This window comes from Acipenser ruthenus, chromosome 53 (genome assembly GCF_902713425.1).
Source record: "Acipenser ruthenus chromosome 53, fAciRut3.2 maternal haplotype, whole genome shotgun sequence".
Taxonomy (NCBI): domain Eukaryota; kingdom Metazoa; phylum Chordata; class Actinopteri; order Acipenseriformes; family Acipenseridae; genus Acipenser; species Acipenser ruthenus.
Window position 1 is genome coordinate 6,984,323 of NC_081241.1, and position 63,596 is coordinate 7,047,918.

Here is a 63,596-nt window from a genome sequence, read left to right on the forward strand (position 1 = left end):
CAGGACTTTGTCAAAAGCTTTCTGGAAATCTAAATAGACCATGTCATATGCTTTGCAGTTATCCATTTTCAATGTTGCATCCTCAAAAAAGTAAAGTAGGTTAGTTAGACACAATCTCCCTTTCCTAAAACCATGCCGACTGTCTCCCAGGATATTGTTACCATATAGGTAAATTTCCATTTTGGATCTTATTATAGTTTCCGTAAGTTTACATATAATAGAAGTCAGGCTTATTGGTCTGTAGTTACCTGGTTCGGTTTTGTCTCCCTTTTTGTGGATCGGTATAACGTTTGCTATTTTCCAGTCTGTCGGTACAACCCCTGTGTCAAGAGACTGTTGCATGATCTTGGTTAGTGGTTTGTAAATAACTTCTTTCATTTCTTTGAGTACTATTGGGAAGATCACATCTGGCCCAGGGGATTTGTTTATTTTAAGAGCTCCTAGTCCCTTTAACACTTCTGCCTCTGTTATGCTAAAGTTATTTAAAATTGGATAGGAACAGGTTGACATGTCGGGCATGTTGTCCGTGTCCACCTTTGTAAAAACCTGTGAAAAGTAATCATTAATATATTTGCTATTTTTTTTCTTCATCTATGATTTTGCCATTTGTGTCTCTTAGACATTTAACCTCCTCTTTGAATGTTCTCTTGCTGTTATAATATTGGAAAAATATTTTGGAATTGGTTTTAGCCCCCTTAGCAATATTGATTTCTATCTCTCTCTTGGCCTTTCTAACTTCCTTTTTGACTTGTGTTTGCAGTTCCAAGTACTCTTTCTGTGTACTTTGTTTTTGGTCCCTTTTAAATGCTCTGTAAAGTGCCTTTTTTCGCTGAATTTTTTTTTATATTGATCTATTAAATCATTTTGGCCATTTTGTTTTAGATTTAGATTTGTCTACTTTTGGGATGTAATTGTTTTGTACCTCTAGTACTACATTTTTAAAAAACAGCCATCCTTTTTCTGTGGATGTTTTCTCTATTTTACTCCAATCTACTTCTGTTAGTCTCTGTTTCATACCTTCATAGTTTGCTTTTCTAAAATTGTAAACCTTAGCTTTAGTCATTACTTTTGGGGTTTTAAAAAATACTTCAAATTAGACCATGTTGTGGTCTGAGTTTGCCAATGGCTCTCTGACCTCTGTTTTAGTTATTCTGTCTTCATTATTTGAAAAGACTAAATCAAGGCATGCCTCCCCTCTAGTCGATGCCTTGACAAATTGCGTTAGGAAGCAGTCATTTGTCATTGCCACCATTTCAATTTCGTCCGTCGTGCTCCCCACCGGGTTCTCCCATTTTATACGGGGGAAGTTGAAATCCCCCATTAGTATGGCTTCTCCTTTTCTACACGCATTTCGAATGTCATTGTACAACATATTATTTTGCTCAGTGTCTGAATTTGGCTGTCTATAGCATGCTCCTATTATTATGCCCTTTGAATTTTTGTCCATTATTCTGACCCATATTGATTCTGCATTGTTTTCTTTGTCCTGATTTAACACCTGGGCTTGAAGACTATTTCTTATGTATAATTATTTATTTCTTAGCAGACGCCCTTATCCAGGGCGATTTACAATTGTTACAAGATATCACATTATACATTATTTCACACTATACAGATATCACATTATTTTACATACAATTACCCATTTATACAGTTGGGTTTTTACTGGAGCAATCTAGGTAAAGTACCTTGCTCAAGGGTACAGCAGCAGTGTCCCCCACTGGGGATTGAACCCACAACCCTCCGGTCAAGAGTCCAGAGCCCTAACCACTACTCCACACTGCTGCCCACTACCCCTCCGCCTCTTCTGTCCTGCCTGTCTTTCCTATATAGTGTGTACCCACTAATATTATATTCGTCTCCATCACTCTCAGACAACCAAGTTTCTGTAACACCTATCACATCGTAGTTACTTGTTAGTGTAGTAGCTTCAAGTTCTAACATTTTGTTTCTGAGACTTCTAACATTAAGATAAATACATTTAATAGTTGCCCTTGTTTTGATGTGGTCTCCCTTCTGTTTTTTTTTGTTTTCTCCCCCCTTCCTTTCTAGTTTAAATGCTTCTGGACATCCTGAAGGATCCTTTCTCCGAGTAGATTGGTTCCCTTTCTGGTCTGGTTGGGGCAGGTTGTCACATGTGACAACCGCCCAACAACAGCCCATTGACATATACAACTATTGACAAACATTTTGCATCACCTAAAATTTTAGGATTGAGACAATAAAATATATATATATATACAGTGCCTTGCATAAGTATTCACCCCCCTTGGACTTTTCCACATTTTGTAGTGTTACAACCTGGAATTAAAATGGATTTAATTGGGATTTTTACCATTTGATTTACACAACATATATTACTGGGGAGTTGGGTCTGGAACCAACTCCCCAGTAATGTTGTTGAAGCTTACACCCTGGGATCCTTCAAGAAGCTGCTTGATGAGATTCTGGGATCAATAAGCTACTAACAACCAAACGAGCAAGATGGGCTGAATGGCCTCCTCTCGTTTGTAAACTTTCTTATTTTCTTATGTTCTTATGTTCTTAACACTTTGAAGGTGCAAAATATTTTTATCGTGACACAAAAGTTAATTAAACAAAAAAAAAGACATTTGTTGGTTGCATAAGTATTCACCCCCCTGAGTCAATACTTGGTAGAAGCACCTTTGACAGCAATTACAGCTGTGAGTCTTTTTGGGTAAGTCTCTACCAGCTTTGCACATCTGGATCCTTCAAATTTTGCCCATTCTTCTTGGCAAAATTGCTCAAGCTCTGTCAAGTTGGGTGGGGACCGTTGGTGAACAGCAATTTTCAAGTCTTGCCACAGATTCTCAATCGGATTGAGGTCTGGGCTTTGACTGGGCCATTCTAAGACATTCAGGTTCTTGTTTTTAAACCACTCCAGTGTAGCCACACATTTTCGATTGGATTTAGGTCGGGGCTCTGACTGGGCCACTCAAGGACATTTACATTTTTGTTCCTTAGCCACTCCAGTGTAGCTTTGGCTGTGTGCTTTGGGTCGTTGTCATGCTGAAAGGTGAAATTCCGTCCCAGTTTCAACTTTCTTGCAGAGGGCAGCAGGTTTTCTTCAAGGACTTTTTTTTTATTTATTTTTTTATTTTTTTTATTTTATTTTATTTATTTTTTTTTTAAATTTAGTCGTTGCCAATTAGTTTTTTATTATTTTCTCCCCAGTTTGAAATGCCCAATTATTTTTTAGGCTCAGCTCACCGCTACCATCTCTGCGCTGACTCGGAAGGGGCGAAGATGAACACACGCTGTCCTCCGAAGCATGTGCCTTCAGCCACCCGCTTCTTTACACACTGCGAACTCACCATGCAGCCGCCTCAGAGCTCCAGCGTCGGAGGACAACGCAGCTCTGGGCAGCTTACAGGCAAGCCCGCAGGCGCGCGGCCAGACTACAGGGGTCGCTGGTGCGCGGTGAGCCGAGGACACCCTGGCAGACCTAGCCCTCCCGTCCACGGTCGGCTGTGGAATAGCCTGGACTCAAACCGGCGATGTCCAGGCTATAGAGCACATCCTGCACTCTAGCGAGTGCTTTTACTGAATGCGCCACTCGGGAGCCCCTATTCAAGGACTTTTCTGTACTTTGCTCCTTTCATTTTCCCTTCTATCCTGGCAAGTGCCCCAGTCCCTGCCGATGAGAAATATCCCCATAACATGCTGCTGCCACCACCATGCTTCACAGTAGGGATGGTGTTCTTTGGGTGATGCGCAGTGTTGGGTTTGTGCCAAACATAACGCTTTGAATTTAGGCCAAAAAGTTCCATTTTAGTTTTGTCAGACCACAAAACTTTTTGCCACATGGCTACATAATCTCCTAAGTGTTTTTTTTTGCATACTTCAAACTGAATTCAAGGTGATCTTTCTTGAGTAAAATACAGGCCAGATTTGTGCAGTGCTTGGGATATTGTTGTCACATGCACACTTTGACCAGTCTTGGCCATAAAAGTCTGTAGCTCTTGCAAAGTTGCCATTGACCTCTTGGTAGCCTCTCTGATCAGTCTCCAGTTTGGAGGGATGGCCTGATCTAGGCAGGGTCTTGGTGGTGCCTTACACTTTCCACTTCTTAATAATCGTCTGTGCTCCAAGGGATATTCAAGGCCTTTGATATTTTTTTTTTATACCCATACCCTGATCTGTGCCTTTCAACAACTTTGTCCCGGAGTTCTTTTGAAAGTGCCTTGGTGCTCATGGTTGAGTCTTTGCTTTGAAATGCACTATCCAGTAGAAGGAACCTACGGGAACTGCTGAATTTATCCTGAAATCATGTGAATCACTACAATTTAACATTGGTGGAGGCCACTTAACTTGGTGTGTGATTTTGAAGGCAGTTGGTTACACCTGAGCTAATTTAGGATTGCTATTACAAGGGGGTGGACACTTATCCAACCAAGCTATTTCAGTTTTTATTTTTAATTAATTTTCTACAGATTTCTAGAATATTTTTTCACTTGGAAGTTGTGGGGTAGGATGTGTACATCAATGAAAAAAAAAACCTATTTTAATGCATTTTAATTCCAGGTTATAAGGCAACAAAAGGTAAAAATTTTGAAAGGGGGTGTAGACTTTCTATAGGCACTGTATACCACTCTATTTCTCTTCAAAGTAAACCCACTGACATTCAGCAGCAAAGTCTAACACATTTAAAAATAACACTGACAAAAAGCAAAGAAAAAGGGGAACTTCAAGAATTATAATTAGACATAGCCGGGCGAGAGAAAGCAGAGTATATGTGCAGCTCTGCAGTTCAGCTGGATGGTGACCCTTCAGTCCTGCAGAATCTCTCAACCTGGACTCTGAGATGCTGAGGTTCCTGCTGATCACCTGCTTCTGTGAGTCTCCTCTGATTTCAGCTTGAGGGAGGGAGAAGGGAGGCAGGGGTTCCAATGGTATAGTTGTGCTCTATGCAGAAAATATTAAAAATAAACTTTATATAACTTTTGGGGAAAAATAAAAAAAACACTTGGGTATGAGCCCGAGGTCTCCAATCCTTGTCCTGAAGGGCCGATGTCCCTCCTGAGTTTTGTTCCAATTGTGCCCTAAATTACTTAAGTGGACTAATTATTTGTTCAATTAAGTCATTTAGGGCATAGTTGAAACAAAAAACCAGGAGGGACACCGCAGGGAGTGGGTTCAGATCCTCCTCATTTGATATACTTGAAAGCTTTGTTTAAAATGGAGAAAAAACTCTGATTAGGCAAATTATTAGTTAAATTTAGGGTTCAATTAAGTAATTGAGAGCTCAGTTGGAACAAAAACCAGCAGACACTGACAGGGGGTCCCCAGGACCAGGGGCTGGTTTCTTTATGCACTTACGATGGTGTATTGGGCAAGTACGCTGTCACGCTTGTATTCTTAGTATATCATTTATGTACTTTTTAAAAGATATTCAGTATACTGTGCATTTATTATACAGCATATTCATATACAAAAATATAATTATGTAGTATATTGTCGATACATTCTAATGTATAATACCGTAGGCTAGATGTTTAGTAAATGTATTGAATAATATAATCATGCGTTAGATCTGTAATGAAGCTGTGTCTGTTTCTTCCAGATCATCTCTTTGGAAAGCAGAACACATTTCCAGTAGCAGGTAAGTGTCTTTCACTGTTTCCAAGCAGATCAGGTCATGTTACTGAAAAGCTGCAAAACTGCATTGAACTTTATAAAGAAATGTGATCATTTGTTACAAGACCATAGTGAAGCCGTCAGTGCATCTTCAATATAAAAATCATGGTAACACGTTACATTGTCCTGTATTCATCAAGGGCTTTACACAAATTCGCTATTTCTGACACTTTTTCTAAAGAGAATAAAGGGTCACATAAGCAGTAAAATGAATGAAATATGACTTACTCATACACATCATCTTTAAATCAAACTGTACCCGCTGTGACGTACGCATGTTAACTTTCATTTGCATTTCATTCAAGTTTTAAAAAATGTCGGAAATAGAGAATTTGTGTAAAAACCCTTGATGAATATTGGCCATTGTGCCTGTAATTACTGTGTATTTACATAGTAGTCACCTTTTAGATACATATGTACCTATACATAAAATTCCAATGGTATTATGCATGTGCAATCAATATGTAAACACAAAGCACAGAACTCTGGTGAATATGTACCTTGAGAGACTGATGGAGGAGCAGGAAAAAAAAAACATACACATGCCAAATTATGAACATAAGCAAACGAAGCACTTATTAAAAAACCTAATGTCTCTTATGAAAAAAGTTTGCGCCTGGCATCTCCATGCAAATAATGAAAAATAGAACAATCCTTGCCTCTCAAACAACACAAAAAATGCACTGAATTCCTAACAAGAATTCAAACCTTCCTCCAAAGTATTGACTGAGTAATAATTGCAAAAATTCACGATAAAAAAGCAGTAAATAAACTAGAAAGATCGGACACGAAATTAAATTAAAGTAGATGTTATTTAGGGTTGCCACTAATTTAAAATAATTTTAAACAATGCAGAAAAAACTGCCAACGGTCCTCTGTGCTTTCAAAAGTGTCAAAATATGCAATTCAGACATTTTCAATGCAATATTATTTTCAATGGTGTAGCAGGATGTCTTGATCGCTCAAACTTTACTGCCTGAAAGAGAAGATAACCGCCAAATTGAATACTTTTGGGAAAGTATACCAGTGCCGTAGTGAGGGAGAATGGGCAGACAGCATCTGAGGGACATCTCGCTACTGCCATCTAGTGTTGGTGGTGTGAGCGTGCAATCTCAAGGACCCTAGTGCCTTAAAAGCATAGAGGGATCTACGACATTAAGTCGGTAGAGCCTGGTAAATGTATGTGGAGTAGCCCAGCTAGACGCAGTACATATATCGGTCAACGAGGCACCTCTGAAGAGGACCCATGACATAGCAACACCTCTGGTTGAGTGTGCGGCCACCCTCCCAGGTGGGGGTAGGGTGCCTTTCGACTGGCTGAGGAGATCCATGCGCAGCGGGATCTCCCAGGGCTGGTCCTGCAGCGGCTGGCAGAGGTTTGTAAACCAGGTTCTCCTGGGCCATCTGGGGGCCACCAGGAGAACCGTCGCTTCCTCTCTTCTGACCTTCTTGAGGAAGGCAGGGAGCAGCAGTATAGGCGGTAAAGCGTATAAAGGCGCATTGGGCCATTCGTGCGCTAGGGCGTCGATGCCTAGTGTACCGCCACAGCTGCGGAGGGAGAACCACAGGGGGGCAATGGGTAATCTCCGCCGTGGCAAAGAGGTCGACAGAGGTACCGAGGCTCTGGGGCAATGTGGCACAAAGGGTGCCGCTGCACAGGGCTCGAAAGGCCCAGAGGCTACCAAGGGAGCCGAAGCGCGTAGCTCTCGAGGCACCGAGGATGCCGAAGCACAGAGGTACCGAGGCTCTGGAGCAATGTGGCACCAAGGGTGCCGCTGCACAGGGCTCGAAAGGCCCCGAGGCTTCCAAGGGTGCCGCTGCACAGGGCTCGAAAGGCCCCGAGGCTACCAAGGGTGCCGCTGCACAGGGCTCGAAAGGCCCAGAGGCTACCAAGGGAGCTGAAGTGCAGGGCTTGAAAGACCTCGAGGCACTGAGGCTATCGAGGCTCTGAGGCACGAGGACCCAAGGGTACTGTGGGTGTCGAGGCCAACAACAGCTAAATTGCAAACCTATCAGTTTATTTATAATCGAATTACACCACCTGACAACTCGGAACAAGGAGACAAATATACTATTTTATGGGAAATTAATTTACACATGATGTATCGCTTACTTACCTGTGTATAGCTTTGCACAGAAATGTAGTTTTTGTCAACCACAGGTCTGCAGACACCATCTCCAATCTCTTTTTTTCATCAGTAGAGTGGGTGGGCAGGGTATGGGAAGCACTGGCTGTAGCAACATACACTACTGTGTACACGTGCCAGCATGTGCAAGACGGTAGAACTAGCATTTAAATTCATAATTGAGAGGGAAACACTTTTCAGCAACGGGGACCCTTCGGCCGTGGGGCCCTATGGGACCGTATAGGCTTAAGGCCGATCCTGTGTGACCTTCACCTTTATTTAGAGACCACCTGGTCTAAGTGACCACTTTAAATGATATCTGTATTAAAGGACCACCTGTCTACCAGTGACCACAATCCTCTTACTAAACAATGGACTTAAACCTGTATTAAGCTGCAATTGTAGCAGGCTTTTTTTTATCTGCAATCAATAAACATAGTATTAAAAACAACAGTGCTCTCTTGTAAAGGAAGAGAGAAAACATGGAGAAACGAAAGGTCTTCCTCACCCTAGATATGACAGAATCATTGCTTCTTTCACAATGCTTTGTAAATGCATTATCTAAACAAATGTAATTCAAATACAGTGCTTCATTTTGGTGAATTCAATCTTCTAGTCTTTTTACAGTGTATTTTAAACATACAGAATTATAGGAAGGCATTCATAAGTTATGGGCCCTTTTGAGAGGCCACCTGTGTTAAGAGGCCACTATTTGACTGTCCCTTGAGTGGTCTCTTAATACAGGTTTGACTGTATTTTAGAATCTGCCTGCAGTGAAAACCTGGACTGGAATGGATCGCATGGGCCAGAGTTGAGTAGCCCTGCTGTAAGGAATGTAAATAAACTGTCTGCCTTGTTTCTAATTAAACTCATTCACTCAGATGGGAGTCAGTGTTAGTTAGCAATCAGGATCCAAACTGTCCAGTTTAACTGAAGTCCAACGAGGGACACTGTTTGAAGGTAAGTCTGACAGTTTAAGAGCTGAGAATCAGATCTTCTATCGATGTCTTCTCTTTCAGAGGGTGTTCCTGTCAGGCTGGTGGGTGGGAACAGCTGCTGCTCTGGGAGAGTTGAGGTTCTTCATGATGGCCAGTGGGGGACAGTGTGTGATGATTCCTGGGACATGAACGATGCCCAGGTTGTGTGCAGAGAGCTGGGCTGTGGCTCCGCTGTGTTGGCTCCAGGAAGTGCTCACTTTGGCCAAGGGAATGGAACAATCTGGTTGGATGATATGGCATGCAATGGATCAGAGACCTCACTGCACAGCTGTGGATCACAAGGATGGGGTAAAAATAACTGTAACCACGGTGAAGATGCTGGAGTGGTTTGCTCAGGTAGAAAAGATTTATTTTTCTATTAAAAAAAAAACATCACAATATCAGAATCTCTTCTGCAACTTTAAGAACTCTTTTGTTGGATTCCTTTTTTGTGTTAATAAACATCCTCTCAGGTTAAATAATTAAATAACATTGTCATTGATGAAAAAGGTCTTAAACAACCATTGATAACACATCACTTAAAACAGTCCATGAACAGAGCATTTTATAAACAATTAACTTCTATTCCAAAAGTCAGAGGGACCTGATTCCTGTAATGAAAAACTTCTCGTCCAGCATTGACTATTGCAGACACCTTACTTTCTGCCCTGTGTGTTTTAATTATTTGTTCATTCCTGGGCCTCTTAATTGCTGTTGGGCTTGTGTGTTATTTTTTAACTCTGATATCTCAATTTATAATTCATATAGTTCAGAGGAATAACATATTACAGCCAATCAGTAAACTTTAATCACTTTTTGTTTAATTCAAACACAGTGGATTAGTGTTTTATATTGTCTTTGGGGTCCTATAGCTGCACAAAAAATTACACACTAACAGAAAAGCTTAAAAGTGCATGTATACTGAGAAAAGAGAGAATCTCAGCTCTACATATACTGGCAGCAGTGTGGAGTAGTGGTAAGGGCTCTGGATGCTTGTGGGTTCAATCATAATCGTAATTATTAATAATAATAATAATAATAATAAAAATAATAATAATAATAATAATAATAATAATAATAATAATAATAATAATAATAATGCTGTAAACTGATAGAAGAGAAATGTTTAACTGTAGATATAAACATAGATGAGAGAGGCTTGAGTGTGCATGTGAACTGATAATGAAATTCAAGCTTAACTGCCCATATAAATAAATGTTTGATCCCTGTGATTAATGTATTGACCTCTGTTATCAGCATTGCAGAGTGTTCCTGTCAGGCTGGTGGGTGGGAGCAGCTGCTGCTCTGGGAGAGTTGAGGTTCTTCATGATGGCCAGTGGGGGACAGTGTGTGATGATTCCTGGGACATGAACGACGCCCAGGTTGTGTGCAGAGAGCTGGGCTGTGGCTCCGCTGTGTTGGCACAAGGAAGTGCTCACTTTGGCCAAGGGAATGGAACAATCTGGCTGGATGATGTGGCATGCAACGGATCAGAGACCTCACTGCACAGCTGTGGATCACAAGGATGGGGTAAAAATAACTGTAACCACGGTGAAGATGCTGGAGTGGTTTGCTCAGGTAAGAAAGATTTATTTTTCTATTAAAAAAAACTTCACAATATCAGAATCTCTTCTGCAACTTTAAGAACTAATTTGTTGGATTCCTTTTTTGTGTTAATAAACATCCTCTCAGGTTAAATAATTAAATTACATTGTCATTGATGAAAAAGGTCTTAAACAACCATTGATCACTTAAAACAGTCCATGAACAGAGCATTTTATAAACAATTAACTTCTATTCCAAAAGTCAGAGGGACCTGATTCCTGTAATGAAAAACTTCTCGTCCAGCATTGACTATTGCAGACACCTTACTTTCTGCCCTGTGTATTTTAATTATTTGTTGCATTCCTGGGCCTCTTAATTGCTGTTGGGCTTGTGTGTTATTTTTTAACTCAGTTATCTCAATTTAGAATTCATATAGCCTTTTTCAGGTGGGCTTCTGTGATCCTGCATTGGCTGTTAGGGCATACAGCATCCTTGGATATACCTCCTACTGGGGGAGCTCGCACTAGGGCCACTATGATGGAGTCCACTTGGGGGACCTGTGCCCTGCAGCCTCTGCTCCCTCCAAAGGGCTGGGGGGTTTAAGTCTGCGCTGGTCTGAAAATAGACCTGTGCTGCTTGGAACTTGCCTTCCAGGGTACCTGGACAAAGTTGGCGGCCCTTTCCATCAGTGCCCGAACCGAGTTCGAGGACGCTGGAATATTAGATTCTTAAATGAGCTCGGAGCTGGGGGCCGTTACATGAGTCAGGTCTGGGTCCTAAGCCTCCGTCCACAAGAAGGATTCCTCAAGGTAGGAAGCTGCTAGGGAGAGCGCATCCTGTTCCTCCTCGCTCATCACCACATCCTGTTGCTCAGCCTCTGTAGCAACCACTGGCGAAGCCGGTGTATGCACTGGGGCAGGCGCTGGTGGAGCTGGGGCAGGTGCGGGGGGACCTGCTGCCTGCTTAAGTGCTCGAGTGTCTTTGTTGCTCGGCAATATCCCTCACGTGGTCCGCATTTCTAACTCTCTTTCTGCCTGTGGAAGGGTGGGGGTATTCACTGACACGGGAGACAGAAGATTTTATTTGTAAACACCGCTCAGGTGTCCACATTTATTTATTTTACTTATTTATTTTTTTATTTAGTTTAGCCCGCAGAGGGCGCTGTTGTCCGTGGTCTGGATACTGCCGACAGTAAACCAGGACCACGGGGTTACCAACACAGGTATCCCAGTCCGTGCACCTTCAAGTGCTCAAAAATAATAATGAAAACAGAAGGCGAAAGAAAAAGGGGAAAATAAAACACATTAATAAAACTACAAACAAAAGTGCTGCTTATGCAGTGCCCCCACTGCCGCTAAGCCGGTCAGCACGGGTCTCCGTCCTACACTCAGCTGTGCCTATACACTGGGGTTGGCCTGGGTTCCCCGTACCTCTACACACGTCCCCTCAGGTACGTATTTATTTATATTGCTCTGTGAAAATTAGTTTTTTTTTTATGAAAGGCTGCCCCCTCAGCCGGGCTCGCCTGCTCCTTGTTTCACGCTGGCCTCTTCTGCCAGCGACACTGTATTTCCCCCAACACGGCCACCCGAGTGCACAACCAAGCCAGTTCTTATGGGCTGAGCAGTCTCCCAAGGCCCGCCCCTCAGCCACTCAGAGAGAGGGAAAGCACACACACACTCTTCCCCACCTCTCCGTGTCATCGCCATGACCTACAGGCGGATCCCACGAGACTGCTGCCCTCTACCTGCAGTAATACGAATGTGCCAGACAGTCAGTCCAGATCTCCCCTGTTACACTGCCCCTTGAGGGAGATCTAGAGTGATTGCGGTGGTGCTGAGAAGCCTGGGCAGAAGGAATACTTTGTGCAGGTTTGGAGGGTAGGCAGGGCTTGGACGGTAGGCCGGGGAGGCCTGGGATCCCGAGACCGATGATGGCTCTCCTAGGCTGGCTGCAAGGTTCTCGTCTGAGAAAAGCGCCAGTCTTTTTTGTAGGGCGCTCTCCTTGGATCCGGCGCAAAAGGAGCAGGACAACCTGTCTGCCAAGGCAGCAGAGGCATGCTCAATGCCCAGGCACCTTGCACACAGAGTGTGTTTGTCCTGCAGTGGCAATTTCTGCCTGCAGGATTCGCATAAGTGGAAATTAGACATTTCAGCCGAAGCAGCAAGGTGTCAAGGCTGTATAACACAGAGACACTGAAAAAAAACCCAGGGAATTGAGTGTGCTTGTGAAACACAGTGGGTGTCGAAGTGCCGAGGTACCGAGTCTATGGAGCACCAGGAGCCCGAGGGTCTCAACGGTACTGGGGCAGAGGGTTACAAAGACCTCGAAGCATCGAAGCGCTGAGGCGTACAGTCCTTGAGGTGCCAAGGATACTGAAGCACCAAGGCACCGAGGTTGTAGAGCATCGGGGCACCGAGAGCGCCAAAGCATTGCCTCAAGGAGTCGAAGCGCCGAGGCATGTAGCTCTCGAGGCACCGAGGATGCCGAAGCACAGAGGTACCGAGGCTCTGGGGCAACGTGGCACCAAGGGTGCCGCTGCACAGGTCTCGAAAGGCCCCGAGGCTACCAAGGGAGCTGAAGTGCAGGGCTCGAAATACCTCGAGGCACTGAGGCTATCGAGGCTCTGAGGCACGAGGACCCAAGGGTACTGTATCGCTTACTTACCTGTGTATAGCTTTCCACAGAAATGTAGTTTTTGTCAACCACAGGTCTGCAGACACAGTCTCCAATCTCTTTTTTTCCATCAGTAGAGGGGGTGGACCAGCATGTGCAAGACGATAGAACTAGCATTCAAAATCGGGAGGGAAACAGTTTTCAGCCATGGGGACCCTTTGGTCGTGGGGCCCTATGGGACCGTATAGGCTTAAGGCCGGCCCTGTGTGACCTTCACCTTTATTTAGAGACCACCTGGTCTAAGTGACCTCTTTAAATGACATCTGTGCTTTTATTTAACTGCATTAAAGGACCACCTGTCTACCAGTGACCACAATCCGCTTACTAAACAATGGACTTAAACAACCTGTATTAAGCAACAATTGTAGCAGGCTTTTTTATCTTCAATCAATAAACATACTATTAAAACAACAGTGTTCTCTTGTAAAGGAAGAGAGAAAACATGGAGAAACGAAAGGTCTTCCTCACCCTAGATATGACAGAATCATTGCTTCTTTCACAATGCTTTGTAAATGCATTATCTAAACAAATGTAATTCAATTACAGTGCTTCATTTTGGTATATTCCGTCTTCTAGTCTTTGGTGACTGAGATCAAATGGTGTTTGGTGTTAGATCTCCCTCTCGACCTGCGAGGGCACTGTGTAATGGGAACAGAGTACCCTTAACCAAATGGTATGACAATTTATTCCATAGGGTAGGTGGAGGTCGGTCATTTAGGAATGGGGCACAACTACGGTATCCAAACTCAATGACCCAGACGGTAAACGGTGTGGCATATGAGGATTGGAGGAGCGGATGCGCCATCGTTAACCTAGGGGTCATGAGCGAGGATATAAATAGTGGACTTAGCATACGTGATCTGTTCCTTGGTAAATGGTTAGTGTTGAAAACCTACAAGGAGTCTGTGTGCTGTTTCATGAACCTTGAGTTTTGTCTTGTGTTTGTTAGTGTTTTGCTAACTGTCGTCTTTTTTTAATAGACTACCAGTTGCACGATCCGGAGCTGTAGCGAAAGCCAGCATAAACCCGGACATCACTTTCACCCCTGCATTTCACAGAGAACTGTATTACACCACTTGCACGTATTCACTATCACTAAGAACTGTGTTTGTGTTTAGTGTTGTGTGTTAAACTGGACTTTTGGTTACGGGTCAAACCCGGGTGTGACCAAGTGGCTTGCAGTGGCGTGTGAGTGGTGACGTCACGGACCAGAAACAGAAACCAAACAATTAATGGCAGTGGTGAAACTGAGCGCTAACAAAACATTGGAACAAAACACACTAAACAAAAAGGCGAGTTGGCCAAACAAATAAACACATAAGTATCTTAGCAGTTGTTTCTATATCTTTTTCCTATTGCTCACTTGCTCGCTCTCCTGTACTCTCCTCTGCTCGCTCTCCCGTAGTCTCCCGTACTCTCCCGTACTCTCCTCTGCTTGCTCTCCCGTACTCTCCTCTGCTTGCTCTCCCGTACTCTCCTCTGCTTGCTCTCCCATACTCTCCTCTGCTTGCTCTCCCGTACTCTCCTCTGCTTGCTCTCCCGTACTCTCCTCTGCTCGCTCTCCCATACTCTCCTCTGCTCGCTCCCCCGTGCTCTCCCGTACTCTCCTCTGCTTGCTCTCCCGTACTCTCCTCTGCTTGCTCTCCCGTACTCTCCTCTGCTCGCTCTCCCATACTCTCCTCTGCTCGCTCTCCCGTGCTCTCCCGTACTCTCCTCTACTCACTCTCCCATACTCTCCTCTGCTCGCTTCCCCGTGCTCTCCCATACTCTCCTCTGCTTGCTCTCCCGTACTCTCCTCTGCTTGCTCTCCCGTATTCTCCTCTGCTCGCTCTCCCATACTCTCCTCTGCTCGCTCTCCCATACTCTCCTCTGCTCGCTCTCCCGTGCTCTCCCATACTCTCCTCTGCTCGCTCTTCCGTGCTCTCCCGTACTCTCCTCTGCTTGCTCTCCCGTACTCTCCTCTGCTTGCTCTCCCGTACTCTCCTCTGCTCGCTCTCCCATACTCTCCTCTGCTTGCTCTCCCGTGCTCTCCCGTACTCTCCTCTGCTTGCTCTCCCGTACTCTCCTCTGCTCGCTCTCCCATACTCTCCTCTGCTTGCTCTCCCGTACTCTCCTCTGCTTGCTCTCCCGTATTCTCCTCTGCTCGCTCTCCCATACTCTCCTCTGCTCGCTCTCCCATACTCTCCTCTGCTCGCTCTCCCGTGCTCTCCCATACTCTCCTCTGCTCGCTCTTCCGTGCTCTCCCATACTTTCCTCTGCTCGCTCTCCCATGCTCTCCTGTACTCTCCTCTGCTCGCTCTCCCATACTCTCCTCTGCTCGCTCTCCCGTGCTCTCCCATACTCTCCTCTGCTCGCTCTCCCGTGCTCTCCCGTACTCTCCTCTGCTTGCTCTCCCGTACTCTCCTCTGCTCGCTCTCCCATACTCTCCTCTGCTCGCTCCCCCGTGCTCTCCCGTACTCTCCTCTGCTTGCTCTCCCATACTCTCCTCTGCTCGCTCTCCCATACTCTCCTCTGCTCGCTCTCCCGTGCTCTCCCATACTCTCCTCTGCTCGCTCTCCCGTGCTCTCCCGTACTCTCCTCTGCTTGCTCTCCCGTACTCTCCTCTGCTCGCTCTCCCATACTCTCCTCTGCTCGCTCCCCCGTGCTCTCCCGTACTCTCCTCTGCTTGCTCTCCCGTACTCTCCTCTGCTTGCTCTCCCGTATTCTCCTCTGCTCGCTCTCCCATACTCTCCTCTGCTCGCTCTCCCATACTCTCCTCTGCTCGCTCTCCCATACTCTCCTCTGCTCGCTCTCCCGTGCTCTCCCATACTTTCCTCTGCTCGCTCTCCCATACTCTCCTCTGCTCGCTCTCCCGTGCTCTCCCATACTCTCCTCTGCTCGCTCTTCCGTGCTCTCCCATACTTTCCTCTGCTCGCTCTCCCATGCTCTCCTGTACTCTCCTCTGCTCGCTCTCCCATACTCTCCTCTGCTCGCTCTTCCGTGCTCTCCCATACTTTCCTCTGCTCGCTCTCCCATGCTCTCCCGTACTCTCCTCTGCTTGCTCTCCCGTATTCTCCTCTGCTCGCTCTCCCATACTCTCCTCTGCTCGCTCTCCCATACTCTCCTCTGCTCGCTCTCCCGTGCTCTCCCATACTCTCCTCTGCTCGCTCTTCCGTGCTCTCCCGTACTCTCCTCTGCTTGCTCTCCCGTACTCTCCTCTGCTTGCTCTCCCGTACTCTCCTCTGCTCGCTCTCCCATACTCTCCTCTGCTTGCTCTCCCGTGCTCTCCCGTACTCTCCTCTGCTTGCTCTCCCGTACTCTCCTCTGCTCGCTCTCCCATACTCTCCTCTGCTTGCTCTCCCGTACTCTCCTCTGCTTGCTCTCCCGTATTCTCCTCTGCTCGCTCTCCCATACTCTCCTCTGCTCGCTCTCCCATACTCTCCTCTGCTCGCTCTCCCGTGCTCTCCCATACTCTCCTCTGCTCGCTCTTCCGTGCTCTCCCATACTTTCCTCTGCTCGCTCTCCCATGCTCTCCTGTACTCTCCTCTGCTCGCTCTCCCATACTCTCCTCTGCTCGCTCTCCCGTGCTCTCCCATACTCTCCTCTGCTCGCTCTCCCGTGCTCTCCCGTACTCTCCTCTGCTTGCTCTCCCGTACTCTCCTCTGCTCGCTCTCCCATACTCTCCTCTGCTCGCTCCCCCGTGCTCTCCCGTACTCTCCTCTGCTTGCTCTCCCATACTCTCCTCTGCTCGCTCTCCCATACTCTCCTCTGCTCGCTCTCCCGTGCTCTCCCATACTCTCCTCTGCTCGCTCTCCCGTGCTCTCCCGTACTCTCCTCTGCTTGCTCTCCCGTACTCTCCTCTGCTCGCTCTCCCATACTCTCCTCTGCTCGCTCCCCCGTGCTCTCCCGTACTCTCCTCTGCTTGCTCTCCCGTACTCTCCTCTGCTTGCTCTCCCGTATTCTCCTCTGCTCGCTCTCCCATACTCTCCTCTGCTCGCTCTCCCATACTCTCCTCTGCTCGCTCTCCCATACTCTCCTCTGCTCGCTCTCCCGTGCTCTCCCATACTTTCCTCTGCTCGCTCTCCCATACTCTCCTCTGCTCGCTCTCCCGTGCTCTCCCGTACTCTCCTCTGCTCGCTCTCCCGTGCTCTCCCATACTCTCCTCTGCTCGCTCTCCCGTGCTCTCCCGTACTCTCCTCTGCTCGCTCTCCCGTGCTCTCCCGTACTCTCCTCTGCTCGCTCTCCCGTGCTCTCCCGTACTCTCCTCTGCTCGCACTCCTGTACTCTCCTCTGCTCGCTCTCCCGTGCTCTCCCGTACTCTCCTTTGCTCGCTCTCCCGTGCTCTCCCATACTCTCCTCTGCTCGCTCTCCCATACTCTCCTCTGCTCGCTCTCCCATACTCTCCTCTGCTCGCTCTCCCGTGCTCTCCCATACTCTCCTCTGCTCGCTCTCCCGTGCTCTCCCGTACTCTCCTCTGCTCGCTCTCCCATACTCTCCCGTACTCTCCTCTGCTCGCTCTCCCATACTCTCCTCTGCTCGCTCTCCCATACTCTCCTCTGCTCGCTCTCCCGTGCTCTCCCATACTCTCCTCTGCTCGCTCTTCCGTGCTCTCCCATACTTTCCTCTGCTCGCTCTCCCATGCTCTCCTGTACTCTCCTCTGCTCGCTCTCCCATGCTCTCCTGTACTCTCCTCTGCTCGCTCTCCCGTACTCTCCTCTGCTCGCTCTCCCGTGCTCTCCCATACTCTCCTCTGCTCGCTCTTCCGTGCTCTCCCATACTTTCCTCTGCTCGCTCTCCCATGCTCTCCTGTACTCTCCTCTGCTCGCTCTCCCATGCTCTCCTGTACTCTCCTCTGCTCGCTCTCCCGTACTCTCCTGTACTCTCCTCTGCTCGCTCTCCCGTGCTCTCCCGTACTCTCCTCTGCTCGCTCTCCCATACTCTCCTCTGCTCGCTCTCCCGTGCTCTCCTGTACTCTCCTCTGCTCGCTCTCCCATACTCTCCTCTGCTCGGTCTCCCGTACTCTCCTGTACTCTCCTCTGCTCGCTCTCCCGTGCTCTCCCGTACTCTTCTCTGCTCGCTCTCACGTGCTCTCCCATACTCTCCTCTACTCGCTCTCCCGTACTCTCCTCTGCTCGCTCTCCCGTACTCTCCTCTGCTCGCTCTCCCATACTCTCCTCTGCTCGCTCCCCCGTGCTCTCCCGTACTCTCCTCTGCTTGCTCTCCCGTACTCTCCTCTGCTTGCTCTCCCGTACTCTCCTCTGCTCGCTCTCCCATACTCTCCTCTGCTCGCTCTCCCGTGCTCTCCCGTACTCTCCTCTACTCACTCTCCCATACTCTCCTCTGCTCGCTCCCCCGTGCTCTCCCGTACTCTCCTCTGCTTGCTCTCCTGTACTCTCCTCTGCTCGCTCTCCCATACTCTCCTCTGCTCGCTCTCCCGTGCTCTCCCATACTCTCCTCTGCTCACTCTCCCGTGCTCTCCCGTACTCTCGTCTGCTCGCTCTCCCGTGCTCTCCCGTACTCTCCTCTGCTTGCTCTCCCGTACTCTCCTCTGCTCGCTCTCCCGTGCTCTCCCATACTCTCCTTTGCTCGCTCTCCCATACTCTCCCATACTCTCCTCTGCTCGCTCTCCCATACTCTCCTCTGCTCGCTCTCCCATACTCTCCTCTGCTCGCTCTCCCGTGCTCTCCCATACTCTCCTCTGCTCGCTCTTCCGTGCTCTCCCATACTTTCCTCTGTTCGCTCTCCCATGCTCTCCTGTACTCTCCTCTGCTCGCTCTCCCATACTCTCCTCTGCTCGCTCTCCCGTGCTCTCCTGTACTCTCCTCTGCTCGCTCTCCCGTACTCTCCTGTACTCTCCTCTGCTCGCTCTCCCGTGCTCTCCCGTACTCTCCTCTGCTCGCTCTCCCGTGCTCTCCCGTACTCTCCTCTGCTTGCTCTCCCGTACTCTCCTCTGCTCGCTCTCCCGTGCTCTCCCATACTCTCCTTTGCTCACTCTCCCATACTCTCCCATACTCTCCTCTGCTCGCTCTCCCATACTCTCCTCTGCTCGCTCTCCTGTACTCTCCTCTGCTCGCTCTCCCGTGCTCTCCTGTACTCTCCTCTGCTCGCTCTCCCGTACTCTCCTGTACTCTCCTCTGCTCGCTCTTCCGTGCTCTCCCATACTTTCCTCTGTTCGCTCTCCCATGCTCTCCTGTACTCTCCTCTGCTCGCTCTCCCATACTCTCCTCTGCTCGCTCTCCCGTGCTCTCCCATACTCTCCTCTGCTCGCTCTTCCGTGCTCTCCCATACTTTCCTCTGTTCGCTCTCCCATGCTCTCCTGTACTCTCCTCTGCTCGCTCTCCCATACTCTTTTCTGCTCGCTCTCACGTGCTCTCCCATACTCTCCTCTACTCGCTCTCCCGTACTCTCCTCTGCTCGCTCTCCCGTACTCTCCTCTGCTCGCTCTCCCGTGCTCTCCCGTACTCTCCTCTGCTCGCTCTCCCATACTCTCCTCTGCTCGCTCTCCTGTGCTCTCCCATACTCTCCTCTACTCGCTCTCCCATACTCTCCTATGCTCGCTCTCCCGTACTCTCCCGTACTCTCCTCTGCTCGCTCTCCCGTGCACTCCCGTACTCTCCTCTGCTCGCTCTCCCGTGCTCTCCCGTACTCTCCTCTGCTCGCTCTCCCATACTCTCCTCTGCTCGCTCTCCTGTGCTCTCCCATACTCTCCTCTACTCGCTCTCCCGTACTCTCCTCTGCTCGCTCTCCCGTACTCTCCTCTGCTCGCTCTCCCGTGCTCTCCCGTACTCTCTTCTGCTCGCTCTCCCGTACTCTCCTCTGCTCGCTCTCCCGTGCACTCCCGTACTCTCCTCTGCTCGCTCTCCCGTACTCTCCTCTGCTCGCTCTCCCGTGCACTCCTGTACTCTCCTCTGCTCGCTCTCCCATACTCTCCTCTGCTCGCTCTCCCGTGCTCTCCCGTACTCTCCTCTGCTCGCTCTCCCGTACTCTCCTCTGCTCGCTCTCCCGTGCACTCCCGTACTCTCCTCTGCTCGCTCTCCCGTACTCTCCTCTGCTCGCTCTCCCGTGCACTCCCGTACTCTCCTCTGCTCGCTCTCCCGTACTCTCCTCTGCTCGCTCTCCCGTGCACTCCCGTACTCTCCTCTGCTCGCTCTCCCGTACTCTCCTCTGCTCGCTCTCCCGTGCACTCCCGTACTCTCCTCTGCTCGCTCTCCCATACTCTCCTCTGCTCGCTCTCCTGTGCTCTCCCATACTCTCCTCTACTCGCTCTCCCGTACTCTCCTCTGCTCGCTCTCCCGTACTCTCCTCTGCTCGCTCTCCCGTGCTCTCCCGTACTCTCCTCTGCTCGCTCTCCCGTACTCTCCTCTGCTCGCTCTCCCGTGCTCTCCCGTACTCTCCTCTGCTCGCTCTCCCGTACTCTCCTCTGCTCGCTCTCCCGTGCACTCCCGTACTCTCCTCTGCTCGCTCTCCCATACTCTCCTCTGCTCGCTCTCCCGTGCTCTCCCGTACTCTCCTCTGCTCGCTCTCCCGTGCTCTCCCATACTCTCCTCTGCTCGCTCTCCCGTGCTGTCCCGTACTCTCCTCTACTCGCTCTCCCGTACTCTCCCCTAATTGCTCTCCCGTGCTCTCCCGTACTCTCCTCTGCTCGCTCTCCCGTACTCTCCTCTGCTCGCTATCCCGTACTCTCCTCTGCTCAATCTCCCGTACTCTCCTCTGCTCGCTCTCCCGTACTCTCCCGTACTCTCTTCTGCTCGCTCTCCCGTACTCTCCTCTGCTCGCTCTCCCGTACTCTCCTCTGCTCAATCTCCCGTACTCTCCTCTGCTTGCTCTCCCGTACTCTCCTCTGCTCGCTCTCCCGTACTCTCCCGTACTCTCTTCTGCTCGCTCTCCCGTACTCTCCTCTGCTCGCTCTCCCGTACTCTCCTCTGCTCAATCTCCTGTACTCTCCTCTGCTCGCTCTCCCGTACTCTCCTCTGTTCAATCTCCCGTACTCTCCTCTGCTCGCTCTCCTGCCTGCGCAGATCGCTGCAGGCTTTTTATATTCTGGCCGTGGGGTTAACTAGCTATTAATTATTACCCCTCAGCCATAGTCTGAATGAGTTTATAAGGATGCGTGACTGTCAGCTAGTTAAATAATCAGTAGCTGATCAGTTACGCATCCTCACAAGGTTTTTAAAATATAAAACAATAACAAATACGCAGCGCTTTTATCCGCACCGCAAACAATAATACAAATAATAATAAAACAGTGCATATATATATATATATATATATATAGGGGCAGGACACTCCGCCACATGCCGCTGTATCACTCCAACATTATTATTTACAGGTGTTTGCCATAAAGCTCTGGACATTGTATCCGCTCTGCACTGCACTCATCTGTATTCACTCACCACTCACTCACCACTGCCAGATCTTTAAACATAACAGAATTATAGGAAGGCATTAATAAGTTATGGGCCCTCTTTTGAGAGGCCACCTAAGAGGCCACTATTTGACTGTCCCTTGAGTGGTCTCTTAATACAGGTTTGACTGTATTTTAGAATCTGCCTGCAGTGAAAACCTGGACTGGAATGGATCACGTGAGCAAGAGTTGAGTAGCCCTGCTGTAAGGAATGTAAATAAACTGTCTGCCTTGTTTCCAATTAAACTAATTCACTCAGATGGGATTCAGTGTTAGTTAGCAGTCAGGATCCAAATTGTCCAGTTTAACTGAAGTCCAACGAGGGACACTGTTTGAAGGTAAGTCTGACAGTTTAAGAGCTGAGAATCAGATCTCCTATCAATGTCTTCTCTTTCAGAGGGTGTTCCTGTCAGGCTGGTGGGTGGGAACAGCTGCTGCTCTGGGAGAGTTGAGGTTCTTCATGATGGCCAGTGGGGGACAGTGTGTGATGATTCCTGGGACACGAACGACGCCCAGGTTGTGTGCAGAGAGCTGGGCTGTGGCTCCGCTGTGTTGGCACCAGGAAGTGCTCACTTTGGCCAAGGGAAAGGAACAATCTGGCTGGATGATATGGCATGCAATGGATCAGAGACCTCACTGCACAGCTGTGGATCACAAGGATGGGGTAAACATAACTGTAACCACGGTGAAGATGCTGGAGTGGTTTGCTCAGGTAGAAAAGATTTATTTTTCTATTAAAAAAAAAAACATCACAATATCAGAATCTCTTCTGCAACTTTAAGAACTCTTTTGTTGGATTCCTTTTTTGTGTTAATAAACATTCTCTCAGGTTAAATAATTAAATTACATTGTCATTGATGAAAAAGGTCTTAAACAACCATTGATAACACATCACTTAAAACAGTCCATGAACAGAGCATTTTATAAACAATTAACTTCTATTCCAAAAGTCAGAGGGACCTGATTCCTGTAATGAAAAACTTCTCGTCCAGCATTGACTATTGCAGACACCTTACTTTCTGCCCTGTGTGTTTTAATTATCTTTTGCATGCCTGGGCCTCTTAATTGCTGTTGGGCTTGTGTGTTATTTTTTAACTCCGATATCTCAATTTATAATTCATATAGTTCAGAGGAATAACATATTACAGCCAATCAGTAAACTTTAATCACTTTTTGTTTAATTCAAACACAGTGGATTAGTGTTTTATATTGTCTTTGGGGTCCTATAGCTGCACAAAAAATTACACACTAACAGAAAAGCTTAAAAATGCATGTATACTGAGAAAAGAGAGAATCTCAGCTCTACATATACTGGCAGCAGTGTGGAGTAGTGGTAAGGGCTCTGGATGCTTGTGGGTTCAATCATAATCGTAATTATTAATAATAATAATAATAATAATAATAATAATAATAATAATAATAATAATAATAATAATAATAATAATAATAATGCTGTAAACTGATAGAAGAGATATAAACATAGATGAGAGAGGCTTGAGTGTGCATGTGAACTGATAATGAAATTCAAGCTTAACTGCCCATATAAATAAATGTTTGATCCCTGTGATTAATATATTGACCTTTGTTATCAGCAATGCAGAATGTTTCTGTCAGGCTGGTGGGTGGGAACAGCTGCTGCTCTGGGAGAGTTGAGGTTCTTCATGATGGCCAGTGGGGGACAGTGTGTGATGATTCCTGGGACATGAACGACACCCAGGTTGTGTGCAGAGAGCTGGGCTGTGGCTCCGCTGTGTTGGCTCCAGGAGGTGCTCACTTTAGCCAAGGGAATGGAACAATCTGGCTGGATGATATGGCATGCAATGGATCAGAGACCTCACTGCACAGCTGTGGATCACAAGGATGGGGTAAACGTGACTGTTACCATGGTGAAGCTGCTGGAGTGGTTTGCTCAGGTAAGAAAGATTTATTTGTTTCTATTCAAAAAACATCACAATATCAGGATCTCTTCTGCAACTTTAAGAACTCTTTTCAGGTTAAATAATTAAATAATATTGTCATTTTTTAAAAAAGGTCTTAAACAACCATTGATAGCACATCACTTAAAACAGTCCATAAACAATGCTTTTTATAAACAATTAACTTCTACTCCAAAAGTCAGAGGGACCTGATTCCTGGAATGAAAAACTTCTCGTCCAGCACTGACTATTGCAGTCACCTTACTTTCTGCCCTGTGTATTTTAATTATTTGTTCATTCCTGGGCCTCTTAATTGCTGTTGGGCTTGTGTGTTATTTTGAACTCAGTTATCTCAATTTATAATTCTTATATTTCAGAGGAATAACATATTACAGCCTTGGGATCCTATAGCTGCACAAAAAATTACACACTAACAGAAAAGCTTAAAAATGCATGTATACTGAGAAAAGAGAGCATCTTAGCTCTACACAAACTGGCAGCAGTGTGGAGTAGTGGTAAGGGCTCTGGATGCTTGTGGGTTCAATCTTAATCATAAATAATAATAATAGTAATAATACTAATAATAGTAATAATAATGCTGTAAACTGTTAGAAGAGAAATGTTTAACTGTACATATAAACATAAAGGAGACAGGTTCGACTGTGCATGTGAACTGATAATGAAATACAGTCTTAACTGCCCATGTAAATAAATGTTTGATCCCTGTGATTAATGTATTCACCTCTGTTATCAGCATTATGGAGTGTTTGTGTTAGCTGCTTTTTGTTCCACCGAAGTCCTCACTGACTTAATTGGTCTAATTATTTAATAGCTGGATACATTTAATACCTAATCCAGGCCCCCAAATATTATAAAATTTAATCTGAATCAAGGACATATTTTAAATCATCAACTAAAATTCCTTGCAAAACAACATTTTAAAAAATGTCAAATTGAGTAAATAATAATTACATCAATTAAGTGATTGAGAGCAGAAGTTGGAACGAAAACCAGCAGGCACTGCAGTGGCCCTCCAAGACCGGATTCTGACATCCCTGATTTAGAGGGTTAACCCATACCCCTCTTCAATCATGACTATCATATCATTATAACATTTCCATTATAGCAGTTTATGTGAACTCTCAGGGGTTTCAGAAGTTGCTAGTACTTAAACAGCAACTATCAGGGTGTTTTCAAAATGGAGTTATCAGTCCTCACATGTTGCTGCAGCTGTTTGAATAACCTGCAATTTTAACCTTCATTGTCAATGTTGAACCTTAGAAAATACTAAGTACCTGTACAGAAATGTTAAATGCTAGAAATAACAACCCACCATGTTGAACCATTTCTGTGGAATAGTTTAGGGGTTTATTTTTGCATTTCCAGGAAAGATCACATGACTTCTGCTGCATAAAATCTGCTCTCCATGAGCAGACATTTTGAGTTGCTTTAAAAAACAAACTTAAAAGCACAATAAAATTGATGAATACTGTGATAACTATATATATATATATATATATATATATATATATATATATATATATATATATATATATATATATATAATCAAAACATAAACAAAACAAAAATCCTGTTGTGCACTGCAATGCTTAAATCTTCACAAAGGTGCTGACCAATATAAGAATGTCTATAAAGAAGGTAATTGTCTCTCTCTAATCCAGCCCCTCCCCCCCCCCCCCCAGAATTTAAAAACTTGGTGCCTGTGAATATATATATATATATATAATCACACACACACACACAATTCTCAATTAAAATTATTTCTTAGCAGATGCTCTTATCAAGGGCGACTTACAATTCTTGCAAGATGGTATCACATTATTTTTCCATACAGTTACCCATTTATACAGTTGGGTTTTTACTGGAGCAATCTAGTTAAAGTACCTAGCTCAAGGGTACAGCAGCAGTGTGTCCCTCACCTGGGATTGAACCAACGACCCCCCAGTCAAGAGTCCAGAGCCCCCCCTAATCACTAATCCACACTGATTGTTGATTGGACTAAACAAGGCAAATCAGTATTGCTAGGCTGTTAACATCTGTTGCTAAGGAACTAACAGTAATGGCAGACATAGCTTAAACATTGTATCTAGGATGAAAAGAATGTTTTTAACCTGCTAAAGTGCTGTGTTTCACTCAGGTTCGATGACAAAGCCTTCAGCCTCCTTGCTGCCCAGTTACCCTTCATTTCTACCTGGTGAAGAGGCCAGCATCACATGCACTGCCCCCTCCAGACTGCACACCAGCACTGATTTCTATCTGTACAGAAGCGGTTCTGGAAACTACATCACAACACAGAGAGCTGTATCTTCACAGACCAGTGTGACTTTCATTCTGTCCGACCTCTCTGAGTCAAAGCAAGGCAGCTACAGCTGTGTGTATAAAGTACAGGGGAGAAATGAGACTTTCAGCTCCCCTCGCAGTAACCCTGTACACATCACAGTGGGTGAGTGGATTTATACTGCTTGACAATGTCCTTCTCTTGAATCTGTTGGTAACCAATGAACACACAACTCTGTTCAGAACAAAGATGTTTCATAATCTGCTCTTAAATTAGCTTATTTCCAATTTGTATTTCACATATACAAGGATCACACATGCTCTTTGGTTTTCTTCATGTTTTGGCAAACATACAGTAGTTTGAAAATGTAAAAGAAGACAGACGCTTGGGCAGCTGTGTGTAGACACCTGTTTAGTTGATACCTATGAAATTGTTCAATGTTTTTAGATATTGATGACCTAGAAAACCTGTTGTATAGGGTCTCTCCAGGACCAGGGCTGGAGACACACTGTATTAGAAATGATAGGGACTCTCCAGGACCAGGGCTGGAGACACACTGTATTAGAAATGATAGGGACTCTCCAGGACCAGGACCAGGACTGGTTACACATTGTATTAGAAATGATAGGGACTCTCCAGGACCAGGACCAGGGCTGGAGACACATTGTATTAGAAATGATAGGGGCTCTCCAGGACCAGGACCAGGGCTGGAGACACACTGTATTAGAAATGATAGAGGCTCTCCAGGACCAGGGCTGGAGACACACTATATTAGAAATGATAGGGGCTCTCCAGGACCAGGGCTGGAGACACACTGTATTAGAAATGATAGGGGCTCTCCAGGACCAGGGCTGGAGACACACTGTATTAGAAATGATAGGGACTCTCCAGGACCAGGGCTGGAGACACACTGTATTAGAAATGATAGGGGCTCTCCAGGACCAGGGTTGGAGACCATTGGTGTGAGTACATAGATTAAAAAGTGTATTCAGGATGAAAAGAATGTTTTTAACCTGCTAAAGTGCTGTGTTTCGCTCAGGTTCGATGACAAAGCCTTCAGCCTCCTTGCTGTCCAGTTACCATTCATTTCTACCTGGTGAAGAGGCCAGCATCACATGCACTGGCCCCTCCAGACTGCACACCAGCACTGATTTCTATCTGTACAGAAGCGGTTCTGGAAACTACATCACAACACAGAGAGCTGTATCTTCACAGACCAGTGTGACTTTCATTCTGTCCGACCTCTCTGAGTCAAAGCAAGGCAGCTACAGCTGTGTGTATAAAGTACAGGGGAGAAATGAGACTTTCAGCTCCCCTCGCAGTAACCCTGTACACATCACAGTGGGTGAGTGGATTTATACTGCTTGACAATGTCCTTCTCTTGAATCTGTTGGTAACCAATGAACACACAACTCTGTTCAGAACAAAGATGTTTCATAATCTGCTCTTAAATTAGCTTATTTCCAATTTGTATTTCACATATACAAGGATCACACATGCTCTTTGGTTTTCTTCATGTTTTGGCAAACATACAGTAGTTTGAAAATGTAAAAGAAGACAGACGCTTGGGCAGCTGTGTGTAGACACCTGTTTAGTTGATACCTATGTAATTGTTCAATGTGTTTAGATACTGATGACCTAGAAAACCTGTTGTATAGGGTCTCTCCAGGACCAGAGCTGGAGACACACTGTATTAGAAATGATAGGGGCTCTCTAGGACCAGGACCAGGACTGGAGACACACTGTTTTAGAAATGATAGGAACTCTCCAGGACCAGGACTGGAGATACACTGTATTAGAAATGATAGGGACTCTCCAGGACCAGGGCTGGAGACACACTGTATTAGAAATGATAGGGACTCTCCAGGACCAGGGCTGGAGACACACTGTATTAGAAATGATAGGGACTCTCCAGGACCAGGACCAGGGCTGGAGACACACTGTATTAGAAATGATAGGGACTCTCCAGGACCAGGACCAGGGCTGGAGACACACTGTATTAGAAATGATAGGGGCTCTCCAGGACCAGGACCAGGGCTGGAGACACACTGTATTAGAAATGATAGAGGCTCTCCAGGACCAGGACCAGGGCTGGAGACACACTGTATTAGAAATGATAGGGGCTCTCCAGGACCAGGACCAGGGCTGGAGACACACTGTATTAGAAATGATAGATGCTCTCCAGGACCAGGACCAGGGCTGGAGACATTTAGGAATGGGGCACAACTACGGTATCCAAACTCAATGACCCAGACGGTAAACGGTGTGGCATATGAGGATTGGAGGAGCGGATGCGCCATCGTTAACCTAGGGGTCATGAGCAAGGATATAAATAGTGGACTTAGCATACGTGATCTGTTCCTTGGTAAATGGTTAGTGTTGAAAACCTACAAGGAGTCTGTGTGCTGTTTCATGAACCTTGAGTTTTGTCTTGTGTTTGTTAGTGTTTTGATAACTGTCGTCTTTTTTTAATAGACTACCAGTTGCACGATCCGGAGCTGTAGCGAAAGCCAGCATAAACCCGGACATCACTTTCACCCCTGCATTTCACAGAGAACTGTATTACACCACTTGCACGTATTCACTATCACTAAGAACTGTGTTTGTGTTTAGTGTTGTGTGTTAAACTGGACTTTTGGTTACGGGTCAAACCCGGGTGTGACCAAGTGGCTTGCAGTGGCGTGTGAGTGGTGACGTCACGGACCAGAAACAGAAACCAAACAATTAATGGCAGTGGTGAAACTGAGCGCTAACAAAACATTGGAACAAAACACACTAAACAAAAAGGCGAGTTGGCCAAACAAATAAACACATAAGTATCTTAGCAGTTGTTTCTATATCTTTTTCCTATTGCTCACTTGCTCGCTCTCCTGTACTCTCCTCTGCTCGCTCTCCCGTAGTCTCCCGTACTCTCCCGTACTCTCCTCTGCTTGCTCTCCCGTACTCTCCTCTGCTTGCTCTCCCGTACTCTCCTCTGCTTGCTCTCCCGTACTCTCCTCTGCTTGCTCTCCCGTACTCTCCTCTGCTTGCTCTCCCGTACTCTCCTCTGCTCGCTCTCCCATACTCTCCTCTGCTCGCTCCCCCGTGCTCTCCCGTACTCTCCTCTGCTTGCTCTCCCGTACTCTCCTCTGCTTGCTCTCCCGTACTCTCCTCTGCTCGCTCTCCCATACTCTCCTCTGCTCGCTCTCCCGTGCTCTCCCGTACTCTCCTCTACTCACTCTCCCATACTCTCCTCTGCTCGCTTCCCCGTGCTCTCCCATACTCTCCTCTGCTTGCTCTCCCGTACTCTCCTCTGCTTGCTCTCCCGTATTCTCCTCTGCTCGCTCTCCCATACTCTCCTCTGCTCGCTCTCCCATACTCTCCTCTGCTCGCTCTCCCGTGCTCTCCCGTACTCTCCTCTGCTCGCTCTCCCGTGCTCTCCCGTACTCTCCTCTGCTTGCTCTCCCATACTCTCCTCTGCTTGCTCTCCCGTACTCTCCTCTGCTTGCTCTCCCGTACTCTCCTCTGCTCGCTCTCCCATACTCTCCTCTGCTCGCTCTCCCGTGCTCTCCCGTACTCTCCTCTACTCACTCTCCCATACTCTCCTCTGCTCGCTTCCCCGTGCTCTCCCATACTCTCCTCTGCTTGCTCTCCCGTACTCTCCTCTGCTTGCTCTCCCGTATTCTCCTCTGCTCGCTCTCCCATACTCTCCTCTGCTCGCTCTCCCATACTTTCCTCTGCTCGCTCTCCCATGCTCTCCTGTACTCTCCTCTGCTCGCTCTCCCATACTCTCCTCTGCTCGCTCTCCCGTGCTTTCCCATACTCTCCTCTGCTCGCTCTCCCGTGCTCTCCAATACTTTCCTCTGCTCGCTCTCCTGTACTCTCCTCTGCTCGCTCTCCCATACTCTCCTCTGCTCGCTCTCCCGTGCTCTCCCATACTCTCCTTTGCTCGCTCTCCCGTGCTCTCCCATACTCTCCTCTGCTCGCTCTCCCATACTCTCCCGTACTCTCCTCTGCTCGCTCTCCCATACTCTCCTCTGCTCGCTCTCCCATACTCTCCTCTGCTCGCTCTCCCGTGCTCTCCCATACTTTCCTCTGCTCGCTCTCCCATGCTCTCCTGTACTCTCCTCTGCTCGCTCTCCCATACTCTCCTCTGCTCGCTCTCCCGTGCTCTCCTGTACTCTCCTCTGCTCGCTCTCCCGTACTCTCCTGTACTCTCCTCTGCTCGCTCTCCCGTGCTCTCCCGTACTCTTCTCTGCTCGCTCTCACGTGCTCTCCCATACTCTCCTCTACTCGCTCTCCCGTACTCTCCTCTGCTTGCTCTCCCGTACTCTCCTCTGCTTGCTCTCCCGTACTCTCCTCTGCTCGCTCTCCCATACTCTCCTCTGCTCGCTCTCCCGTGCTCTCCCGTACTCTCCTCTACTCACTCTCCCATACTCTCCTCTGCTCGCTCCCCCGTGCTCTCCCGTACTCTCCTCTGCTTGCTCTCCTGTACTCTCCTCTGCTCGCTCTCCCATACTCTCCTCTGCTTGCTCTCCCGTACTCTCCTCTGCTTGCTCTCCCGTATTCTCCTCTGCTCGCTCTCCCATACTCTCCTCTGCTCGCTCTCCCGTGCTCTCCCGTACTTTCCTCTGCTCGCACTCCTGTACTCTCCTCTGCTCGCTCTCCCGTGCTCTCCCATACTCTCCTTTGCTCGCTCTCCCGTGCTCTCCCATACTCTCCTCTGCTCGCTCTCCCATACTCTCCCGTACTCTCCTCTGCTCGCTCTCCCATACTCTCCTCTGCTCGCTCTCCCATACTCTCCCGTACTCTCCTCTGCTTGCTCTCCCGTACTCTCCCATACTCTCCTTTGCTCGCTCTCCCGTGCTCTCCCATACTCTCCTCTGCTCGCTCTCCCATACTCTCCCGTACTCTCCTTTGCTCGCTCTCCCGTGCTCTCCCATACTCTCCTCTGCTCGCTCTCCCATACTCTCCCGTACTCTCCTCTGCTTGCTCTCCCGTACTCTCCCGTACTCTCCTTTGCTCGCTCTCCCGTGCTCTCCCATACTCTCCTCTGCTTGCTCTCCCATACTCTCCCGTACTCTCCTCTGCTTGCTCTCCCGTACTCTCCCGTACTCTCCTTTGCTCGCTCTCCCGTGCTCTCCTGTACTCTCCTCTGCTCGCTCTCCCGTGCTCTCCCATACTCTCCTTTGCTCGCTCTCCCGTGCTCTCCCATACTCTCCTCTGCTCGCTCTCCCATACTCTCCCGTACTCTCCTCTGCTCGCTCTCCCATACTCTCCTCTGCTCGCTCTCCCATACTCTCCTCTGCTCGCTCTCCCGTGCTCTCCCATACTCTCCTCTGCTCGCTCTTCCGTGCTCTCCCATACTTTCCTCTGCTCGCTCTCCCATGCTCTCCTGTACTCTCCTCTGCTCGCTCTCCCATACTCTCCTCTGCTCGCTCTCCCGTGCTCTCCTGTACTCTCCTCTGCTCGCTCTCCCGTACTCTCCTTTACTCTCCTCTGCTCGCTCTCCCGTGCTCTCCCATACTCTTCTCTGCTCGCTCTCACGTGCTCTCCCATACTCTCCTCTACTCGCTCTCCCGTACTCTCCTCTGCTCGCTCTCCCGTACTCTCCTCTGCTCGCTCTCCCATACTCTCCTCTGCTCGCTCCCCGTGCTCTCCCGTACTCTCATCTGCTTGCTCTCCCGTACTCTCCTCTGCTTGCTCTCCCGTACTCTCCTCTGCTCGCTCTCCCATACTCTCCTCTGCTCGCTCTCCCATGCTCTCCCGTACTCTCCTCTGCTCGCTCTCCCATACTCTCCTCTGCTCGCTCTCCTGTGCTCTCCCATACTCTCCTCTACTCGCTCTCCCGTACTCTCCTCTGCTCGCTCTCCCGTGCACTCCCGTACTCTCCTCTGCTCGCTCTCCCGTACTCTCCTCTGCACACTCTCCCATACTCTCCTCTACTCGGTCTCCCGTGCTCTCCCGTACACTCCTCTGCTCGCTCTCCCGTGCTCTCCCGTACTCTCCTCTGCTCGCTCTCCCGTGCTCTCCCGTACTCTCCTCTGCTCGCTCTCCCGTGCTCTCCCGTACTCTCCTCTGCTCGCTCTCCCATGCTCTCCCATACTCTCCTCTGCTCGCTCTCCCGTGCTGTCCCGTACTCTCCTCTACTCGCTCTCCCGTACTCTCCTCTAATTGCTCTCCCGTGCTCTCCCGTACTCTCCTCTGCTCGCTCTCCCGTACTCTCCTCTGCTCGCTATCCCGTACTCTCCTCTGCTCAATCTCCCGTACTCTCCTCTGCTCGCTCTCCCGTACTCTCCCGTACTCTCTTCTGCTCGCTCTCCCGTACTCTCCTCTGCTCGCTCTCCCGTACTCTCCTCTGCTCAATCTCCCGTACTCTCCTCTGCTCGCTCTCCCGTACTCTCCTCTGCTCGCTCTCCCGTACTCTCCCGTACTCTCTTCTGCTCGCTCTCCCGTACTCTCCTCTGCTCGCTCTCCCGTACTCTCCTCTGCTCAATCTCACGTACTCTCCTCTGCTCGCTCTCCTGCCTGCGCAGATCGCTGCAGGCTTTTTATATTCTGGCCGTGGGGTTAACTAGCTATTAATTATTACCCCTCAGCCATAGTCTGAATGAGTTTATAAGGATGCGTGACTGTCAGCTAGTTAAATAATCAGTAGCTGATCAGTTACGCATCCTCACAAGGTTTTTAAAATATAAAACAATAACAAATACGCAGCGCTTTTATCCGCACCGCAAACAATAATACAAATAATAATAAAACAGTGCATATATATATATATATATATAGGGGCAGGACACTCCGCCACATGCCGCTGTATCACTCCAACATTATTATTTACAGGTGTTTGCCATAAAGCTCTGGACATTGTATCCGCTCTGCACTGCACTCATCTGTATTCACTCACCACTCACTCACCACCGCCAGATCTTTAAACATAACAGAATTATAGGAAGGCATTAATAAGTTATGGGCCCTCTTTTGAGAGGCCACCTAAGAGGCCACTATTTGACTGTCCCTTGAGTGGTCTCTTAATACAGGTTTGACTGTATTTTAGAATCTGCCTGCAGTGAAAACCTGGACTGGAATGGATCACGTGGGCAAGAGTTGAGTAGCCCTGCTGTAAGGAATGTAAATAAACTGTCTGCCTTGTTTCCAATTAAACTAATTCACTCAGATGGGATTCAGTGTTAGTTAGCAGTCAGGATCCAAACTGTCCAGTTTAACTGAAGTCCAACGAGGGACACTGTTTGAAGGTAAGTCTGACAGTTTAAGAGCTGAGAATCAGATCTTCTATCGATGTCTTCTCTTTCAGAGAGTGTTAATGTCAGGCTGGTGGGTGGGAACAGCTGCTGCTCTGGGAGAGTTGAGGTTCTTCATGATGGCCAGTGGGGGACAGTGTGTGATGATTCCTGGGACACGAACGACGCCCAGGTTGTGTGCAGAGAGCTGGGCTGTGGCTCCGCTGTGTTGGCACCAGGAAGTGCTCACTTTGGCCAAGGGAAAGGAACAATCTGGCTGGATGATATGGCATGCAATGGATCAGAGACCTCACTGCACAGCTGTGGATCACAAGGATGGGGTAAACATAACTGTAACCACGGTGAAGATGCTGGAGTGGTTTGCTCAGGTAGAAAAGATTTATTTTTCTATTAAAAAAAAAAAACATCACAATATCAGAATCTCTTCTGCAACTTTAAGAACTCTTTTGTTGGATTCCTTTTTTGTGTTAATAAACATTCTCTCAGGTTAAATAATTAAATTACATTGTCATTGATGACAAAGGTCTTAAACAACCATTGATAACACATCACTTAAAACAGTCCATGAACAGAGCATTTTATAAACAATTAACTTCTATTCCAAAAGTCAGAGGGACCTGATTCCTGTAATGAAAAACTTCTCGTCCAGCATTGACTATTGCAGACACCTTACTTTCTGCCCTGTGTGTTTTAATTATCTTTTGCATGCCTGGGCCTCTTAATTGCTGTTGGGCTTGTGTGTTATTTTTTAACTCCGATATCTCAATTTATAATTCATATAGTTCAGAGGAATAACATATTACAGCCAATCAGTAAACTTTAATCACTTTTTGTTTAATTCAAACACAGTGGATTAGTGTTTTATATTGTCTTTGGGGTCCTATAGCTGCACAAAAAATTACACACTAACAGAAAAGCTTAAAAATGCATGTATACTGAGAAAAGAGAGAATCTCAGCTCTACATATACTGGCAGCAGTGTGGAGTAGTGGTAAGGGCTCTGGATGCTTGTGGGTTCAATCATAATCGTAATTATTAATAATAATAATAATAATAATAATAATAATAATAATAATAATAATAATAATAATAATGCTGTAAACTGATAGAAGAGATATAAACATAGATGAGAGAGGCTTGAGTGTGCATGTGAACTGATAATGAAATTCAAGCTTAACTGCCCATATAAATAAATGTTTGATCCCTGTGATTAATATATTGACCTTTGTTATCAGCAATGCAGAATGTTTCTGTCAGGCTGGTGGGTGGGAACAGCTGCTGCTCTGGGAGAGTTGAGGTTCTTCATGATGGCCAGTGGGGGACAGTGTGTGATGATTCCTGGGACATGAACGACACCCAGGTTGTGTGCAGAGAGCTGGGCTGTGGCTCCGCTGTGTTGGCTCCAGGAGGTGCTCACTTTAGCCAAGGGAATGGAACAATCTGGCTGGATGATATGGCATGCAATGGATCAGAGACCTCACTGCACAGCTGTGGATCACAAGGATGGGGTAAACGTGACTGTTACCATGGTGAAGCTGCTGGAGTGGTTTGCTCAGGTAAGAAAGATTTATTTGTTTCTATTCAAAAAACATCACAATATCAGGATCTCTTCTGCAACTTTAAGAACTCTTTTCAGGTTAAATAATTAAATAATATTGTCATTTTTTAAAAAAGGTCTTAAACAACCATTGATAGCACATCACTTAAAACAGTCCATAAACAATGCTTTTTATAAACAATTAACTTCTACTCCAAAAGTCAGAGGGACCTGATTCCTGGAATGAAAAACTTCTCGTCCAGCACTGACTATTGCAGTCACCTTACTTTCTGCCCTGTGTATTTTAATTATTTGTTCATTCCTGGGCCTCTTAATTGCTGTTGGGCTTGTGTGTTATTTTGAACTCAGTTATCTCAATTTATAATTCTTATAGTTCAGAGGAATAACATATTACAGCCTTGGGATCCTATAGCTGCACAAAAAATTACACACTAACAGAAAAGCTTAAAAATGCATGTATACTGAGAAAAGAGAGCATCTTAGCTCTACACAAACTGGCAGCAGTGTGGAGTAGTGGTAAGGGCTCTGGATGCTTGTGGGTTCAATCTTAATCATAAATAATAATAATAGTAATAATACTAATAATAGTAATAATAATGCTGTAAACTGTTAGAAGAGAAATGTTTAACTGTACATATAAACATAAAGGAGACAGGTTCGACTGTGCATGTGAACTGATAATGAAATACAGTCTTAACTGCCCATGTAAATAAATGTTTGATCCCTGTGATTAATGTATTCACCTCTGTTATCAGCATTATGGAGTGTTTGTGTTAGCTGCTTTTTGTTCCACCGAAGTCCTCACTGACTTAATTGGTCTAATTATTTAATAGCTGGATACATTTAATACCTAATCCAGGCCCCCAAATATTATAAAATTTAATCTGAGGACATATTTTAAATCATCAACTAAAATTCCTTGCAAAACAACATTTTAAAAAATGTCAAATTGAGTAAATAATAATTACATCAATTAAGTGATTGAGAGCAGAAGTTGGAATGAAAACCAGCAGGCACTGCAGTGGCCCTCCAAGACCGGATTCTGACATCCCTGATTTAGAGGGTTAACCCATACCCCTCTTCAATCATGACTATCATATCATTATAACATTTCCATTATAGCAGTTTATGTGAACTCTCAGGGGTTTCAGAAGTTGCTAGTACTTAAACAGCAACTATCAGGGTGTTTTCAAAATGGAGTTATCAGTCCTCACATGTTGCTGCAGCTGTTTGAATAACCTGCAATTTTAACCTTCATTGTCAATGTTGAACCTTAGAAAATACTAAGTACCTGTACAGAAATGTTAAATGCTAGAAATAACAACCCACCATGTTGAACCATTTCTGTGGAATAGTTTAGGGGTTTATTTTTGCATTTCCAGGAAAGATCACATGACTTCTGCTGCATAAAATCTGCTCTCCATGAGCAGACATTTTGAGTTGCTTTAAAAAACAAACTTAAAAGCACAATAAAATTGATGAATACTGTGATAACTATATATATATATATATATATATATATATATATATATATATATATATATATATATATATATAATCAAAACATAAACAAAACAAAAATCCTGTTGTGCACTGCAATGCTTAAATCTTCACAAAGGTGCTGACCAATATAAGAATGTCTATAAAGAAGGTAATTGTCTCTCTCTAATCCAGCCCCTCCCCCCCCCCCAGAATTTCAAAACTTGGTGCCTGTGAATATATATATATATATAATCACACACACACACACAATTCTCAATTAAAATTATTTCTTAGCAGATGCTCTTATCAAGGGCGACTTACAATTCTTGCAAGATGGTATCACATTATTTTTCCATACAGTTACCCATTTATACAGTTGGGTTTTTACTGGAGCAATCTAGTTAAAGTACCTAGCTCAAGGGTACAGCAGCAATGTGTCCCTCACCTGGGATTGAACCAACGACCCCCCAGTCAAGAGTCCAGAGCCCCCCCTAATCACTAATCCACACTGATTGTTGATTGGACTAAACAAGGCAAATCAGTATTGCTAGGCTGTTAACATCTGTTGCTAAGGAACTAACAGTAATGGCAGACATAGCTTAAACATTGTATCTAGGATGAAAAGAATGTTTTTAACCTGCTAAAGTGCTGTGTTTCGCTCAGGTTCGATGACAAAGCCTTCAGCCTCCTTGCTGCCCAGTTACCCTTCATTTCTACCTGGTGAAGAGGCCAGCATCACATGCACTGCCCCCTCCAGACTGCACACCAGCACTGATTTCTATCTGTACAGAAGCGGTTCTGGAAACTACATCACAACACAGAGAGCTGTATCTTCACAGACCAGTGTGACTTTCATTCTGTCCGACCTCTCTGAGTCAAAGCAAGGCAGCTACAGCTGTGTGTATAAAGTACAGGGGAGAAATGAGACTTTCAGCTCCCCTCGCAGTAACCCTGTACACATCACAGTGGGTGAGTGGATTTATACTGCTTGACAATGTCCTTCTCTTGAATCTGTTGGTAACCAATGAACACACAACTCTGTTCAGAACAAAGATGTTTCATAATCTGCTCTTAAATTAGCTTATTTCCAATTTGTATTTCACATATACAAGGATCACACATGCTCTTTGGTTTTCTTCATGTTTTGGCAAACATACAGTAGTTTGAAAATGTAAAAGAAGACAGACGCTTGGGCAGCTGTGTGTAGACACCTGTTTAGTTGATACCTATGAAATTGTTCAATGTTTTTAGATATTGATGACCTAGAAAACCTGTTGTATAGGGTCTCTCCAGGACCAGGGCTGGAGACACACTGTATTAGAAATGATAGGGACTCTCCAGGACCAGGGCTGGAGACACACTGTATTAGAAATGATAGGGACTCTCCAGGACCAGGACCAGGACTGGTTACACATTGTATTAGAAATGATAGGGACTCTCCAGGACCAGGACCAGGGCTGGAGACACATTGTATTAGAAATGATAGGGGCTCTCCAGGACCAGGACCAGGGCTGGAGACACACTGTATTAGAAATGATAGAGGCTCTCCAGGACCAGGGCTGGAGACACACTATATTAGAAATGATAGGGGCTCTCCAGGACCAGGGCTGGAGACACACTGTATTAGAAATGATAGGGGCTCTCCAGGACCAGGGCTGGAGACACACTGTATTAGAAATGATAGGGACTCTCCAGGACCAGGGCTGGAGACACACTGTATTAGAAATGATAGGGGCTCTCCAGGACCAGGGTTGGAGACCATTGGTGTGAGTACATAGATTAAAAAGTGTATTCAGGATGAAAAGAATGTTTTTAACCTGCTAAAGTGCTGTGTTTCGCTCAGGTTCGATGACAAAGCCTTCAGCCTCCTTGCTGTCCAGTTACCATTCATTTCTACCTGGTGAAGAGGCCAGCATCACATGCACTGGCCCCTCCAGACTGCACACCAGCACTGATTTCTATCTGTACAGAAGCGGTTCTGGAAACTACATCACAACACAGAGAGCTGTATCTTCACAGACCAGTGTGACTTTCATTCTGTCCGACCTCTCTGAGTCAAAGCAAGGCAGCTACAGCTGTGTGTATAAAGTACAGGGGAGAAATGAGACTTTCAGCTCCCCTCGCAGTAACCCTGTACACATCACAGTGGGTGAGTGGATTTATACTGCTTGACAATGTCCTTCTCTTGAATCTGTTGGTAACCAATGAACACACAACTCTGTTCAGAACAAAGATGTTTCATAATCTGCTCTTAAATTAGCTTATTTCCAATTTGTATTTCACATATACAAGGATCACACATGCTCTTTGGTTTTCTTCATGTTTTGGCAAACATACAGTAGTTTGAAAATGTAAAAGAAGACAGACGCTTGGGCAGCTGTGTGTAGACACCTGTTTAGTTGATACCTATGTAATTGTTCAATGTGTTTAGATACTGATGACCTAGAAAACCTGTTGTATAGGGTCTCTCCAGGACCAGAGCTGGAGACACACTGTATTAGAAATGATAGGGGCTCTCTAGGACCAGGACCAGGACTGGAGACACACTGTTTTAGAAATGATAGGAACTCTCCAGGACCAGGACTGGAGATACACTGTATTAGAAATGATAGGGACTCTCCAGGACCAGGGCTGGAGACACACTGTATTAGAAATGATAGGGACTCTCCAGGACCAGGGCTGGAGACACACTGTATTAGAAATGATAGGGACTCTCCAGGACCAGGACCAGGGCTGGAGACACACTGTATTAGAAATGATAGGGACTCTCCAGGACCAGGACCAGGGCTGGAGACACACTGTATTAGAAATGATAGGGGCTCTCCAGGACCAGGACCAGGGCTGGAGACACACTGTATTAGAAATGATAGAGGCTCTCCAGGACCAGGACCAGGGCTGGAGACACACTGTATTAGAAATGATAGGGGCTCTCCAGGACCAGGACCAGGGCTGGAGACACACTGTATTAGAAATGATAGATGCTCTCCAGGACCAGGACCAGGGCTGGAGACATTTAGGAATGGGGCACAACTACGGTATCCAAACTCAATGACCCAGACGGTAAACGGTGTGGCATATGAGGATTGGAGGAGCGGATGCGCCATCGTTAACCTAGGGGTCATGAGCGAGGATATAAATAGTGGACTTAGCATACGTGATCTGTTCCTTGGTAAATGGTTAGTGTTGAAAACCTACAAGGAGTCTGTGTGCTGTTTCATGAACCTTGAGTTTTGTCTTGTGTTTGTTAGTGTTTTGATAACTGTCGTCTTTTTTTAATAGACTACCAGTTGCACGATCCGGAGCTGTAGCGAAAGCCAGCATAAACCCGGACATCACTTTCACCCCTGCATTTCACAGAGAACTGTATTACACCACTTGCACGTATTCACTATCACTAAGAACTGTGTTTGTGTTTAGTGTTGTGTGTTAAACTGGACTTTTGGTTACGGGTCAAACCCGGGTGTGACCAAGTGGCTTGCAGTGGCGTGTGAGTGGTGACGTCACGGACCAGAAACAGAAACCAAACAATTAATGGCAGTGGTGAAACTGAGCGCTAACAAAACATTGGAACAAAACACACTAAACAAAAAGGCGAGTTGGCCAAACAAATAAACACATAAGTATCTTAGCAGTTGTTTCTATATCTTTTTCCTATTGCTCACTTGCTCGCTCTCCTGTACTCTCCTCTGCTCGCTCTCCCGTAGTCTCCCGTACTCTCCCGTACTCTCCTCTGCTTGCTCTCCCGTACTCTCCTCTGCTTGCTCTCCCGTACTCTCCTCTGCTTGCTCTCCCATACTCTCCTCTGCTTGCTCTCCCGTACTCTCCTCTGCTTGCTCTCCCATACTCTCCTCTGCTTGCTCTCCCGTACTCTCCTCTGCTCGCTCTCCCATACTCTCCTCTGCTCGCTCTCCCGTGCTCTCCCGTACTCTCCTCTACTCACTCTCCCATACTCTCCTCTGCTCGCTCCCCCGTGCTCTCCCATACTCTCCTCTGCTTGCTCTCCCGTACTCTCCTCTGCTTGCTCTCCCGTATTCTCCTCTGCTCGCTCTCCCATACTCTCCTCTGCTCGCTCTCCCATACTCTCCTCTGCTAGCTCTCCCGTGCTCTCCCATACTCTCCTCTGCTCGCTCTTCCGTGCTCTCCCATACTTTCCTCTGCTTGCTCTCCCGTACTCTCCTCTGCTTGCTCTCCCGTATTCTCCTCTGCTCGCTCTCCCATACTCTCCTCTGCTCGCTCTCCCATACTCTCCTCTGCTCGCTCCCCCGTGCTCTCCCGTACTCTCTTCTGCTTGCTCTCCCGTACTCTCCTCTGCTTGCTCTCCCGTACTCTCCTCTGCTTGCTCTCCCGTACTCTCCTCTGCTCGCTCTCCCATACTCTCCTCTGCTCGCTCTTCCGTGCTCTCCCATACTCTCCTCTGCTTGCTCTCCCGTACTCTCCTCTGCTTGCTCTCCCGTATTCTCCTCTGCTCGCTCTCCCATACTCTCCTCTGCTCGCTCTCCCATACTCTCCTCTGCTCGCTCCCCCGTGCTCTCCCGTACTCTCTTCTGCTTGCTCTCCCGTACTCTCCTCTGCTTGCTCTCCCGTACTCTCCTCTGCTCGCTCTCCCATACTCTCCTCTGCTCGCTCTCCCGTGCTCTCCCGTACTCTCCTCTACTCACTCTCCCATACTCTCCTCTGCTCGCTCCCCCGTGCTCTCCCATACTCTCCTCTGCTTGCTCTCCCGTACTCTCCTCTGCTTGCTCTCCCGTATTCTCCTCTGCTCGCTCTCCCATACTCTCCTCTGCTCGCTCTCCCATACTCTCCTCTGCTCGCTCTCCCGTGCTCTCCCATACTCTCCTCTGCTCGCTCTTCCGTGCTCTCCCATACTTTCCTCTGCTCGCTCTCCCATGCTCTCCTGTACTCTCCTCTGCTCGCTCTCCCATACTCTCCTCTGCTCGCTCTCCCGTGCTTTCCCATACTTTCCTCTGCTCGCTCTCCCGTGCTCTCCCGTACTCTCCTCTGCTTGCTCTCCCGTACTCTCCTCTGCTCGCTCTCCCATACTCTCCTCTGCTTGCTCTCCCGTACTCTCCTGTACTCTCCTCTGCACACTCTCCCATACTCTCCTCTACTCGGTCTCCCGTGCTCTCCCGTAATCTCCTCTGCTCGCTCTCCCGTGCTCTCCCGTACTCTCCTCTGCTCGCTCTCCCGTGCTCTCCCATACTCTCCTCTGCTCGCTCTCCCGTGCTGTCCCATACTCTCCTCTGCTCGCTCTCCCATACTCTCACGTACTCTCCTCTGCACACTCTCCCATACTCTCCTCTACTCGGTCTCCCGTGCTCTCCCGTAATCTCCTCTGCTCGCTCTCCCGTGCTCTCCCGTACTCTCCTCTGCTCGCTCTCCCGTGCTCTCCCATACTCTCCTCTGCTCGCTCTTCCGTGCTCTCCCATACTTTCCTCTGCTCGCTCTCCCGTGCTCTCCCATACTTTCCTCTGCTCGCTCTCCCATGCTCTCCTGTACTCTCCTCTGCTCGCTCTCCCATACTCTCCTCTGCTCGCTCTCCCGTGCTCTCCTGTACTCTCCTCTGCTCGGTCTCCCGTACTCTCCTGTACTCTCCTCTGCTCGCTCTCCCGTGCTCTCCCGTACTCTCCTCTGCTCGCTCTTCCGTGCTCTCCCATACTTTCCTCTGCTCGCTCTTCCGTGCTCTCCCATACTTTCCTCTGCTCGCTCTCCCATGCTCTCCTGTACTCTCCTCTGCTCGCTCTCCCATACTCTCCTCTGCTCGCTCTCCCGTGCTCTCCTGTACTCTCCTCTGCTCGCTCTCCCGTGCTCTCCCGTACTCTTCTCTGCTCGCTCTCACGTGCTCTCCCATACTCTCCTCTACTCGCTCTCCCGTACTCTCCTCTGCTCGCTCTCCCGTACTCTCCTCTGCTCGCTCTCCCATACTCTCCTCTGCTCACTCCCCCGTGCTCTCCCGTACTCTCCTCTGCTTGCTCAACCATACTCTCCTCTGCTTGCTCTCCCGTATTCTCCTCTGCTCGCTCTCCCATACTCTCCTCTGCTCGCTCTCCCGTGCTCTCCCGTACTCTCCTCTACTCACTCTCCCATACTCTCCTCTGCTAGCTCCCCCGTGCTCTCCCGTACTCTCCTCTGCTTGCTCTCCTGTACTCTCCTCTGCTCGCTCTCCCATACTCTCCTCTGCTTGCTCTCCCGTACTCTCCTCTGCTTGCTCTTCCGTATTCTCCTCTGCTCGCTCTCCCATACTCTCCTCTGCTCGCTCTCCCGTGCTCTCCCATACTCTCCTCTGCTCGTTCTCCCGTGCTCTCCCATACTTTCCTCTGCTTGCTCTCCCGTACTCTCCTCTGCTCGCTCTCCCGTGCTCTCCCGTACTCTCCTCTGCTTGCTCTCCCGTACTCTCCTCTGCTCGCTCTCCCGTGCTCTCCCATACTCTCCTTTGCTCGCTCTCCCGTGCTCTCCCATACTCTCCTCTGCTCGCTCTCCCATACTCTCCTGTACTCTCCTCTGCTCGCTCTCCCATACTCTCCTCTGCTCGCTCTCCCATACTCTCCTCTGCTCGCTCTCCCGTGCTCTCCCATACTCTCCTCTGCTCGCTCTTCCGTGCTCTCCCATACTTTCCTCTGCTCGCTCTCCCATGCTCTCCTGTACTCTCCCCTGCTCGCTCTCCCATACTCTCCTCTGCTCGCTCTCCCATACTCTCCTCTGCTCGCTCTCCCGTACTCTCCTGTACTCTCCTCTGCTCGCTCTCCCGTGCTCTCCCGTACTCTTCTCTGCTCGCTCCCCCGTGCTCTCCCGTACTCTCCTCTGCTTGCTCTCCCGTACTCTCCTCTGCTTGCTCTCCCGTACTCTCCTCTGCTCGCTCTCCCATACTCTCCTCTGCTCGCTCTCCCGTGCTCTCCCGTACTCTCCTCTGCTCGCTCTCCCATACTCTCCTCTGCTCGCTCTCCTGTGCTCTCCCATACTCTCCTCTACTCGCTCTCCCGTACTCTCCTCTGCTCGCTCTCCCGTGCACTCCCGTACTCTCCTCTGCTCGCTCTCCCGTACTCTCCTCTGCACACTCTCCCATACTCTCCTCTACTCGGTCTCCCGTGCTCTCCCGTACTCTCCTCTGCTCGCTCTCCCGTGCTCTCCCGTACTCTCCTCTGCTCGCTCTCCCATGCTCTCCCATACTCTCCTCTGCTCGCTCTCCCGTGCTGTCCCGTACTCTCCTCTACTCGCTCTCCCGTACTCTCCTCTAATTGCTCTCCCGTGCTCTCCCGTACTCTCCTCTGCTCGCTCTCCCGTACTCTCCTCTGCTCGCTATCCCGTACTCTCCTCTGCTCAATCTCCCTTACTCTCCTCTGCTCGCTCTCCCGTACTCTCCCGTACTCTCTTCTGCTCGCTCTCCCGTACTCTCCTCTGCTCGCTCTCCCGTACTCTCCTCTGCTCGCTATCCCGTACTCTCCTCTGCTCAATCTCCCGTACTCTCCTCTGCTCGCTCTCCCGTACTCTCCTCTGCTCAATCTCCCGTACTCTCCTCTGCTCGCTCTCCCGTACTCTCCTCTGCTCGCTCTCCCGTACTCTCCTCTGCTCAATCTCCCGTACTCTCCTCTGCTCGCTCTCCCGTACTCTCCTCTGCTCAATCTCCCTTACTCTCCTCTGCTCGCTCTCCCGTACTCTCCCGTACTCTCTTCTGCTCGCTCTCCCGTACTCTCCTCTGCTCGCTCTCCCGTACTCTCCTCTGCTCGCTATCCCGTACTCTCCTCTGCTCAATCTCCCATACTCTCCTCTGCTCGCTCTCCCGTACTCTCCTCTGCTCAATCTCCCGTACTCTCCTCTGCTCGCTCTCCCGTACTCTCCTCTGCTCGCTCTCCCGTACTCTCCTCTGCTCAATCTCCCGTACTCTCCTCTGCTCGCTCTCCCGTACTCTCCTCTGTTCAATCTCCCGTACTCTCCTCTGCTCGCTCTCCTGCCTGCGCAGATCGCTGCAGGCTTTTTATATTCTGGCCGTGGGGTTAACTAGCTATTAATTATTACCCCTCAGCCATAGTCTGAATGAGTTTATAAGGATGCGTGACTGTCAGCTAGTTAAATAATCAGTAGCTGATCAGTTACGCATCCTCACAAGGTTTTTAAAATATAAAACAATAACAAATACGCAGCGCTTTTATCCGCACCGCAAACAATAATACAAATAATAATAAAACAGTGCATATATATATATATATATATATATAGGGGCAGGACACTCCGCCACATGCCGCTGTATCACTCCAACATTATTATTTACAGGTGTTTGCCATAAAGCTCTGGACATTGTATCCGCTCTGCACTGCACTCATCTGTATTCACTCACCACTCACTCACCACCGCCAGATCTTTAAACATAACAGAATTATAGGAAGGCATTAATAAGTTATGGGCCCTCTTTTGAGAGGCCACCTAAGAGGCCACTATTTGACTGTCCCTTGAGTGGTCTCTTAATACAGGTTTGACTGTATTTTAGAATCTGCCTGCAGTGAAAACCTGGACTGGAATGGATCACGTGAGCAAGAGTTGAGTAGCCCTGCTGTAAGGAATGTAAATAAACTGTCTGCCTTGTTTCCAATTAAACTAATTCACTCAGATGGGATTCAGTGTTAGTTAGCAGTCAGGATCCAAACTGTCCAGTTTAACTGAAGTCCAACGAGGGACACTGTTTGAAGGTAAGTCTGACAGTTTAAGAGCTGAGAATCAGATCTCCTATCAATGTCTTCTCTTTCAGAGGGTGTTTCTGTCAGGCTGGTGGGTGGGAACAGCTGCTGCTCTGGGAGAGTTGAGGTTCTTCATGATGGCCAGTGGGGGACAGTGTGTGATGATTCCTGGGACACGAACGACGCCCAGGTTGTGTGCAGAGAGCTGGGCTGTGGCTCCGCTGTGTTGGCACCAGGAAGTGCTCACTTTGGCCAAGGGAAAGGAACAATCTGGCTGGATGATATGGCATGCAATGGATCAGAGACCTCACTGCACAGCTGTGGATCACAAGGATGGGGTAAACATAACTGTAACCACGGTGAAGATGCTGGAGTGGTTTGCTCAGGTAGAAAAGATTTATTTTTCTATTAAAAAAAAAAACATCACAATATCAGAATCTCTTCTGCAACTTTAAGAACTCTTTTGTTGGATTCCTTTTTTGTGTTAATAAACATTCTCTCAGGTTAAATAATTAAATTACATTGTCATTGATGACAAAGGTCTTAAACAACCATTGATAACACATCACTTAAAACAGTCCATGAACAGAGCATTTTATAAACAATTAACTTCTATTCCAAAAGTCAGAGGGACCTGATTCCTGTAATGAAAAACTTCTCGTCCAGCATTGACTATTGCAGACACCTTACTTTCTGCCCTGTGTGTTTTAATTATCTTTTGCATGCCTGGGCCTCTTAATTGCTGTTGGGCTTGTGTGTTATTTCTTAACTCCGATATCTCAATTTATAATTCATATAGTTCAGAGGAATAACATATTACAGCCAATCAGTAAACTTTAATCACTTTTTGTTTAATTCAAACACAGTGGATTAGTGTTTTATATTGTCTTTGGGGTCCTATAGCTGCACAAAAAATTACACACTAACAGAAAAGCTTAAAAATGCATGTATACTGAGAAAAGAGAGAATCTCAGCTCTACATATACTGGCAGCAGTGTGGAGTAGTGGTAAGGGCTCTGGATGCTTGTGGGTTCAATCATAATCGTAATTATTAATAATAATAATAATAATAATAATAATAATAATAATAATAATAATAATAATAATAATAATGCTGTAAACTGATAGAAGAGATATAAACATAGATGAGAGAGGCTTGAGTGTGCATGTGAACTGATAATGAAATTCAAGCTTAACTGCCCATATAAATAAATGTTTGATCCCTGTGATTAATATATTGACCTTTGTTATCAGCAATGCAGTATGTTTCTGTCAGGCTGGTGGGTGGGAACAGCTGCTGCTCTGGGAGAGTTGAGGTTCTTCATGATGGCCAGTGGGGGACAGTGTGTGATGATTCCTGGGACATGAACGACACCCAGGTTGTGTGCAGAGAGCTGGGCTGTGGCTCCGCTGTGTTGGCTCCAGGAGGTGCTCACTTTAGCCAAGGGAATGGAACAATCTGGCTGGATGATATGGCATGCAATGGATCAGAGACCTCACTGCACAGCTGTGGATCACAAGGATGGGGTAAACGTGACTGTTACCATGGTGAAGCTGCTGGAGTGGTTTGCTCAGGTAAGAAAGATTTATTTGTTTCTATTCAAAAAACATCACAATATCAGGATCTCTTCTGCAACTTTAAGAACTCTTTTCAGGTTAAATAATTAAATAATATTGTCATTTTTTAAAAAAGGTCTTAAACAACCATTGATAGCACATCACTTAAAACAGTCCATAAACAATGCTTTTTATAAACAATTAACTTCTACTCCAAAAGTCAGAGGGACCTGATTCCTGGAATGAAAAACTTCTCGTCCAGCACTGACTATTGCAGTCACCTTACTTTCTGCCCTGTGTATTTTAATTATTTGTTCATTCCTGGGCCTCTTAATTGCTGTTGGGCTTGTGTGTTATTTTGAACTCAGTTATCTCAATTTATAATTCTTATAGTTCAGAGGAATAACATATTACAGCCTTGGGATCCTATAGCTGCACAAAAAATTACACACTAACAGAAAAGCTTAAAAATGCATGTATACTGAGAAAAGAGAGCATCTTAGCTCTACACAAACTGGCAGCAGTGTGGAGTAGTGGTAAGGGCTCTGGATGCTTGTGGGTTCAATCTTAATCATAAATAATAATAATAGTAATAATACTAATAATAGTAATAATAATGCTGTAAACTGTTAGAAGAGAAATGTTTAACTGTACATATAAACATAAAGGAGACAGGTTCGACTGTGCATGTGAACTGATAATGAAATACAGTCTTAACTGCCCATGTAAATAAATGTTTGATCCCTGTGATTAATGTATTCACCTCTGTTATCAGCATTATGGAGTGTTTGTGTTAGCTGCTTTTTGTTCCACCGAAGTCCTCACTGACTTAATTGGTCTAATTATTTAATAGCTGGATACATTTAATACCTAATCCAGGCCCCCAAATATTATAAAATTTAATCTGAATCAAGGACATATTTTAAATCATCAACTAAAATTCCTTGCAAAACAACATTTTAAAAAATGTCAAATTGAGTAAATAATAATTACATCAATTAAGTGATTGAGAGCAGAAGTTGGAATGAAAACCAGCAGGCACTGCAGTGGCCCTCCAAGACCGGATTCTGACATCCCTGATTTAGAGGGTTAACCCATACCCCTCTTCAATCATGACTATCATATCATTATAACATTTCCATTATAGCAGTTTATGTGAACTCTCAGGGGTTTCAGAAGTTGCTAGTACTTAAACAGCAACTATCAGGGTGTTTTCAAAATGGAGTTATCAGTCCTCACATGTTGCTGCAGCTGTTTGAATAACCTGCAATTTTAACCTTCATTGTCAATGTTGAACCTTAGAAAATACTAAGTACCTGTACAGAAATGTTAAATGCTAGAAATAACAACCCACCATGTTGAACCATTTCTGTGGAATAGTTTAGGGGTTTATTTTTGCATTTCCAGGAAAGATCACATGACTTCTGCTGCATAAAATCTGCTCTCCATGAGCAGACATTTTGAGTTGCTTTAAAAAACAAACTTAAAAGCACAATAAAATTGATGAATACTGTGATAACTATATATATATATATATATATATATATATATATATATATATATATATATATATATATATATAATCAAAACATAAACAAAACAAAAATCCTGTTGTGCACTGCAATGCTTAAATCTTCACAAAGGTGCTGACCAATATAAGAATGTCTATAAAGAAGGTAATTGTCTCTCTCTAATCCAGCCCCTCCCCCCCCCCCCCAGAATTTCAAAACTTGGTGCCTGTGAATATATATATATATATAATCACCCACACACACACAATTCTCAATTAAAATTATTTCTTAGCAGATGCTCTTATCAAGGGCGACTTACAATTCTTGCAAGATGGTATCACATTATTTTTCCATACAGTTACCCATTTATACAGTTGGGTTTTTACTGGAGCAATCTAGTTAAAGTACCTAGCTCAAGGGTACAGCAGCAGTGTGTCCCTCACCTGGGATTGAACCAACGACCCCCCAGTCAAGAGTCCAGAGCCCCCCCTAATCACTAATCCACACTGATTGTTGATTGGACTAAACAAGGCAAATCAGTATTGCTAGGCTGTTAACATCTTTTGCTAAGGAACTAACAGTAATGGCAGACATAGCTTAAACATTGTATCTAGGATGAAAAGAATGTTTTTAACCTGCTAAAGTGCTGTGTTTCGCTCAGGTTCGATGACAAAGCCTTCAGCCTCCTTGCTGCCCAGTTACCCTTCATTTCTACCTGGTGAAGAGGCCAGCATCACATGCACTGCCCCCTCCAGACTGCACACCAGCACTGATTTCTATCTGTACAGAAGCGGTTCTGGAAACTACATCACAACACAGAGAGCTGTATCTTCACAGACCAGTGTGACTTTCATTCTGTCCGACCTCTCTGAGTCAAAGCAAGGCAGCTACAGCTGTGTGTATAAAGTACAGGGGAGAAATGAGACTTTCAGCTCCCCTCGCAGTAACCCTGTACACATCACAGTGGGTGAGTGGATTTATACTGCTTGACAATGTCCTTCTCTTGAATCTGTTGGTAACCAATGAACACACAACTCTGTTCAGAACAAAGATGTTTCATAATCTGCTCTTAAATTAGCTTATTTCCAATTTGTATTTCACATATACAAGGATCACACATGCTCTTTGGTTTTCTTCATGTTTTGGCAAACATACAGTAGTTTGAAAATGTAAAAGAAGACAGACGCTTGGGCAGCTGTGTGTAGACACCTGTTTAGTTGATACCTATGAAATTGTTCAATGTTTTTAGATATTGATGACCTAGAAAACCTGTTGTATAGGGTCTCTCCAGGACCAGGGCTGGAGACACACTGTATTAGAAATGATAGGGACTCTCCAGGACCAGGGCTGGAGACACACTGTATTAGAAATGATAGGGACTCTCCAGGACCAGGACCAGGACTGGTTACACATTGTATTAGAAATGATAGGGACTCTCCAGGACCAGGACCATGGCTGGAGACACACTGTATTAGAAATGATAGGGGCTCTCCAGGACCAGGGCTGGAGACACACTGTATTAGAAATGATAGGGACTCTCCAGGACCAGGGCTGGAGACACACTGTATTAGAAATGATAGGGACTCTCCAGGACCAGGACCAGGACTGGAGACACATTGTATTAGAAATGATAGGGGCTGTCCAGGACCAGGACCAGGGCTGGAGACACACTGTATTAGAAATGATAGAGGCTCTCCAGGACCAGGGCTGGAGACACACTGTATTAGAAATGATAGGGGCTCTCCAGGACCAGGGCTGGAGACACACTGTATTAGAAATGATAGGGGCTCTCCAGGACCAGGGCTGGAGACACACTGTATTAGAAATGATAGGGGCTCTCCAGGACCAGGGCTGGAGACACACTGTATTAGAAATGATAGGGGCTCTCCAGGACCAGGGTTGGAGACCATTGGTGTGAGTACATAGATTAAAAAGTGTATTCAGGATGAAAAGAATGTTTTTAACCTGCTAAAGTGCTGTGTTTCGCTCAGGTTCGATGACAAAGCCTTCAGCCTCCTTGCTGTCCAGTTACCATTCATTTCTACCTGGTGAAGAGGCCAGCATCACATGCACTGGCCCCTCCAGACTGCACACCAGCACTGATTTCTATCTGTACAGAAGCGGTTCTGGAAACTACATCACAACACAGAGAGCTGCACCTTCACAGACCAGTGTGACTTTCATTCTGTCTGACCTCTCTGAGTCAAAGCAAGGCAGCTACAGCTGTGTGTATAAAGTACAGGGGAGAAATGAGACTTTCAGCTCCCCTCGCAGTAACCCTGTACACATCACAGTGGGTGAGTGGATTTATACTGCTTGACAATGTCCTTCTCTTGAATCTGTTGGTAACCAATGAACACACAACTCTGTTCAGAACAAAGATGTTTCATAATCTGCTCTTAAATTAGCTTATTTCCAATTTGTATTTCACATATACAAGGATCACACATGCTCTTTGGTTTTCTTCATGTTTTGGCAAACATACAGTAGTTTGAAAATGTAAAAGAAGACAGACGCTTGGGCAGCTGTGTGTAGACACCTGTTTAGTTGATACCTATGAAATTGTTCAATGTGTTTAGATACTGATGACCTAGAAAACCTGTTGTATATGGTCTCTCCAGGACCAGATCTGGAGACACACTGTATTAGAAATGATAGGGGCTCTCCAGGACCAGGACCAGGACTGGAGACACACTGTTTTAGAAATGATAGGGACTCTCCAGGATCAGGGCTGGAGACACACTGTATTAGAAATGATAGAGGCTCTCCAGGACCAGGGCTGGAGACCATTGATGTGAGTACATAGATTAAAAAGTGTATTCAAGATGAAAAGAATGTTTTTAACCTGTTAAAGTGCTGTGTTTCGCTCAGGATCGATGACAAAGCCTTCAGCCTCCTTGCTGTCCAGTTACCCTTCATTTTTACCTGGTGAAGAAGCCAGCATCACATGCACTGGCCCCTCCAGACTGCACACCAGCACTGATTTCTATCTGTACAGAAGCGGTTCTGGAAACTACATCACAAAACAAAGAGTTGGATCTTTACAGACCAGCATGACTTTCATTCTGTCCGACCTCTCCGAGTCAAAGCAAGGCAGCTACAGCTGTGTGTATAAAGTACAGGGGAGAAGTGAGACCTTCAGCTCCCCTCGCAGTGACCCTGTACACATCACAGTGGGTGAGTGGACTTCTATTAGCTATACTGCTGCTGACACTGCCTGTTGGTAACCAATGATCACACCATCGGGATCTTTATTGGCTACACCAGCAGAACCCTCTCTCAGGACAGTGCTTTTTTATCCAGCTGTAGTGACTTTTTTTATTGAAGCAATCTAGGTAAAGTTCTTTGCTCAAAGGTACAGCAGCAATATCCCCCATCTGGGATTGAACCCACAATCCACCGGTCAGGAGTCCAGAGCCCTACCCAGCACTCCACACTGCTGATTGTTGAATGTTCCTCTTCTTTTCCAGTGTTTCTGAAGCAGCCGCACATCTCTCTGAGTCCGGCTGGCGGTGCTGTTGAGAGAGGATACAGTTTTGAAATCACTTGCAGCTCTACAGAACGCTACACAGAGAGCACCTTCCTCCTCTTCAGAGTCTCTGCAGGCTTCAATGAGAGATGGAACAGAGCAGCACCAACCATCAACCAGTCTGCCCTCTTCAGCTTCCCTGCTGCAGACTCCACACATGAGGGGAATTACTCCTGTCAGTATCAGACCCGGGTATCGGGGAGAGTGTTTGAATCCCAGCTGAGCGAGATGCTCCACGTCACAGTCACAGTCACAGGTAAGCAGAAAACAAATCATCTTCTGTGGAGCACGAAATGTGTTTATCCGTTTCTGATGTTGTTGATTCATTAGTTTGCCTGATATAACTATGAACCGTCACTGTCCTGAATTTCAGTGTCAGTATCTCTGATCTGTCACTGTGCTGTATTTCAGTGTCAGTATCTGTGATCTGTCACTGTGCTGTATTTCAGTGTTGGTATCTCTGATCTGCCACTGTCCTGAATTTCAGTGTCAGTATCTCTGATTTGTCACTGTGCTGTATTTCAGTGTCAGTATCTCTGATCTGTCACTGTGCTGTATTTCAGTGTCGGTATCTCTGATCTGTCACTGTGCTGAATTTCAGTGTCAGTATCTGTGATCTGTCACTGTGCTGTATTTCAGTGTCGGTATCTCTGATCTGTCACTGTGCTGTATTTCAGTGTCAGTATCTGTGATCTGTCACTGTGCTGTATTTCAGTGTCGGTATCTCTGATCTGTCACTGTGTTGTATTTCATTGTCAGTATCTCTGATCTGTCACTGTGTTGTATTTCAGTGTCAGTATCTCTGATCTGTCACTGTGTTGTATTTCAGTGTCAGTATCTCTGATCTGTCACTGTGTTGTATTTCAGTGTCAGTATCTCTGATTTGTCACTGTGCTGTATTTCATTGTCAGTATCTCTGATCTGTCACTGTGCTGTATTTCAGTGTCAGTATCTCTGATCTGTCACTGTGCTGAATTTCAGTGTCAGTATCTGTGATCTGTCACTGTGTTGTATTTCAGTGTCAGTATCTCTGATCTGTCACTGTGCTGTATTTCAGTGTCGGTATCTCTGATCTGTCACTGTGTTGTATTTCATTGTCAGTATCTCTGATCTGTCACTGTGTTGTATTTCAGTGTCAGTATCTCTGATCTGTCACTGTGTTGTATTTCAGTGTCAGTATCTCTGATCTGTCACTGTGTTGTATTTCATTATCAGCATCTCTGATCTGTCACTGTGTTGTATTTCAGTGTCAGTCCTGATTCCAGTCGTGTTTGCTGTCATTGCTGCTGCAGTGCTGCTGCTCTCAGTATTTCTCATACTCCTGAGATGTAAAAAGAGAAGGACAGACAGCAGAAAGGAAGTGAGGAGCGCTGCAGGTGAGCGACAGCAGAGGGAGCCGGCATCTCTGCGCCTTCAGTTTGATCACATTCACTGCCAGGCAACTTTCTTAGGACCCAGTGTCTCTAGGGATCAATTCAGTCACTGATGTTCATGTTGGTGGTCAAAGGATCGTTATGACAGTGGTTCAAGTTCAACACAAACAATTGGATTGAAATCATGGGGGTGTCCATGAAAGAATTCTCTGTCATGGTCCTCAAACCATGGCCAGGAGCTCCCATGGGGCGGTCACAATTGGCCAAGTACTGTCCGGGTGGGGAGGGCTCAAGAGGTTAATCCCTGTCTCACTGCTCACCAGCGACTCCTGCAAGCCAGCGGTGTTGTAACTGGATCTGTGGTTGACCTCCGACGCGTCAGGTCTGGTTGGCTTCACTGTGGGCTTGCAATGTGAAAGGATGTGGGCAGCTTGATAGCACACGTTTTGGGGGATTATTATTATTATTATTTATTTCTTCGCAGAAGCCCTTATCCAGGGCGACTTACAGTCGTAAACAAAAATACAGGATGCTTGAGTGCACTTGTCTTCTCTCCTGAGTCACAGCGGGGGTCGCAGCGGTGAGACAGGGTCTTTAAAACAATTGGACATTTCAAATTAGGAGAAAACAGAAATAAAATAATTGCCGATTCCAATTTTATAAATATATATATATATATATATATATATATATATATATATATATATATATACAGCTCTGGAAAAAATTAAGAGACCACTGCAAAATTATCAGTTTCTCTGGTTTTACTATTTATAGGTATGTGTTTGGGTAAAATGAACATTTTTGTTTTATTCTATAAACTACTGACAACATTTCTCCCAAATTCCAAATAAAAATATTGTCATTTAGAGCATTTATTTGCAGAAAATGACAACTGGTCAAAATAACAAAAAAGATGCAGTGTTGTCAGACCTCGAATAATGCAAAGAAAATAAGTTCATATTCATTTTTAAACAACACAATACTAATGTTTTAACTTAGGAAGAGTTCAGAAATCAATATTTGGTGGAATAACCCTGATTTTCAAGCACAGCTTTCATGCGTCTTGGCATGCTCTCCACCAGTCTTTCACAATGATGTTGGGTGACTTTATGCCACTCCTGGCGCAAAAATTCAAGCAGCTCGGCTTTGTTTGATGGCTTCTGACTATCCATCTTCCTCTTGATCACATTCCAGAGGTTTTCAATGGGGTTCAGGTCTGGAGATTGGGCTGGCCATGACAGGGTCTTGATCTGGTGGTCCTCTATCCACACCTTGATTGACCTGGCTGTGTGGCATGGAGCATTGTCCTGCTGGAAAAACCAATCCTCAGAGTTGGGGAACATTGTCAGAGCAGAAGGAAGCAAGTTTTTTTCCAGGACAACCTTGTACTTGGCTTGATTCATGCCAAAGCTGCCCGATTCCAGCCTTGCTGAAGCACCCCCAGATCATCACCGATCCTCCACCACATTTCACAGTGGGTGCGAGACACTGTGGCTTGTAGGCCTCTCCAGGTCTCCGTCTAACCATTAGATGACCAGGTGTTGGGCAAAGCTGAAAATTGGACTCATCTGGGGGTGCTTCAGCTAGGCTGGAATCGGGCAGATTTGTCTTTGTGAAGGACGCATGAATCAAGCCAAGTACAAGGTTGTCCTGGAAGAAAACTTGCTTCCTTCTGCTCTGACAATGTTCCCCAACTCTGAGGATTGGTTTTCCCAGCAGGACAATGCTCCATGCCACACAGCCAGGTTAATCAAGGTGTGGATGGAGGACCACCAGATCAAGACCCTGTCATGGCCAGCCCAATCTCCAGACCTGAACCCCATTGAAAACCTCTGGAATGTGATCAAGAGGAAGATGGATGGTCACAAGCCATCAAACAAAGCCGAGCTGCTTGAATTTTTGCGCCAGGAGTGGCATAAAGTCACCCAACATCAATGTGAAAGACTGGTGGAGAGCATGCCAAGACGCATGAAAGCTGTGCTTGAAAATCAGGGTTATTCCACCAAATATTGATTTCTGAACTCTTCCTAAGTTAAAACATTAGTATTGTGTTGTTTAAAAATGAATATGAACTTATTTTCTTTGCATTATTCGAGGTCTGACAACACTGCATCTTTTTTTGTTATTTTGACCAGTTGTCATTTTCTGCAAATAAATGCTCTAAATGACAATATTTTTATTTGGAATTTGGGAGAAATGTTGTCAGTAGTTTATAGAATAAAACAAAAATGTTCATTTTACCCAAACACATACCTATAAATAGTAAAACCAGAGAAACTGATAATTTTGCAGTGGTCTCTTAATTTTTTCCAGAGCTGTATATATATATATATTAGCTCAAAGAGCCAGCTGCCCAACGTTTATATATATGTATATATATACACACATTATATATATATATATATATATATATATATATATATATATATATATATATATATTAAAAACAGTCTATTTATAAATAACCCTTTTAGACGATAGACATTTTGAATTGCATTTGGCAGTAATCAGATGAATGCATGGTTTTAACCTGTCCGATGCTGTGTGTTTGTTATGTGATTATGTGAAGTCATTGTTTATGGGTACTGTGTTTTTGTGTGTGCTGATGCTGTTGTTCCATGTGCTTCTTTACAGTCAGGATGAATTCATACGTTTCCAAAGGCGCTGGTAACCTGCACTCTGAGGATGCTGATGAGGTCTATGCGAACACTGAGTTTTTCAAGGAAGATACAGTTGACCAGGACTATGAAGAGATGAGAGCTGTGGATGGTAAAGAAGTCACAGATGACCTGGACTATGAAGAGATAAGCGAACCACAGTATGACAACTTTGGTTTCAATCAGGGCAATAAGGGGGGAGCTGAAGATGATATCTATATGGATTTCAGTTAGCAGACAGTAACAAGGTGGAATTGTTTTACATTGAGGCCGGTACAGAAATAATCGCGAGGGGTGATATAGATATAATACTGAAAGAGTTTGTTAAAAAAATCAAAGAAAATCAGCTTTGACAGATTTGCTCAAAGGCAGCGAACCAAAACATGATAAATAAGGCTTTGCTAAGCTATAGAATGCCACTGCATTAAAGTAAAACAAGAAACATATAGTATTATTTTTCCTTCATTTTTTAATGGTTATTTACCTTTAAATTTAGAGTCATTTTGTAAGGTGTTATTTTATGATTGTATACCGTCAGGTTTACAGTGATTTAACATTAAAGTTTTTAACCTTCACAATTTACAGAGGTTTTGTAACATGTTTTAAATGTTTGTAACACAGTGTTAGAAATGTACTGAGTGTTCTGGAAGCTTTGGCTGGGTTTAGAATTATTTTAGTAAAAATAAGACCGAAGTTGAGTGATATTTTCAATATACATACACACATTATCCATAGAGGCTTTATCCTATAAAGCCGTGGTTTTCAACCTGCGGGTCGTGAAGCATGCTCAGGTGGGTCGAGAAGGGCTTTGAGAAGATTACATTTAACAATTATTATTACCATATAATACTTACATTTCTTAGCAACCCTAGACCCTGCCTTAGGATCTGAAATGATCCTGTTGCTCTGAATCACAACTGTTATTATTATTATTATTATTATTATTATTATTATTATTATTATTATTATTATTATTATTATTCATGTTCCGGTCAGTCTGCTGTTGCACAGACTTCGGATTGTGTTGAAAAGAAAAAAAAGCAAATTTCTCGAGTAACATTTTATCATCAGTAAAATTTATAGTGTGTCGCATTATTTTTTATGTTTACTGGTGGGTCATTGAGTTAAAAAGATTAAACTCACTGCTCTAGATGGAGATTTTCAATATATTTTATGGGATTGGAACTGGACCTGTTTTTTACACGTGTCTTGTGTTTAGTTTTGTACAGCGCTCTGAGATGCCTTGGCATGCCATATAAGAGAATGCATGTGTATTGTATTTTAAAATATATTTTACCTTAACCTTTTTATGGCTATTTGCCCTTCATATGAACAGTAATTTTGTAAAGTGTTATTGTATTATCATATTGGTGTCACGGTTTGCTGTGCTATTGAATACAACAGCATTAAAGTAAAAAAAAACAACTGTTATTTTCCTTCATTTTTTAATTGTTTTATAAACTTCAAATTTATGGACATTTTGTAAAGTGAGATTTTTAAGTTTTATTGTCATTTACCTTCTAATTTACAGTGAATTAAAATTATAGTTATATATATATATATATATATATATATATATATATATATATATATATATATATATATATATACATATATATATATATTTACAATTTCCCCTATATGACATGTATATCTGCCTACTGACAAATACTGAAGGGCAACTTTCTTGCCTGTAACTATAAATATGCTTCTGGCTCTGGGTCACATTCTGAAATGAGGAAGTGGTTTTAGAAATAACATCACTTCCTGCCCCCGCCCCCCTCTGCAAATATGGAAGACTTCTGAATACAAATCTGCTAAAAACTCACTAGATGTTTTTTTTTTTTTTTTTTACTAATAAATAATGCAGAGGGTCAAAGTGTAGACTCAGAGTGGGGAACTAATACACTTTTTATTTAAGTATACCAGTGTACAATATATATATATATATATATATATATATATATATATATATATATATATATATATACATGTTTTCGAGCACCTGTGAGGACAGTAGACACCCATATTTATTTACTATATGTTGGGAAAGAAAAACGGGTTTAGACACCCATGATGCATCATGAATTAATTTCTTTTGAAAGAAGCATAGAGTCGTGTAACCCGCATGCACTTATCTGACCTTTTGCAGCACAGTATCTTGTGACTAATGAAAAAGGATATATATATATATATAGAGAGAGAGAGAGAGAGAGAGAGAGAGAGAGAGAGAGAGAGAGAGAGAGAGAGAGAGAGAGAGAGAGAGAGAGAGAGAGAGGCCACAATTAAAACATTGCATTTGAAAAGCTTAGTATTCAATTCTAAAATTGAACGTAATGATTTTTAAAATGGAAAACCATCTTTCATAGAACTTGGTTGGCTCTTAAAAGAGCCTTTGGTTTTAGAACAAGTTCTTTAAGGGGGTTACAGCTTAATCACACTCCCCGAGGATGCAGCGTGCCAGCTGGATATCTTTGGGCATGATGGTGACTCTCTTGGTGTGAATGGCACACAGGTTGGTGTCCTCAAAGAGTCCGACCAGGTAAGCCTCGCTAGCCTCCTGCAGCGCCATGACAGCGGAGCTTTGTAAGCGCAGGTCGATCTTGAAATCCTGTGTGATTTCTCTGACAAGCCGTTGGAAAGGCAGCTTGCAGATGAGCAGCTCGTGGATTTCTGGTAGTGGCGGATCTCCCTCAGAGCCACGGTGCCAGGCCTGCAGCGATGAGGCTTTTTCACACCATGCAGGACCATGCAGAATGCAGTTGTTATGAACCCCTATACAAATGAACTTGGTAGCTAGGTAGGGAATGATGAATGCTGGGTCTGTTTCTGGCTTCCATTCTTAAATACAATCTCATCAGGGGTGTGTTTTCGCATTTTGACTGCAACAGAACCGGGTTAAGTGACCATTGACCATGGCATGGCATAGGCAGTTTGTTCCAAGTGCTTTCATTGTATTTCACTTAGTAATCTGAAAAGATTTTTAAAAAATGTGATCAACATCTACTGCGAGCAATCAATTAATTGTTTTGAGTCTAATGTGTGTGTGTATGTGTGTGTGTGAGTGTGTAGGTGTTTTGTGTGTGTGTGTGTGTGTATTAGTTATATTCTTCCAAGCTACAGTGTTCAAGAGTTTGTTATTTTAGCCTAGATGAAAATAGCTAAACTTTAGAGATGCTAGTTGGGCCCCATAACCCATACAGCCACATCCTGTGAAACTGTTCACTTGTATTGTGCTTACACGTTACAGGATGGATCCACTGCTTTTTGTTATTTATATGCAACACAAACTTAGTTCAGGGTGTGTGAGCACATATTTTACATTTTGTATGCCTATATTTTTTCTACAAACACTCATGTATCCAAAATAAAATAAATAAATAAATAATAATAAAAAAAACACTATATATATATAAACACAACCAAATACTTTACACAGATGTTAAGCCTTTTCTTTGCAAAGAATAATTTGTGAAGGTGTCCTGGACTCACTTTAAGGATTTTTTTCTGTTTACAAATTGACTTGTTAAAACAGAGTGTGTAAAATCAAGGGGGTGAGGGGCTCTTCATTAACTTGTCATCTCTCATGGTTATGTAACTTACACCCGTCCTATCTGGAGTGTAATGCAGTCACTTGATAACCACATTCTTCACGATACAGTATGCAGACTCTTTGACAGAGGGGCTCCTCCTCAAAGATCCTGAAAATAAAAAGCTAAAGTTTGAAGGCACTGAAATGAAGGAAAATAAATATCTCCCTCAGCTGGGAGGTAGTACCACCGTTTCATTGTTTACCAGGGGAATTATAACACGACTGAAATAAAATAGAGAAACTAGGTACCAATGTCACCTCCATAGTATAATGTGCTTAATTTACATGATCAAATTGTATCTGATGCTCATTATATTTAAGAAGAAAATACATGCAGTAGACAGAACACACATATTCACTGGCAAATTGAACCCTTTTATTTCTTGTTGGCTCTAACAATGATAGGAGAAGCACTTTTAGCTACCAGGGGCATTGGGCCACAGCCAAGTAAGCTGTATGGTGCAGTTTACAGTTTATAAACTAAGAAATATAATGTATTACCATCGCATTTCAACCCTTTCTAGGCTGTTTTTAGAGATGTAATTTCATCTAAAAATAAGTTACAATCATAAGTGATTCACGACCAAATCCCAATATTGTATAAATTAATAAATACAACAACAACAACTCTATTCTTTTTGTTTACCATTTTACTATATTATTATTATTATTTATTTCTTAGCAGACGCCCTTATCCAGGGCGACTTACAATTGTTACAAGATATCACATTATACATTATTTCACATTATACAGATATCACATTATTTTTACATACAATTACCCATTTATACAGTTGGGTTTTTACTGGAGCAATCTAGGTAAAGTACCTTGCTCAAGGGTACAGCAGCAGTGTCCCCCACTGGGGATTGAACCCACAACCCTCCGGTCAAGAGTCCAAAGCCCTAACCACTACTCCACACTGCTGCCCTATAACAACTCATTTTCTTAAGATCAAAATTGACTTGAAACTACAATCTTTAAAACTGTTGCTTTAAAACTACACACATGTCCCTGAACTGAGGAAAAACTACAAACACGTGACAGGAAGGGTGATGACACTCCCACAATGCCCTGAGCACACTGGAGGAACTGCCAGCCACACACGCAATTCAGTAAGACAAGCACTGACACTGAAAAGGTTTGTAGCGGTTTATTTTAAAACTGTTTGTTTTTTCTTCAGTTTAAGTAAATGCCTTGTAAGTCTAACAGCGGCAGCCGATAGTCAAGGTTTGTATTTTTTTTATTTTTAATGGACATTTTAATGTTTTAAACTCAAGACACTTGGTACGGACATTTCAGAAGGTGACCGTGCTGTTTTACATGTGCTTGTACATCCAGCTGTGGATAAATAATGCAATAAGGTTTTTAAAATGTTAACAATGTATACAGGGTGTCACATTATTATTATTTTATTTTGTTTATTTATTTATTTATCTATTCATTTATATGTGTTGTGTTAAGTATGTACATTTCTTAAACAGGTTGTTCCTTATTTTAAACATCTTGTCTTTTTTCAACAGACTCGCTTCTCTGTTTAAGACCAGCCTGTGTCGCTTTACTTCTGTATAGGTGTGTTTAGATCTGTACAGCATCTGATCCTTGTTCATTTTAAAACACTTTTTCTTTTCTTAACATACACTCTTCTCTGTTTAAAGCCATCCTGTGTCGCTTCCTTCTGTGTTGGGGCAATATAGCTCTGGACATGTAGCCTCTACACGTGTTAGCAATTCACATTTCTCCCCTTTTAAATTGTTTTTTCATTTTTAAGTAACTGCATTGCAACCTTTTTTTTTACCATTTACTGCAATGATTCGCCATTGGTTCTGGACCGTTTCTTATCTTCTAAACTGAGCGACCAGCAACACCCTGAGCACATGACCAGCAACACCCTGAGCACATGACCAGCAACACTGTGAGCACATGACCAGCAACACCCTGAGCACATGACCAGCGACACCCTGAGCACATGACCAGCGACACCCTGAGCACATGACCAGCGACACCCTGAGCACATGACCAGCAACACCCTGAGCAGATGACCAGCAACACCCTGAGCACATGACCAGCAACACCCTGAGCACATGACCAGCAACACCCTGAGCACATGACCAGCAACACCGTGAGCACATGACCAGCAACACCGTGAGCACATGACCAGCGACACCCTGAGCACATGACCAGCAACACCCTGAGCACATGACCAGCAACACCCTGAGCAGATGACCAGCAACACCCTGAGCAGATGACCAGCAACACCCTGAGCACATGACCAGCGAAACCATGAGCACATGACCAGCGACACCATGAGCACATGACCAGCGACACCCTGAGCACATGACCAGCAACACCCTGAGCAGATGACCAGCAACACCCTGAGCACATGACCAGCGACACCATGAGCACATGACCAGCAACACCCTGAGCACATGACCAGCAACACCCTGAGCACATGACCAGCAACACCATGAGCACATGACCAGCGAAACCATGAGCACATGACCAGCAACACCCTGAGCACATGACCAGCAACATCCTGAGCACATGACTAGCAACACCCTGAGCACATGACCATCGACACCGTGAGCAGATGACCAGCAACACCCTGAGCAGATGACCAGCAACACCGTGAGCACATGACCAGCAACACCCTTAGCACATGACCAGCGATGCTGTTAGCCAGTGCAGGGGCCCCTAGTTTCTTATCTTCGAGCAACACCCCTTAGCTCCATGCGAGGCACAGTTTAGTGTACAACAGTGTTCTCTTTTCCTCAGACACAGACAAACACAGACACATTTAAGGTTTTATTCTAAAAATGTTTTTTCTTTAAGCAAATACATTGGAACAAGTCTAGCATAATGGCAGCCGATAGTCAAGGTTTGTATTCTTTTTTATATTGGGGTTTTTAATGTTTTAAACTCAAGACACTTTGTAGGGACATTTCAGAAGTGCTTGTGTTGCCTTTACACATGCGTGGGTCTCAAGTTGTGTAAAATAAATAATGCAATAAGGTTTTTTAAAATGTTGACTTAATGTATACAGGTTCTCATATTTTATTGTGTTTATTTATTTATTTATGTGTTGGTTAAGAAGTGTTTTAAATGTTTAACACGTTTTTAGTCTTTTTTTCAACAAACACACGTCTCTGTTCTCTGCAGGTTTTAACAATTCACATTTCTCTGCTTTTAAACTGTTTTTCATTTTTAAATACAAGTGTTGTAACCTTGTTTTAACACTTTTGTGCTCATTTTATTTTCAAAACTTATTTTATTTGTCAACTCTTTAGACATTTTAACAAACTGTTTTAACATTTCCAAGCTTATTTTATTTTTTAATTATATATATTTCCCCATTTCACTGATCCATTTATTTTTCTGAAATAACACATATAATACAAATTAAAAAATAATACCCCAAACCTTTGTTTAATCCCCCATTTTACTGTGATAAACTACAATCATGGAACATGGTTTCCAAAAGTGCCTTAAAGACTACAAACACGTGACAGGATGGGAGGTGGGATTTCCATATTTACATTAAAACTACAAACATGTGACAGGATGGGAGGGTGGGACTTCCGGAATTGCTTAAAGCCTACAAACACGTGTCAGGAACTAGGAGCCGGGACTTCTGGTCGATCCTGATTGGCTAAGGGCACCTGTCAAAACCAAATGCTGTATTCACATTGGTTAAAAATTAACATGGTGATATCTGCAATAGAGTATAACTACTGTCGGGCTAGGGTAAGTCTGGCTTGAGAAAGGGTTGCAATATCAAAGATTTGACTTGAAGCTGGACTAAAGCTGTACTTGAACAGCAAATCTAAAGTGATATAAAATGGCTCGAACACAATTAAATGTTTCTGTATTTGTTTCCCGGTAGAAATGGCAACAAGTATTAAAAATATGGCATGCATATTTTTCAGTTATTTTCTTTGATTTAAAAATACTATTCGATACTTAATTGACATAGTTATAGACATTGTTGTCTATAAGGGGAAATATTACTCATATTCTTTGAAACCGAGAAGCTAACTACATAAGATGAAATGTAAACAAACATTACATTACATAAATGTAAAATCATAATGCTGTTATTGTTAATGAGCAAAATAAAGCTTGGGCAAAGATCGCCATAGCTGTGAACTGGCCAGTTACTAATTCCCATTGAGAAATATGTCGAGTATATAGGCTACTGTGTTTAAATATCAAAATTATAAATTGGCTATGCAGCAGTGTGGAGTAGTGGTTAGGGCTCTGCACTCTTGACTGGCGGGTCGTGGGTTAGATCCCAGGCGGGGAACACTGCTGTTGTAAAAAATAATGTGATTATCTTGTAACAATTGTAAGTGGCCCTGGCTAAGGGTGTCTGTTAAGAAGTAAATGTAGAAATGTATTTAATTTATTCAGACATTATCTTAAATACATCATGAATATTGTATGAACAATATATTTTGGGCTTAATTGTATTTTTCGGTGCTTATTTTGAGTTATTTTCGAGTTTTATGCAAATCGTTTTTTTTTCGGGGCTTTCGTTTTTGATATACTGTATGAAATTAGTGTTTTCAGTTACTTTCCAAAATGCTTGAGCGTTTATTGTTTTCTTTTTCTGTCACAATATGTATTGTAGTAACTCGACAGTACTTGCACTCTTGAGTTGTCTCTTCTTTCCTTTGCTGTCTTCCACATTGAAATCCTTCTGGTCACGGGCACATTCTTCTGGGGTTTTTGTCTGGAGGTATTTTTGTACATTTTGCCATAATTCTGTTTTAAATCTTCCGTATCTTAACTGTAATACACCTTGAAATCCCGCTAACAAGCCTCCATCCTGATTGTAATCTTATTTTAAA

At 45.1% G+C, this 63,596-nt stretch overlaps 1 protein-coding gene across 1 annotated transcript; it reads left to right on the plus strand.

The window, feature by feature from the left end:
* The first annotated feature begins 5,341 nt into the window (after window positions 1-5,341).
* Window positions 5,342-51,625, plus strand: LOC117968858 (deleted in malignant brain tumors 1 protein-like). The gene is made up of 13 exons (XM_059016422.1): window positions 5,342-5,357; window positions 5,585-5,623; window positions 8,804-9,121; window positions 10,019-10,339; window positions 21,763-22,078; window positions 22,974-23,230; window positions 32,875-33,190; window positions 33,412-33,427; window positions 34,064-34,376; window positions 44,571-44,912; window positions 50,466-50,771; window positions 51,065-51,379; window positions 51,573-51,625. The coding sequence occupies exons 1-13, from the start codon at window positions 5,342-5,344 to the stop codon at window positions 51,623-51,625; spliced, it is 2,928 nt and encodes a 975-aa protein (XP_058872405.1).
* Window positions 51,626-63,596: the final 11,971 nt, after the last annotated feature.

Excerpts from the sequence above, each read along its gene's own strand:
- LOC117968858 (XM_059016422.1), top strand. Across the intron at positions 10,340-21,762 it reads TGCTGGAGTGGTTTGCTCAG|AGGGTGTTCCTGTCAGGCTG; the intron begins GTAAGAAAGATT and ends CTTCTCTTTCAG. Across the intron at positions 34,377-44,570 it reads TGCTGGAGTGGTTTGCTCAG|ATCTCCTATCAATGTCTTCT; the intron begins GTAAGAAAGATT and ends GCTGAGAATCAG.